General features: G+C 42.3%; 2 protein-coding genes across 2 annotated transcripts; one reads left to right on the forward strand and one right to left on the reverse strand.

Moving 5' to 3' along the window:
• Positions 1-22,614: 22,614 nt before the first annotated feature.
• On the reverse strand, positions 22,615-24,804 carry LOC123123985 (probable indole-3-pyruvate monooxygenase YUCCA9). Its single transcript, XM_044544664.1, has 2 exons — positions 23,679-24,804; positions 22,615-23,218 (listed from the first exon to the last, which is right to left on the reverse strand). The coding sequence occupies exons 1-2, from the start codon at positions 24,684-24,686 to the stop codon at positions 22,973-22,975; spliced, it is 1,254 nt and encodes a 417-aa protein (XP_044400599.1). The 5' UTR covers positions 24,687-24,804; the 3' UTR covers positions 22,615-22,972.
• Positions 24,805-68,907: 44,103 nt separating this feature from the next.
• LOC123126301 (uncharacterized) lies at positions 68,908-70,593 on the forward strand. Its single transcript, XM_044546666.1, has one exon. It carries the CDS (start codon positions 68,935-68,937, stop codon positions 70,591-70,593), a length of 1,659 nt encoding a protein of 552 aa, XP_044402601.1. The 5' UTR covers positions 68,908-68,934.
• The last annotated feature ends 1,496 nt before the right edge of the window (positions 70,594-72,089 follow it).

Consider the following 72,089-nt stretch of genomic DNA (forward strand, 5'->3'; position numbering starts at 1 on the left):
CCTTTACGAACCGGGACTAAAGCCCTGTTCTGCACTAGTGAAGTCACGTAAAAACCGACATGACAAAACTGAAAAGATAGAAGAACATCTCTGAGCTTGACACCAATGCCCGTCACCTGCCTCCGGGAACACCACAACAGCCATCGAAGAAAAGAATGACGAATCACCTCCTCACCCGAGCTCGACGCGGCTCCATCGCTGATATGCAGCTTTGCGGACCTCCAAGGTGGCTCACCAAAAGTAAAGCCCTTACCGTTGAACAAATCAGACCGGGGCAACACCCCGGACACGCCATCGAACTCCAGATCTGGCACCCCACCACGACTAAAACGCCGAAGGAGGAAACCGTATCTGCCATCCACGAACCACGAGCCCAGCACATGCTCCGTCTTCCTGATGTCGTTGATGCAGACCACAATCTGCATCCGCTCCTGGACTACCTCCCAAGCTCCGCGCCGACGCTGGAGCAAACGCCGTCGCAACGGCGGAGCCCGAGGACACATGTCCACCACGAGGATGTTGCCGCCGCCACGCCATCCTTACTTGAACAGACTGATTTCCAAATCCATCCCCAACCATAGGACTGATGGCCTCGTCCGGGAAGGATCCGAAGAATCTTTATTCAGCATTGTCATCGTCGCCGCCGAAGCAAAGACAATGAACAACCTAAAAACCTAGACAACGAGAGAGTAAAAGCGATCCAGACGCGTGGATCCGGCGACCCCCCTCACCACCGACGACCGAGGTCGCCGGCGGAGGGGAGCCGCCGGAGACCGGCGTTGGAAGATCGGCTTCCCCTGGAGGCGGCTAGGATTCCAGCCGCCAGGGACGAGAGGAAACCCCTTGACGATGCGCTCTAAGCAAAACCCCTTGACGACCGTATTAATGAAAAGTCAACTAACCGATCAACTTGTGTACGCACAATATGAGCCTGTGTATTTCTCTTCTTTTATTGAATGAGCCTTTGTATTTCTAAATCACGTGCGTGTATAACTTGCATTTCAAATCATTGAAGATCCAATATAAGCTATGTGAACGGAAGGAATACAACAAAAACTCATTGAACACTCATGGAACATCTCTTCTACATTTTCCGGCAGCAAAAAAACCCAGTAATTGAGAATTGCCACCACAGCAACACTAGAAGGGACGACTCCGCGGCGACTCGTCGATGATAAGTAGTGGACAATCCTACACGCACGCCAATGGTCATCTCGGCTAGGGGTAAAAGGAACCGAAGTTATTAGTAGTGGGTAATCCTACATGCACACCACTGGTCATCAGTTACCCCAGCCGCCACTGGTAAATGTTATTAGTGGTGGGGTGAACCTCAGGGCCCGCTACTGATATTTTTTAGGGTATTTTCTAAAATCTTAATTATCTTCATTGATATCTTTTCTTCTCAACCCAGGCCCCGCTACCGATATTTTTTGGGCACCGCTACGCGTCCGCGGGCCGATGTTTAGATATTGTCCGTCGCCTCGACGACCGTTGGATGACCGAGCTGATAGTCGTCCGATGTAGCGTCCGCGATCCACAAGCCCACTCGTTACATCCTGCAACAAACGCTCTGTTGTAGAAACAAGACCGCATGCCCACTCGTTACTCCCCGCAACAAACGCTCTGTTGCAGAAATAAGACCGCATGTCCACTCGTTATTTCCCGCAACAAACATTCTGTTGCAGAAACAACACACTCTTGACCTGGCTCCGACAGAGTTGCATCCCGCGCGGCGCTGCCGCCAACCCACCCCAAAATCGGCCCGCCGCCGGCGTGCAATAGCTAAATGGAAGTTTCTGCAACACTATGGCTACCCATGTGCAAAAATTCAAAAACCCTGCAACATGCTCTGCCGCTCACCCTTCTCTCTGAAACACAACTCCCCCTACCACTTCTCTAAAACAAAACTTCCTCTCTCATGCGACACTGCCGAATCATCACCGCAATAGGGAGCGCCACTGCAAAAAACGTCGCGTACACGCCGGCGTAGAGGCCGGAAGGCGCAGAGGAGAAATAGTAGGGAGCATCACCATCGCCACATCGGCCAGAAAAATGGGGGAAGGGATCTCTGGTTCGTACCTGCTTGAGTCGTCGCCGGCCACCGCCGATCCCGAGCCCGTCGTCAACGCCACCGTGTTGGATAAGCCCCAATCGCCCAACGCCTTGCGCCGCCGCGTCCTGCCCTCCCAAATCCAGCCGCTCACACTCCCAGCCACACGAGCCCGCGCTGCTGCGGGATGAAACCCCCTTCTATTATCCAGTCATAGGAATGGTTGTCCTGAAACAAGAGGTGAGTTGCAGGAAACGGACGCGCCTCCAGCGGACGCGGGAGTGCTCTCAACCGTCTGATAAAACATAGATTGGACGGCCACAAAGCCGGCGGACGGGCGGGCGCGATCGGTCGGCAGAAGGTAAGCTTTTCCCATATTTTTAGGGTATTTTCATCTCGTCACTCTCTTAATTATCTAATCCACGGACAATTGGATATCTACCCTTCTCAACTTAGGGCATCTCTTTCCCTTAAAAAAAACTTAGGGCATCTTGAACACGGATCTCAAACCTCCCGCAACCGTCTGAATCGATCTGTTTCAACGCTTTTATTTATTTATTCATCTCACATAGCATATTTTGGATCTTCGATGGTTTTAATTGCAGGTTATACACGCACGTATTTTATAAAAATACAAAGGCTTGTATTGTGCATACACTAGTGCGATGCATGCATGGCAAAGCTAGCTGTCCAGAGGCCACGACGTACTAGCACATGCATGCATCAGGTCTTGCTGCAGCTAGCAACAGTCCTGCCGCCACCGGACGAGGTGGCAGTGCCCACCACCGGGGGGGCTGCCGCCTTGCACCTTGACGGCAGGTGCCACGTGTTGGTTGATGTGCCTGTCGCCACGGTTCAGATGGTCTTTTCTGTCAATGTTATTTAAAGGGGGTCTTTTCTGACAATTCTGTTGGGCAGGTGGTCTTTTTTGATAAAAAATCCCAAAACCAAGGATAACACATGTCTCTCTTCGTGGATCATTGATAACGTGCAGTGGACAACATCTGATGATCTGTTTCTTCTGTTGGAAGGGAAAATTAACTGTATGTGTATGGGTACATGGATGAGCGAGTGACCCCTGAATCTATGGATGTGGACCAGCAACAGCAACAGGAAAAGACCGCACGTACCAGGCTATATAATTGCACCAAAAGCAACCAAGATCCTCCTTATGACGAGCAGAAAAAGAGTTGATTATTGATTTTATCCCTAGCTATCAGCATCAGCAACAATCATACAACCTGTCGTCTCCTGTTCCACTGGTCAGCCAATATTGAATGTCGTTGTCATGGTGAAGGTGCCTACCAACAGGTCAGCAGCTCGATACATATAGCTTATTCTATACCCGTTAGTAACGCCATATACAAAATCTAGTAAAACGATGTACAAAATATAGTAATTTGGAAAATATTTTTTTATCACCCAAGTTTGTAATTTACTACATTTTTATGAAAATTACTATATTTTACATAGTGTGTTACTATATTTTGTATATAGCTTTACTAGGGAGCTCGCTTAGTTTAGCGTTACTATATATATCCGGTGTTGGATCTACTGCATTCCAATGATGACAATGTGGCTGTGGTCTCTGTATACATGAGTGACATTGCACTCCTTGTTGGCAAGATGTCTGAAGGAGTGAAGCGTGCCTCCTAGATCCATGGCTGACATGGACATCGGTTCAGGATGCCATTGATCATGTATCTACTTGCGAGGCTTCCAGCGGGACACCGTACATGACATGATGACGTGATGTAGTACTCGGTAGTTGGTAGAGATGTTGTCGGTAACCCTGACGGTTGAGCCGTCCAAGGGCGTTTTAAGATAAATATTTTTAAATTGAAGTTTCATACTTGTATTTTTTTCCTGAAAATGATCCAGACCTATATCAAAAGTCACTAGAAGTACAAAGCACCTCAAACGCAACAAAAATTATATCGAGATTTCGAGACCGCCGAACAACCACTACCGCCGCCAGAATGCGCCGCCGACACACTGTTGTCGCCTCTCTCCTTGGGCATCGTCTTGAAGACTACGTCCCCTCCGCGCATTCACAAAGCTCGACATGCACACCATCACAGTTGGTTGGTGGCCAACCAGTGGTGCGAGTGGTTTCCGCTGCGACTCATGCGGCAATGATGACCGTGGCATGAGGAGCTTGACCGTGACATGTTCTCCACCGGCTGTCGACTGCGTGGGTTTGTACTCGCGTGTTCTTGATGTGTAGCACTGAAGTCAGAGCTGTGTGTCGAGAGGTGGCTCGGTGGCAATGATGCCCTGTGAAAGGGTAGGTTCAATGTTTGGCAATCTTTAGTGGTCATACGTGACGCTCGTCATGAAAGTCGGAGCTACATAGTTCTTGCCTCATTTGGACGACTGTTGTCATTTCACCGCGAGGGCTCTTGGTTGGTCATCCACGATGAAGTCGTGCTTGGGGAGAAGTGATGACACTGGCAATTACTGGCAACCTTGGTTGAGTTCCTCTCTTCGATGGTGTGTATGGGTGGGATGATTACAGAAAAAAAGTTGCAAAGGCCACAGTACCTGTGCCGTCATGGTATTCCATCTGTTGGTAGGATGTCAAATGACTGAAACAATTTTCATGGTGCTGGTTAATTTTAGGGTCTTCGCACAGTTGCTCTGATGGGTACAAACCAGTCAATGAAGGAAACTTTAGCCTTTTGCTCCTGACTTTTTGTTGCCCTTGATTTGTCGTTACATAACGTTTGCGTCGGCACTATACTCGGATTCACCGAATCATTATCGTTCCCGGCACATGCATTGTATCTATTTTTCATAATTATTATCATGTTCTAGACATGCTTCATTTCACATGCTATCTTTTTTTCTTCTGAATATTGTTGTATGATTAAATGCTACTTCCTCCGTCTCATAATGTAAGACGTTTTTCTAACACTACACTAGTGTTAGAAAACATATTACATTATGGGACAAAGGCAATAGTATTGACACATGGCGTCTTAATGAGACATGAGCTATTTTTATGAAAAGGAGAAAAGACCCCCGGCATCTGCATCAGAACGATGCATGCGGCCATTTTATTAAAAGTTCAGCAAATAAAGGTCCATAGTGCAGTACAGCTCGCAGAAGGAGCATAAAAAGCAAAATAAATAGACAAAGCCACAACCGGCAATGAACAGGATCAGACGACTAAACATCTATCCTATTAGTAAACCGCCATCCAAACCGGTTGTAGATATCCCGCGCTACCGTCTCCCATCGGTTGCACCCAGTAACCAAAAGCTCCCTGGAGTCCGTATGAGTGAGTAACGACCATGTACGGATGCAAGCGGATGCTCTGTAGATAACCTGCAAGAAATTCAAAAAATTCTGTCTGTTAAAGATCATATCATTCCTGCAATTCCATATAGCCCACAGAAGTGCACATATTTCTATCCGAATACGTTCCGCATTAAGTGGTTCCACCCCAGTAAGCCATGTCCCAAATAACATGTCGATGCTAACTGGAGGGCTTATGTTAAAGGCTATATGAATCGTATGCCACAGAAGCTTAGCGAGAGGGCAATCGATAAAAAGGTGTTGTATTGTTTCATCATTATCATAGAAACAACAAAGTGAATTGCCTACCCAACTGCGCCTAAGCAGATTATCTTTGGTGAGTATAACTTGCTTATGGACGAACCACATGAATATCTTGATTCTCAACGGAACTTTAATTTTCCAAATATGAATTGATCTTGGGATTGGGCCAGAATCAATCAGATCCAAGTACAAAGATTTTACCGTGAAAGCTCGGTTCTTCGTTAGTTTCTAGTGAAATAGGTCATGCTGGTCAGAAAGTTGACATCCATCAACCTCCGCACAAGATGCAGCCAGGCGTTCCACCTCTCCCCCACTAGGGTTCTCCTGAACTGGATATTCAGCAGGAATGACTGTAATACTGTATCAATGTAAACCTCCTTATGTTGTACAATATTATACAGAACAGGGTATTGCAAGGCCAAGGGCGTCTCCCCTAACCATGCATCTTCCCAAAATCTGGTTGTAGTACCATCTCCAACCAAAAATTTCGCTCTACGAAAAAAGGCATCCTTTATTCTCATTAGCCCCTTCCAGAATGGCGAGACTTTTTTTTGCGTTCAGTATGCAGCATTCAAAGCGGCGTCATCAATTTTCAACCCTTTCTAACATCATTTGTTGTTTTACATTAATTTACCGATTTGTTTAGAGAGCTAAATGACCGTGAAATTGAAAATCACTACAAAATGAACTCTGAAAATGTTGAAACTTGGCATGGTATCATCATTTCACCCACATAGCATGTGCAAGAGAGTAGAGAGGGTTACGGCAAAAACTTGACGCACTTCGTGTACAAACTGGACAATCTCTTTCGGAGTATCAGGGTTTCGGACGAGAACTCGTGTGTTAGTTTATTAACACCAGCCGACCTCCATAAGACACCATACTAGTTAGTACCGAGTTTATTAACACCAGCCGACCTCCATAAGACATAAAGGTTGCCCTTCCAGTAACTTAGTTTTTTTTTTCAAATCAATCCTTAATACATTTCCATTCTTTATTTGACAGCTTGCGATGGCGAATTGGGATTCTGAGGTAGCTGAAAGGCAAGGATCCCATTTCACAACCAAAGAATTGTCTATACGCATCTTGTTTCTCTTTGGCTCATCCAAAGCAGAACAATTCGCTCTTATTAAAATTTATTTTTAATCCCGACAATTGTTCGAACAGGCAAGGAACTAACTTCATATTTCCAGCCTTGGTTATACCATGTTCCATGAATATTATAGTGTCATCAACGTATTGTAGAATAGAGACCCCCCCCCCATCAACAAGATGAGGGACTAGTCCTCCTACTTGGCCCTACCGGTAAGTACTGCCAACATATCTACCACTATGTTGAACAGTATAGGGGACATCGGGTCCCCTTGTCTTAAGCCCTTATGAGTCTGAAAATAATGACCCGTGTCATCATTCACCTTAATCCCCACGCTACCCTTTTGAATAAAGGAATCCACTTGTTTCCTCCAGGTTTCGTTGAACCCCTTCATTCGCATTGCCTATTGGAGAAAGGGCCATTTGACCTTATCGTACGCTTTCTTGAAATTCACCTTGAAGATCACCCCATCTAGGTTCTTCAAATGGATTTCATGCAGAGTTTCGTGTAAGACAACAACTCCTTCAATGATATGTCTCTCTGGCATGAATGTCGTCTGACTCGGTTGCACCACCGAATGGGCAATCCGTGTCAATCTATTCGTGCCTACTTTTGTAAAGATCTTGAAACTCACATTTAAAAGACAAATAGGCCTAAACTGCTCAATACGCAATACCTCCTCCTTCTTTGGTAACAACGTTATTGTTCCAAAGTTAAGGTGAAAAAGTTGTAGGTGGCCATTAAAGAATTCATGGAACATCGGAATGAGGTCACCCTTAATGATGTGCGAGGATTTCTTGTAGAATTCTACCGGGAACCCATCTAGTCCAGGTGCCTTATTATGCTTCATCTGTGATGCGGCCTCAAACACCTCTTTTTCTGTAAATGGCGCAGAAAAAATCTCATTTTTGTCTGTCCTCAACTGAGGTATATATGTCCCCGACTGCGGTCTTGTCAAGGGACACGAAACTGTCCTCAGGTGGTCCAGGGAGTTTTGTACTAATTTGATATGTAACTTGAGATTTTCATGTCCCACCACTATACCTTCATCCTGTTCGTTGGATGATTTTCTTTTTTCTATGTTTGCCATTAGCAATCATATGAAAGAACTGAGTGTCGTCATCCCCTTGGACGACCATCAGAACCTTGGCCCTCAGTGCCCATTTCATTTCTTCTTCTCTAAGAAGATCCCAGAGCTTCTGCTCAACCTCAGGTTTAGTGGCCTGGTCAGTCGCGCATAATACCTTAGATTCCGCTTTCAGATCTAACGCGTCGATCATACGTATAAGTATTTCCTTTTCTTGTTTATATATCCCTCTTTCATTTCTGGCCTAACCCATCGGAAATTATCGCAAGTGCCTAATTTTATTTTGCCACCTTTCAACACTCGAGCGCCCACCACAAACCTTAGCCCATTCCCTAGGAACCATATCTAGGAATCCCTCTCTCTCAAACCAACTCAGTTCGAAAGAGAAGGTGTTCTTATTACCCCTATGATTCGCTTCTCTTGAGTCGACCAGTAGAGGGGTGTGATCAGAGATAGCCCTTTGTAACGCCTGAACCGTTACTAGGGGGAATTTTTGTTCCCAATCAACACCGGTGAGAACCCTGTCTAATTTTTCTTATGTGGGATTTGGTAATGTGTTCCCCCAAGTAAACTGTCTACCCGACAATTCGATCTCCCTCAGATTAAGGCTTTGAATAATTGTATTAAACATGAATGACCATCTTCCATCGAAGTTGTCATTATTCTTTTCTTCTTTTCTCCTTATAATATTAAAATGAGGTAATATCACAGGTGGTGCTTAAACTTGTCACCGATGTTCACTTTAATGCCTGAAGTTGAAAAATACACCGAACTGGTTTCAAAACTTGGCACGAGCGTGCAAATACAGTGCTAATCCTATTAGTACACGTTTTTACGCTGACGTGGCACCGTAGTTCGCTTAGCATGCACAGACAACCTCGCCCTAGCAAACTGGAACTACTGGCCAGTACGCCATACATTTTCTCGTGCATGTTAATGAAAACAGATCTTTTTTTAGAATAATGAAAACATTTCCTATTTTGTTAGATAAAGAAACACGTTCGTGGGTTTTAATGGCCTGCTGCAGTGCAGCCCAGTTTGCGCATGTTAGTTTGATTTAGAAATTTGTAAAAAAAAATTGTAAATTATAATCACAGTAATAAAAATACATTTCAAATATTTGTGCTTCAAATTTTTTATAAATACATATAAATTAAATAACTAAAATGTTCATGTAATGTAAAAAAATAGTCAGCAATTTACATGTGATTTATAGTTAAAGCTTTTCGTAAATAAATTTTCTAAATTTTTTAGTATATGCAAAAATAATTATAAAAAACTTATTTTTTGAGTAAATTCCAAAAGATTATGCATGCTTGGCTTATGCTTAAATGAAAAAAAATGTTATAAGTAGAAACATTTTTATTAATATTCACATGTGTATAAATTTCTTTTTTTGCGAGAAACATGTGTATAACTTTCATCGTGTCATATATTCAAAAAAATTATAATTAAAATATAGTCAGTAGTGAATATTTTTCATAAACTGAAATTTTAAATTTTGTATATTTATGAACATTTTACATTGTTGAAAAATTCTTAAACAATATTAATTGTAAAAATGTACATGTAACTATTAAAAGGTTTATGTAGTTAAAATAATATTCATGAATTGTAGTATAGAAAATATTTATATAATTCTAAATTGTACAGCCATTTTTATAATCAGAAATACCTTTTTATTTATAGGATACGTTTAAAACAAATATGTGAATATTTTTATTACTGTGATTATAATTTACAAACTTTTTTACAAATTTCTAAATGAAACTAAGATGCGCAAACTGGGCTGCACTGCTGAGCCGATTAAAACCCACGTACGTGTCTCTTCTTTCTTATCTAAAAAAATAGGAAATGTTTTCATTATTCTAAGAAAAAGGATCTGTTTTCATTAACAGAAACGAGAAAACGTATGGCATACTGGTTCTTTCCTAGGGCGAGGTTGTCTGTGCATGCTAAGCGAACTACGGTGCCACATCAACGTAAAAACACGTCTATTAATAGGATTAGCACTGTATTTGCACGCTCGTGCCAAGTTTTGAAACCAGTTCGGTGTATTTTTCAACTTCAGGCACTAAAGTGAACATCGGTGGCAAGTTTAAGCACCACCTGTGATATTACCTCTATTAAAATCTCCTCCCACAAGTATTGGTAACCTTTTGTCCCCACAGATTCTCACAAGATCAGGGAGGAAGTCTGGTTTGATCTCCGGTCGAGCTGCACCATATACAACCACCAAGGCCAACCTAAACCCGTCAAGTTTTGACTTAACACGAAACTCGGCATAATCTCCGTGGGCAACATTCACCACCTCTAACGTTTCACACATACCCCCCTTGGAGGAAGACAGTGCCAATCAAAATCTATACCACCAGATAAAGTACCAAGCAATTGTGATGTGAAATTATCCCTACCCGTTTCTAGTAGGGCAATAAAGTCTAGACTGTGCTCTAGTGACGTTTCTGCAAGGAACCTATGTTTAGCCAAGTCTGCTAGACCTCTGCTATTCCAAGCTATGACCATATATTTATTTCATTTACTTAAAGTCTTGCTTCAGCTTCAACAAGGTTGGCTCAACATGTCATTTCGGGTCTTCTCACACAGGAAACAGACTAGTAATAGGCTGGTTCAACATATCATTTTCACTGAGAACATGGTTCAGATCTGTTGAGAGCTCTGGTCATCTACCTGTCCTATCATGACATTCCATCTGCTACTAAGATGTCCAAAGACTGAAACAGTTTATGCGATGATGGTTAGTGCTGCAGTGGGAAAACTCCCGAAGGAGTGTCATCTCAGAATCAGAGTCATCCGGGATGTGGTGGTGGGCATAATCAGATCCAACAGCCTTTTAGCCGTTTGCTCCTGGCTTGTTGCTACCTCATGATTATATTCAGTCTGAATATATGTATGCCCTTTGCCGTCCCATAATGTCTGCGTCGGCAGTGTACTTGTATCTCTCGAATCGTTTTGATCAGTGTCAAGCATGTTGTATTGTCCATAGTTCTCCTGATCTGGACTTCCACTATCCCTCCCGAAATTATCTTTCTGAATAACATGATACTCTTGCCAAGGAAGTATACTCATGTGCTTGTGCAATTGTGATGTTAAGGATGGAAGTGTCAATTCTTCGGCCTTTGTCCATATCTACTCTTCCCCTGCATGGATAGCAGTTTTCCTTGTAGCTTAACTGCTGCTATTAGGGATATCTTTTCCTTTTAGCGGTAGATTTTTTTTCTTTTGACAAATGCTATTTTCATTCAAACGTTATACCGAGCTGATATAACCGTGATGAGCAAATACCCGGCCTCTGGATAACAAGATGCACACAGCCGGCAAGTATAGAAAAAAAGAAAAAATCATCGTTTTACAGAAGAAGTTAACTATTTATGCGAATATGTGCAGTATCAACTGTATATGCATGTGCGCCTTGAGGCTTGATTAGAAAGGGGCTGCACTGTTATACTCTGTTAGGTTGAAAACTAACTAACAGGAGCAAGTACACAATTCTCCTGTGTGTTGACTGATATACTCCTCCATTGTTGCCTCTGTTGTTGCTGTCATGGAGTAATTATGGGATGTGAGAGGGGGCATTGATGAGCTGCTAATTATCAAAACGGTTCAGTTTTTGGATAAGTTCAGATCTGACTCACGCTTTGCTGCTATCCTAGTTTAGATTTTTGTGGTAAATAAATTAGCTCAGTGCCACCACAGAGATGAGTAAACTGCAAAATGCCATGAATACTGGAGGGAAAAAAAGTTGTTACTGCACATGACTTTACTTTTTTTTTAGAAAAGGACATGACTTTACTTACAGAGAGAAGTAGGCTGTCAAATTACTAGAACAGTTCACCCGCAAATTTTTTTTTTTACTAGAACAGTTGTTATGCGGCCCTGGTCAGAGTCTCAGTTGCATGTATGTGTGGGAAAAACTCGAAGAATGTCATCTCAAAGTTAGCCAGAATCAAATCAAGGAACTTCTTTAGCCTTTTGCTCTTGGCTTGTTGCTCATGATTATCTCGGTCTAAATATGCCCTTTGTATTCCCACAACGTTTACGTCAGCAGCAGCAGTGTACCTGGACGATCTCCCCAACCATTTCTCCCTCTTCAAAAAGCTCGCTACAGACATGTTGGCAAACACGTACGCACACTGGATCAAATTTGTGTGTTGTATAAGCAATATATATACAAATAAAATAACTTCGTTTAAACAATATGAATGTAATTAAAACAATACTTATAAATTATGAAGATGTTAAAAACTTATAAATACACTTAACTAAAATACTTACATATTTCAAGGTAATAAAAATAGTTATTCTAATATACGTAATTAAAATAATAATTATGAATTTCGAAAAAAATATGTCGTTTTAAAAAGTGTTCATGTGTTTTAATAAAGTTTATATGTTTGCCAAAAGATATATTTCTGAATAAAATTAAATATAAAAATATGTATGGAAAAATCATTAGAAGCCTAGTGTGCCCCAGACTACAGATCCTCAAATGAACACTTTTGAAAATAATAAATACATTTTTATAATTAATTAATACTATTTTACATATGTGAATAATTTGAATATTGCCCGAACATTTTTAAAAAGTATGTTCTTTTTGTATACATATTATTTGTAACACAGGCAATATTTTAACTTTATTTGTATTACTGTGACATGATTAATATGTTTTTATATTTTCTAAAAAATATTGTTTTTAAAAATAATTTATTTGTCACTATGACTAAAATTTACATATTTTATTACTATGGTATAATTTACATGTTTTTATTACCATGATTGTAAAAGTAATACATGTATTTATATATTTAAAATTTAAAAGTATTTTAATTACATCTATTAATAAGTTTTTTTTACATATTATAATTCATTAGTATTATTCTAGTTACATGAATATTTTTTAAATATAATTTATTTTATGTTTACGGATATTGTTATGATACATGAATATTTTTCTTTTTTTTTTCTCAAATGCGCACGAGCGTGCGCACTATATATTAAAGAAGGGAAAGGGGGACAAACCCCTCCACGTTTGGTGTTACATGAGATTACATTACATGAAACCCAAACTCCACCGCAAAGAACATCTGAACTTCTATTCTCTCATACCCTCCCACCTAGCCACGGCTCTAAAGAGAGCCTCCACGTCTCCCTTGATAAGACCCGCCTCCTTCCTGTTCCAGCCCTCCTTGACAATGGTTTGCAACAAGGCTCGCAAGGACAGTGTGGCACCATCGAAGACGATGGCATTCCGGTGCTTCCAAAGCTCCCAAAGGACGAGGAGGATGATCGTCTTCAATTTCTTCATGCTCTGGCTCATGCCATTCTTCGACGCACACCACTCCACCAATGTTGTTTCGCTAGTCGGAATCCAATCTGGCTTTTCCAGAGCCGTGCAGACAATAGTCCAGACTTCCCTAGCCATGACGCAGTTCAACAGAATATGCCCAATGGACTCCTCATGTTGGGCGCAGAAAGGGCAGGTGTCGTGGTGATCCAGGCCATGACGGGCAAGCCGGTCTGCCGTCCAGCATCTACCTTGGACCGCAAGCCAGGTGAAGAAACGACATCGTAATGGAGCCCTGGACGACCACGTGAAAACAGCAGTCGGCGAAACTTCACGTCCCCAAAAGTTAGCCTGATAGGCAGATCTGCAGGAGTATGTACCATCTGGTTCCCAGGCCCAGCTAATCTCATCAGTGGCCTCCGGAGTCAGAGTCACCTTATAAATATATTTATTACTATGACAAGTTTTGAAACCAGTTATTTGTATTTTACAGTTGCAGGCACATAAGGTGCATTTACATCTTCTTCGTCTTATGACATTTGTTGTCGTCGAAGAAAACACTTCTTTTTATGATGTCTGAATGAAGTGATCTCCCCGCCGACGCCGAGCTATCTTGCACTTGTTGGGAAGTGAATCCGCCCAACCTGCAGATGAAGTGACATGCACGCGTGCGTCGCGCACGTGGACCGACTAGATCGATCACTGGATGGCATGTGGACTCTAGATCCAGAATTAATTAAGCCATTCTTCTCTTGCATATATATACAGTGTTATAGACAGATGGTGCCACATATAGATTTGACGTTTCTTCAGCCTGCCGTCGTTAGCCGCGTGCGGCCATCGGCGATCACATGGTCTGGATGTCGATCTACATTTATTTAATTATTTATTCGTTTACAAAATGAATGTTAAATTTCCTAGCCATGCATGCATCAGTCCTCTGTCGAAGTTTGATGGTCTTCAACTTATTCCTACCACCAGCTAGGAGGACTTTGATGATGTCGATCGGTTGTACTGGCGATTGCAACAAAGCCCAAGTGGTAACTGGCAAGGAGGAGTGCGACGGCTGGTACGGAGGCGATCCCATGCTGACGATACGCCCTTTCACTTTCATCCCCCTCTCGCCGTCGTCGGGCAAAGCTCTGAGTGGTGGATGGTGGCGGCGCCCCATTTTGCAGTCGCAGCCGGCTGGATCCCAATCTTTGTCCCCCGCTGTTGGTAGTGCAAAGGTCGCAGGCCTGGAGGGTCAGCACAACCTTGTTACAGTCCCTTGGCCATCACTTGTCAGTTACTATAATCTAGGCGGTTTTTCGTTACTCAAAAAAGAAAATCTAGACGGTTTTTCTCTAATTAATCGGGCAACTCTCTTCTTCTTAATCAACGATGGAAATGCCATTTTTTTTGCCTCGCTTTAAGAAAAAGTTATACAATCACTCAATTCACTGATGAATATCACATTTTTTTCGACAAAGCGTGAAATTTATTACTCAAATGAAGCATCGAATGAATACAATCAAATGAGCACACAGCCTCTACATAGTTAGGATGCACACAGCCAACACCAACCCCCCCCCCCCCCCCCCCCCCCACACACACACACAAAAAAACATCGCAAATAGCAAAGTCATATAAGACCAAAGATATGCCTAAGCAAGCACAAAAAAAAGCGATCAAATTCGCTATCGACAACCTACAACAATAACCATATCCGCACCAAACATCTCATGGCACCACAAGGACAACGAGGTTCTTCAACAACAACGCCTTCTGGAAGGGAGCGCTGGTTGAACGTCGCTGTCACCGGATCCGACCACCAAAAGTCAGAGTCTAGGTTCTCCCTAAAGAACCAGTCCGAGCATATTCGAGCAATACCTTCAACAAGGTAACGACGCAAAAACATCGTCATTGCCATGTACAACCAACTCGGGTCACACCTAGGTTTTCACCCCGCAGCTCGAGACTGGGTACTCAAGGAGCACCATCATCAAAGTCAAACATGTTTTGTCGCCACCACTTTTTCGCGATCCTAGCAGCCGCATGGTTACATGGTTACATGGAGCACTCTTATTATGCTCTGCTCCTCTTGGTTGCAGTTCAGTCACAGAAATGTACAAATTGTGGAGGTCGATAAGTCACCTTGGGATAACAATGTTTTTTAGAAGATTTCAATTTACAGGGAAAAAACTGTTTGTTATATCACAATTTTGGACTGATTTCAATTTACAGAAGAAAAAAAAATTTACTGTACCACATGACTAGTTGCAGATGACATGAGAGCTCTCATCATCTACCTGTCCTATCATGACACCCATCTCTGCTGCACATAAGTAGTATTACTGTATCACATTACTGCACATGACAAATCTTGATTACAGAAAAAGTTTTCACAGGACCTGTCCTATCATGACATTCCATGTTTTGGTAGGATGTCAAAAGACTGAAACAGTTTGCATGGTGCTGGTTAATTAATAAGATGGACTGTTGGACGGAGCTAGTCAGTCAAGCTCGCTCCTTCTCTGATGGGATGGGCACAAACAAGTCAATGAAGGAAACTTTAGCCTTTTGTTCCTGACATTTTGTAGCTGTATAGATCCCAATTATTCCTGTTTGAACATGCTCGTGTGGTCGCCTAACGTTTGCGTCGGCGGTCTTCTTGGATAGTTGGATACCTTGAATCGTTCTAATGTCCAGCACATGCATTGTATCTTTCAAAACTAGTATATCCTGATCTAGACTTGCTTCATTTCGCCTGATACCTTATCTTTTTCTGAATAACGAAGTATGGTTAAATGCTATTCTTGACGCATGGCGTCTGAATGAGACGTGAGCTATGACCATTGCATTTTGCATATGTAGTACGTATTAGATTTTATTATTAGCCTTGCTTTAGCTTCAGGAAACTGTCTCTTCTCACAAAGGAAACTAACTGTCATGATCCAACATGGCCCGAAATATGTTTCTGGTTTTAATTTACCAATAGCTTAACTGTTGACACTGGGGATATGATTCAGTTATTTATGAAGATCAACTTACATATACATACGCGCCATGATTAAAAAAGGGGCAGTCATGCGAACACACTTCCCTGTTAGACTGAAGAACTTGTGCTGATGAACTCACTCACTCACATGGAATCTCTTTCATGCACTCTGCTTCAACACAACCAATGCTCTGCTCCTAGCTAGTTTCGCTTCAGATCTGACTCACTCTTTCCTCCTATCCTAGCTCTGCAAGATCTGGTGGACAGAATCAGATCAAGGAGCTTTTTAGCCGTTTGCTCCTGGCTTTTTGCTAGCTCATGATTATATTCAGTCTAAACATGCCCTTTGCCGTCACATAATGTCTGCGTCGGCTGTGTACTTGGATTTCTCGAATCGTTTTAATTAATGCCAAGCATGTTGTATTGTCCATAGTTCTGCTGATCCAGACTTTCTCCGTCCTGCCTGTAATTATTTAGCTGAAAAACTAACATGATAGTATGATTATGCTCTGGCCAAGAAATCTAAATGATGCTGATTACACTCTGGCGCATGTTTTTTATAGTCATGCTTGAGCTTCAAGAAGGCTGGCTGAAGATAGATTTTTGGGTCAATATTCCTTTGTCGCACAGGAAACTAACTGTCGGTCAGGGTATGCAAAGGCGGCTTCAAATATGTCTTTGCTCTTAGTAACTGTGCTTCCGATGTTAAGGATGGAAGTGTAAACTTCTCTATACAGGCTGAAAGAGTCAATTCTTGGCAACTTGGACATCCTTCTTTTCAGGGGGAATTAAGAGATGTTTATATATCATAAGAGCCAGAATTACAGAATGGTTGCTGCTATTAGGGTTAGGGATATCGGTCCACTATTTATGCGAGCGAATATGTGGAGTATCAACTGTACACTCATGTGCACCTTGATTAGAAAGGGGCTGCCCTGCCAACTCATTCCCCTGTTAGGTTAGAATTAGATTGAATGAAAACTAACTAACAGTGCTATTGAAGTACCTCTGTTGTTGCTGTCATGGGCTAATTATGGGCTGTGAGAGGGCTTTAAATTAATTGATGAGCTGCTAATCATCAAGTTGTATTATGCCATGTCGTAGTAGCCACGTGAAGGGGGCTGGCGTTGGATGTGGAAGCAATAGTGTTTGTTGCCTGCTTCTTCCAACATACCGTTGAGCTTAACATGCCATTTTGGTGTGATTTTGAACCGGGCCGGGCGTAGGACCGATGAGCGTGCATCACAGATGGTACCACTATCTAGTTAGGTGCAGATTTAGTCCTCATTCACGCCATCTTATTATTATGATTGATTCATCCATGCCTGCTTCGCGGAAGGCGGGCGGGGCATGGGCAGAGATTGATACTACTCCCTCCGTTCCAAATTACTCGTCGTAGAAATGGATGTATCTAGAACTAAAATACATCTAGATACATCCATACTTGCGACAAGTAATTCGGAACGGAGGGAGTAGTAGTGAACTGAACTTTTGATTGTGTGTTTGGAATTGTGGATCATACCATAAATATCTCCATGCTTGCTTCTTCCTTCGAATGGGTGAGGCATGGGCAGGGGATGCTAGTACTCACTACTGTACTGTACTGAACTAAACTTGCTTGTGCGGATCATACCATGGCATGCATACTGTGACCGGTTGGTTCGCACACTCCGTCACAAGCTAAAAGTAAGTGTAGTTCAGCAATGATTGATCGATCCCACATCTGGCTGGTGTTGGTTATACCTGGCTGTCTGTCTGGATCATTGATAACCAACTTCCTAGTAATTGGAGGAACCAACTTACTCCAATTAACACCTGTCAGTGCACTACATCTGATGATCTGTTTCTTCTCTTGGAAAGGAAAATTAACTGCCTGTCATATAATCATTGTATGTGTGTGGGCACATACAGTCGTAGGACACATGGATGAGTGAATGACCCCTGAATCTATGGAAGCTAGTGGACCAACAACAGCAGCAGGAAAAGACCAGGCTATATAATGGCACCAAAACCAAGCAAGCACCCTCCTAGATCCTCCTTCTGACGCATGATTACTGATTTTATTCCTCCGAGCTATCAGCATCAGCAACAATCGTCTCCCGTTCCACTAGGTCAGCAAATATTGAAGGTCATTGTCATGGTGAAGGTGCCTAGCACCAGGGTCAGTCACTGATGATTTATTACATGCTACAATCAAAATGACCTGGCTACTTGTACATTACAGTGCACAGAGTGATGCACTAGTCATAACACACGCCAAAATCTGGGCTCTGGCCGTCTTAATCCGATGTTTGGTCTCCTATCTACATAAGATGGCTGCATGCATTATTATGATGCAGAGGCCGGTCCATTTCCAAAAAAAAATATGATGACATCGTGGATCTGGTCTCTGTATACATGTGTGACAGTGCCACTCCTTTTGTTCTCAAGATGTCTGAAACGAGTGAAGGTTTTTAGTTCAGGATGCCAATGATCATGAATCTGCTTGAGGCTTTTAGTTGTGGCATAGTACAAGACGATGACGACATGATGTATTCATAGTTGCCAGGAATCCGGGTCGTTCAGATCGAGGAACGGGGTCATGGGTCATGGGTTGCCACCTGTTCGGAACGAGGTGCGATGAGGAATATAATTATTTGGGAGGTGGAACGCGATCATTTTGGATCAATGACCCAGATTTTCGACAAAGGGTGGATTTTATTAGCTCAATATGGAGCATCAAGGGGATACAAACACAAAAAGCACACACCCGGCCTCTGCATAGCTAAGATGCACACAGCCAACACAAACGCACACACACAAAAATCACACCGACAACTAGCAAAGTCATACGACCGAAGCTATGCCAAGGCGGATAGGAAACAAAAAGAAAGTGAAAAAAAGCAATGATAATCCACACCGAGCAGGTGTTGATCCAAAAGAAGATGGTGCAAGCGCACGTGATCCAAACGTGGACACAGCCACGCAGACTAAACGCGCACGCACTATGAAAGCGGCTTGCCAAAGACCGTCTGCGGAACCAGAACCTCCGTCGATGTTCAAGTGACATCGGTCGCAGCTCAAATAGCAAGAAGAGATGGTACCGCCAAAATCTCATTGAGACGCTCCGGCGATCCCATGCTTCCGATGCAAGTGTTTGTCGATGGTAAATCTTAGCATGACCATGGGCCCTAGACAATACACCACGAGCCTACACTGCGCCGCCTTGGCTGCAACAAGCCGTCAATATCATCGAAGATGACTTGGCTATCAGTACCGCTATCACATCCCTGGACTACCACTGTGCACCATGTTCACAAGGCCACACTGCAGCAACGGATCATCCCTGCTTGACGGCACAAAAGCAACCGGCAAACCGCCACCAGCCACTAGTCTCGCTAACTAGGCCCAACTCCAAGATGATACCCCCAACGGGGAACACGACCCCAAGTGCCGCCATCATCCGATCCGGGCAAACTCGGACCTAGGGTTTCCCCTCAAGTGTTCTGGGAGGGAAGCCGGAGATTACACGTCGACACCTTCATCAAGGTAGCGATGCCATAGGCGCCGTCGTCGTTGGCTTCGACCGCAGTCAAAGTCTGGATTTCGCCCGCAGTCTCCATCTCCTCCAGAAAAATGAGCCTAGCTACTCCACCACGTCCACCTTCTTCACCACAGAACCACCATGGCCGGAGGACTGGATCCTTCTAAGCCGGAAAGTCCCGAGGCAGGCCGATGAGATATGAATCAGATCAGGGACCGCACCGGCCGAAGAAGGCGCCACGCCAGATCACCGGAGCGCCGTCTCCTTGTGCACGCCATCCAGCCACCGCCATGCATCTGGGCCTCCCAGCATCGACGCCATGCCGCCGCCCGCCGGTGAGTGCCGCAGCCCCACCACCCTCTCCCGCAGATCCGGCCAAGGCATCTCGTGGCCAGCCGCCACACGGATCAGCCGAGGCATCCAATGGGTTGCCGCCAATTAATGAGATCCAGGCCGGGGGAGAGAGAGGCCAACTCAGGGAAGCGCCCCGCCGCCGCCGTCCCCGGACCTGCCCGGGCTTCGCCTGCAGGGCCTTAGGCGGCGGCGAGACGAGGAGGAGGGAGGGGGAGTCCGGCGGCGACGCGATTGGATCTCCCCCGAGATCCCTCTGCTCTTTTACCTGGTAAGTCATGAACTTCTTTACAATATTACATATTGTTTGGGGTCAGCATTCATCGATTGGGGTTGCGATCCGTCCACCGACCTAGCTCGAGCCAACATTGTTTTGGACCCTCGATTCGGATCGAACGACTGTGGGTCATGGAACGGACCTTCGACCCGTGAACCAGGCTATTCGGCTTTAGTACTCGGTGGTGATATCACCGAAAACTATGACGGTTGAACATCCAATAGCGAGTTAAGATAAATATTTTCATATTAAACTGTTATACTTGTATTAAACTGTCGAGCGATCTGACAACTGTGACTCTGTGTGAAGAAGGAAAGGAAATGCCATTTCAGAGTCAGCCAAAAAGTCAAGGAACATACCAAGTCAATAGAAATTAAATAGTTTGGTTAAACATAGCTTTTGGGTTAATTGTTTCTTCTCACAAGGCAGGATACTGACTGCTACTCCCTCTGTTCCAAAATAGATGACCCAACTTTGTACTAGTTGCGCTTGTGCATCATTCTGATGCTAGGGCTAAATGTGTAAAGTCCTGACGTACATGCCGTTGTGATGATTAAGGCTGAAAGTGTCAATTCTGCCCATAAATTACCTTATATTTTGATCCGAAGTCTGGTAAGTAAATTAAAATGGAATTGGTTCAAAAGGTAAGTAAATTAAGTTGATTTATTATCATAGAAGAAAGGTTGGGCGAAGGGGTGGTGAGAATAAAGGTGAAATGAGAACCGTACGTTCTTTTTAGATAGTAGAGATTGTACAAGAACAAAGAGCAATTGCATAACAACATTATTTCAACTAGCACCATTTCGCAGTAGGGATTTTTTAGTAAGTTAGGATATTTAGAATTTATCCGTTCAAAGAAAAATAAGGAACATATGCAATTCCTTTTTCTATTTCTACCATGAATCGCCTCCATCATCATGCAGAATATTTGTAACTCTGAAACATGAGCGGTCTTGGGCCACTAGTTTGAAAAACATGTGCATTGTAACAGTAGACTGCAACCATGGGCAACTAAATTTGGTTCGACCCACTTGTGCCGGTGTTCTCCCCTCGCCCAACTTAACTTTTCTATGAAGCCGACCCAGAAGACACACGGGCCTTAAATTTATGAGTAGTTCAGTTGGCCAATAGCGATTCGGGGCTATAGTGGTAGTAGCAAGATCGAAATTCGGACTTGTTCCCCAACGGGTAATGTCGGCCCATTCCCATTGTTGGGAACAAGACAAGAGCAAAACAGAGTGGTATGCAAATTCTAGTGCTGGAGAAGTAGAACAGGGGCAAGAAACAGAGTGAAAACCAACCAAACAGAGGCTGCATTTACTTGGTACTGGTAGTAATTGAGAAGCAGGAGCAGCCATCGTGTGGGGCATTTCATTCTGCGCCGCTGGTCCTCCTCCCCCTCCTCCTTGATCAATTCAATGGCTACTGCCCGACTGGGAGGTCACTTTCCTTCTTCTTGGTATCGATCGATCGATCATGGGTAGTCGGTAGGGTAGGGTGGTCACCCACCTCACTACACTAGAGATGGGGAGTTAATCGGAAGGATGCTGATCCTTAGTAGGCTGGGGCGTATATGCGTAGGAGTATGTGGTAATGAACAAGTTGGGAGCTTAATTAACATGACATTTTGGCGTGATTTTGAGCATCACCATGTGGTACCACACTAGCTAATCTAATCTAGGTGCAGTTATACTACTCTTCACTCACGCCATCTTATTTTGATTCTTCTTTGCAGGGACGAGGCATGGGCAGAGATGGCTACCACTACTCAGCTGAACTGAACTGAAATGGACTGTGACAGTCAGGTTAATCGCGCCCTAAGCGAAAGCTGAGACCAATTTGGATCATGAACACGGTCTGCCTGGGCTCTGGATCATTGTTCACCTGCAGATGCAGATGCAGTGCAGTGGTAGCAGTGCTGATGATGATCTGTTTGTTCTGTTTGTTGGCTGGGGAAATTAACTGACGGACTGTACCATAATCATAATCATTGTACGTAAACGTACGTACGTACGTAATGGGCTCATACGTACTGTACTAGAGACTGTAGAGCAGGACACATGGATGAGTGAATGGCCCCTGAATCTATGGGAGCCAGTGAGTGGACCAAGAACAGGAACAGATCACACGTACGTACGTACGTACCAAAATCAATGAGAATGAATGAATGGCACCAAAGCAAGCAAGCTAGATCCTCCCTCCTTCCTTCCTTGTGAGGAACAGCAAGAGAGAGAGAGCTGATTTGGAGCTCATGATTACTGATTTTGTTCCCATCAGCATCACCACCAATCATACAGCCTCCTGTCAGTCTCCACCCAGCAAGCATTCAAGCTAGGTCACTCTCACTCTGAAGAAGGTGCAGGTCAGCAGCAGATCTATTATATGCAGAGCACAGTCACTGATTTATTGCATTGCAACCAAGGAGGCTAGGCTAGCTCAGCTGTACATTTACATTACATTAGAGAGTGAGATGATCCTGCCTGCTGATGCTGATGCAGGGCCCATAAACACGTCAAAATTTGGGCTCTGTCTTTCTTTCTTGCTGTTAATACGGTGGTTCATCTATCTATCTATGGCCTCTGGAACCATTGGGCGACAGTGACACCCCTAGCTTGCTTGTTGTTGTTGCCAGCCCAGTGGGGTGGGGTGGGGATGTCTGTCTGAACTCTGAAGCAGTGAAGCATGCATGCGTCCCGCTTCAGATCCATGCCTAGCTTCTTGTTGTTGGTTCAGGATTCAGGATCATGTCTCTGCTTGTGAGCAGGGCACCAGCTGTGTTGGTTGTGGTAGGATCGAAGACGACGGCGACGGCGACGGCGACGTGGTGTGGTACTCGGTTGCGATGTCGCTGGCGACCCTGACGGCGTCGAGCGAGAGTCCGGCGAGGCCCCGGCGCGTGAAGCCGACGGAGTAGAGCCCCGACTCGCCCTTCCACCCTTCCGGGAACTCCACCTTGGGGTACCCTTCTCCGCTGAAGAAGTCGCTTCCCTGCACCACATCAAGAGACATTCTTGTTAGTTCATCGATTAGCAACAAGATCTAAATTATACTATATGAAAGTGAAGAGAAAACAAGTGTTGATTGTATTTGGTCTCTCTTAGTTTTAGTTGAGCAAGTGCAGTGCACCCTTGTGCTAGCTTGAGGTCTCTGTCAGTGTGCTTGTCGGTTTATGACGCCTCATCATCATGACAACTAGCTAGCTAGTGCACCATAACAATGCATTCCACACTAACTAATCACAGCTTTATCACACAAACTGGATTAGCTTAACGATAAGATGAGTGCAATATGATACTACTCATCAAGGGAGGCCGACTGATGGATGTGCAACTAAATTAAATTAAGACCCCTACTGCTATGCTAACTAACAATATCTTATAACTAGACTAGATTATCTACAGCATGCATGTAGTAGGAGTATAATGATCAAGTTGGTTGGGTTGGTTACCTTGAGCCACTGTGGGACGTTGCTGTGGTAGCCCGTGGCCAGGATCACGGCGTCGGCCGCCACGAACCGCCCGTCGACAAGCTCCGCACCGCCGGCCTCCATCCTCTTCACGCCGGGCACGATCTTGATCTCCCCGGCCCGGATCTTGTCCAGCGCGCCGATGTCCAGCACGGGCGTCCGGCCCTTGCTGTTCTTCAGCTCCAGCGGGCCTCCATGGGACGGCCTCCTCAGGCCGAGTTTGGCAAGGTCACCGCCAAGGAAGAGGCCGGCGAGGAGCACCAGGAGGCGGTCGACGAGGCGCAGGGGCAGGAAGCGGAGCAGGAAGACGGCGACGGAGAAGGTGGCGACGCCGAGCATCTCGCGGGGGAGCACGTGCACGCCGTCGCGCACCACCATGGACGGCCGCGCGCCGTGGTCGCACAGGTCCAGGCACACCTCCATCCCCGAGTTGCCGCAGCCGACCACCAGCACGCGCTTGCCCTTGTACGGCTCGCCGGACTTGTACTCGGACACGTGGGACACGGGGCCCTTGAAGGCGTCGGCGCCGTCCAGGTCCGGGATGACGCGCTCCGCGTTCTCGCCCGTGGCCACCACCAGCCACCGCCCGATGTACTCCGTTGTGATCCCGGTGTCTTCGTCGGAGGCGGTGACCCGCCAGAGGCCGGCGGCGTGGTCGAAGCGTGCGGAGACGACGGACTGGCGGAAGCGGGGGCGGACGTGGAAGGCGGCGGCGTAGGACTCGAGGTAGGCGACGAACTGGTGCTTGGTGGGGTACTCGGGGTAGTGGTCGGGGAAGGGCATCCCCGGGAGCTGGCAGAAGTGCTTGGGGAGGTGGAGGCGGAGGCGGTCGTAGGTGCGGCGCTGCCAGAGCGAGGCGAGGCAGTCGTCGCGGTCGAGGACGACGGAGGGCACGCCGCGCGTGTGCAGGCAGGCCGCCGCCGCGATGCCCGCCGGCCCCGCGCCCACGATGATGGGGCCGTTCACCCACATGGTGCGCGATGCCATCATGTATCTATGTACGTAGAGTCGGTCGGAGCAGTGGCGGGAACCACCAGTGGATGGTTGAGCCGATGGATCGAGGGAGAAGAGAGGAAGAGGAAGAGGAGGAGGGATGGAGTGAGGGGAGCTGGGGAAGAAGAAGGGGAGGCCTCTTTAAATAGGGCCGGTGAGGAAGAGGGAGACTCATTTGAGCTGGCAGTTAAAATTCCCGCGCTTTGCTTTGCTTTGCTTTTAGTAGGACATTAGCGCCATACCATGCAGTACAGTCGATTCACACCTTCATCATTTAGGTCATACTCTAAATATATGCCTTTCGTTTTTTAGAGATTTCAATACAGACTAGTTTAATACGGATTAGATATGGATTTATATAGACGTAATTTTAGAGTGTAGATTCACACATTTTGCTTTGTATATAGTCTGTAATGGGATCTTTATAAAAAAGGCTTATATTTAAGGCCTGTTTCTAAACATAAAACCTTTTAATAAATATTTTAATAAAGATAAGATATATATGTATATAGACATATTTTACAGTGTAGATGCACTCATTTTGCTTTGCATGTAGTCTGTGGTGAAATCTCTATACAAAAAGGCTTATATTTAAGAACGGAGGGCCTCCATTTCTAAAGATTTTAATATGAACTATATACCGACGCATATAAACATATTTTAGAGTGTAGGTTCACCCAATGCTAAACTAGTTTTAACTTAAACACATATATAGATCAATCAATTCGATATCCTGCAAAATTCTTTTATATTATACACATGTACACTTATCTTGTAAAATTAACTGTTAGATCAGTCTTTTTGGGATAGTTGGTTGATCCAACGGAGCGTGTGTATAATTGACTCTAAGGTACATCTAACTCCTTCCACTAGAATTTCAAATTGACTCTTAGGTACATCTAACTCCTTAAACTTGAATTTCAAATTGACTCTCAGGGTAGATCTAACTCCTTCCACTCTAGCCCCCTTTGGGTGGCCTTCCGCTTGAAAGCATGCCATCCCGTGATGTGGAGCACTTATAGTATGCCCCAAGGTATATAGGAGGTGACAGTGAACATACCTCATCAACTTATATGGGTGTCTCTATCGGTTTTCCTTGTGCATGTTGGCTTCCCTTCCACTAGTATAAAATCGCCTTTCCAAAACAAGTGATCTGAGGCGGTTGAGCCAGGCCAGCTCAGAATGGATCTATGGAAGAAGACGGCCTTTCATGAGCCAGTGCATGGAAACCTTTCGACAACCGTGCAAATCTATTCGAGGCGCAACGGGCGGCGATGCGAGACTCACGCTCAGTCACATTATGTGGATAAAAAAATAATTAACATTGATGCATTCAATAGGTTAATACTTGGGTTGTGTTGGTATTGCGGTAGATTGCAATAATTGAGCTTTTCTAACCAGCTTTTACCTGTTTTACATTTTTTCCATTTTTAATACAGTATAATCACATATGCTCAGACATATACTCCTCTCTATGGACGCACACACGCACATCCTATTCCTATGAGCACCTTCGAGATGGTGAGCCGGCATATGATTGACAGAGTCACCACATACATCTCTTAGTAGACGGTAACGTCTTCTTCCACCGAACCAACATCATCAGTAAGACTAAAATAAATCCAAAAAAATGCACACACCAGTGCCTAGTCGAGAACTTGAATCCTGGTGCGCTGGTTCCACCACAAAGAATCTAACCGTCCAAGCTACCCTGACCTTTAATGACTAGTTTTATCGGCACAAACTGCCTGAATGTAACATTGGCATTGGGAGGTAAAGCACTTAGACTTATGTGCTCTCATGCATTCGTACTAAAGTAATGTTACCGGCGCATTCGCATTTGATGGCCGCCTTCCACTAACTAGCTAAGCTAGTTTATGAAAATTTGTACGAATATCTGAGAGGAGGTGATGCACATGATGATAGATATAATTAAGAAATGAGTTCGGCTATCTAACTGGAGTATCACCGTCCCAACCCATCGCATCGCATATGGAGTACGTGTACAATCATCACCATGCATTAGTTTACTTCATCGTGGCTTTCAGACCATAAACAATCTACAAGCGGCAAAAGCTATGATTCGGCCGGCCGTACGCGCTTTGTTGTGCAACTAAATTAAACCTACAACCTTTTGGGAAAGCAGCCACCGGCTTTGTTTGGCAACATGGAATGGAATTAATTTGTTTGTAGCCATAGCTAACTTAGCTGCTCCACATACCTATTTGCAAGTTTGGTATATTGATTGTAGGGTGGATGGCAAATCAAAAGCTGCTTTTTGTCCAAGCATCTGATTCGTTTCTGCTCGATCCATCCATCGTGCACTAGTTAATTAGTTAGTGTACGTTGTGATCAGGTATGAAGCAAAGCAAAGCAAAGCAAAGCAGCAACTTAATTAACCATCAGTCGACCTTCATTGGCGATGAGTGAGTGAGTGCTCCATGAACCCAACTAACTATATAAGGTGCCACCTGCTGCACTTATATTACTCCCACATACATAAGCTCCAACTCATCGAGCATTTTATTTTACTATTTATGTTGCGTAAGGTCTGTTCGATGCGGCGGCCGGCCACCACTATTCGGCTGGCTTTTGACTTTTTTTTTCTTTCTTTCTTCCAAGGAACTGGTAATATAACACTGTCTCTCGATTAGGAAAAAAGAGTGTGATTTAAAAAGAGGGTTGAAACAAGGGCGGCATGTGAACTACTCTTGGAAGAGAATATTATGAAAAGTCGGGTGTAACTGATATATTCTTGATATCAATATATTTTTTCTATATAAAAAAAGGAAAACAGGTACGAAGTTGGATTTCCTTCACGGTCAAATTCACTGCCTCTGGCTTTTCCCACGCAAGGCATCTTGATCTCCCCTTCCATATGTGCCATATGACATAGATTTGATGGCCACTCTATATTCGAGGATAGTAACTAGACATTGTCAAGTTTCCCCCATTGTATTAGTTATGCTCTAAGATTATGCCGCCATCTGTGGCACCCCTACCCAACATTCGCCAAATTTCAAAACCACATGAGAGAATGGCCAATCCTTGGCCATCCCCTAATTGTGAAGTTAAATTCTAGCTGCTAGGATCTTTCGATGTAAAACAAAACACACAACGAGCTTACAATTGGGTACCACATCTGCCTTCCAGTTCTTTGACTACCTAAAGCAGCTTTGTTGGCCACCAGTCAATTGCGCAACTTAGCCTAAATTGACAAAGTATTGTCCCGGGTTGTAAATATGGCTTAGTTGTTTGTGTATTGTACACTATCCGGGGGCGTATACCTTAACGGGTCTGAACAAACCAAGTCCACCTGTGAGTCTCTATAGATCCTCGGGATCCACACTTAGACGTCTAAAGGTAGACACTTGGAAGGGGTAAGGATGAACAAGTCATAATTGAGATTATGTTGTTAGACAAGATATATTCCTTGTAACCGTGTGATACCAGATCGTAAATTGCCTAAGTACCATCATGGGTAAACATATATAAAGCCCCCTCCCCCTGCGCCAAAGGACCATCTTCTGCTGTGAGACCACAGATGGTTTTCAAAATTTGATCACCAACCGAAATTCAATGCATTTCAGTGATTTCAGTTTGCATTTCGGCCAGATGACCGAAATATTCAGTTGAATTCAATTAAATAGGTGATTTTTTTGAAATATATTTTGAAAAGGCTGAATCCCTGTGCACTACTGAAATTGCTGAAATATTTTGGGCGAAATGTAATTATTTTAATATCTACTGAAATTATAGAAAATCGGTGAATTTCATCGAAATCTCATTAAAAGTGAAAACCATCACTACATTCATGTGACCTAGCTTGTCTAGATCAAATCTACACACTGTAACTCTTCATTGATCAATATAGATCTATAAGCAGGACGCGTGGCTATTACACATCAGGGAGACTGAACCTGGATAAAATTATCGTGCCTTCATTATGTGCCTTCATTATCACAGACAAGATCCCTTTAGACACCACCACTATGTCCGTTGTTCTCCATGACTTTCCATTAGATCAAAAGGTTGATGGTGTATCAATCATCGACATTACTCGATGTAGACGTATGTATTTCTCGGTTATTTATTTTTAGCTCTCCGCCCGTGGTTTTCACACCATTTTATGTAAGAAATGTCGCTTTTATTTACTCATAATGTCATATCAAGCGGATACAAGTAAAAGGGCGACATTTCTGAAACAAAATTGTGTGAAAACAATTACTTGTATGATTCTCAATGACGGCTTTTACTTTCTTTTTAAAGTCATGTATACTCGTTGTAGCTGGTTTGCATGTGAATAGCTTTATTTAGTACTTCCTCCGTCCCATAATGTAAGATGTTTTTTAACGCTAGTGTCGTGTCAAAAAACATCTTATATTATGAGACAGAGGGAGTGTTTTGTTAGAAAAGGAGGATGACCCCCGGCCTCTGCATCTGGGTGATGCATACGGCCACTTTATTAAATATTCTCACAAGACCTTACAAAGTCATACAATAGTAAGACTAAAGCCACCGTCTAAGCAACAAACTGTCGCTACACCTATCCAGTTGATGAACGGGCGCAGATAGCCTGGGCCTAATACCAAACAGACATCGCAGCCAAGCCTAACATCTAAGACCTGAGACCCCAACCTAGCCACTTGCCGGGTCTGGGGCACACACTGGTCCGTCGTGCTCTCAGAGGCCGCTGCCGCCAACTGCCACCGCTCCATCTTCAGAACTGTACTGATGCATCAACCTTGCTCGGTCTAGCTATCGTCGACGCCACCATGGCGCCCAACGGCACCTCCTCCCTGCGCGCAAACAGCTGTGCATGTCGCGGTCGCCACTGATACACCTCAGCGCCATGCTGCCAAGTACCACCAGCCGACACAGCTTGAAGTCCTTGGAAGATTTGTCGTGCGTAGCACCTGCCGACCAGGCATGACAAAGCGTAGCACCTGTCGGTCAGGCATGACTTGACATCTCCACCGAAGCTCCGTGCAAGACGAAGCCGCTCCACCTCCTGCCTCTGACTTCCAGCGCTGCTCCACAAACGATGCTTCCAAGAGAGAAACGACACCGCAGTGCCGCCATCGTCCGATCTGGAACACCAGATCCTAGGGTTTCCCCCGGAGCAGCACGAGTGGGTCGACAGTAGTTACCCGACGATGCCTCCATCAAGGTAACGGCGAGAACACCGCCATCGCCTGCCGTAGGCTTGGTTTTCACCGGCAACCATGTCTCCCCTACTCGCAGCCGGGACTAGATGATGGATCTCGAAATCCGATCACCAAGCCTCTAGCCGGCCATCTCTGGAAGAAGATGACCACCACGTCCACCAGCGTCACCACGTCGGGCACGCGTCGCCGCCGGCACCCCCATGGTGCCTAGAGGTCGACAAGCCCCGACAAACACCACGCCTCGTCAGTCGCCATGGCCCAGACCCAAGCACCACCAGATCCAGATCGGATCGGGGTCAAGGGCCCCAAGCCGCAGCCGCCGCGGAGGCAGCACCACTGGACGGAGGGAGTATGTCGAAGTATCTATGAGATGTGCAGTACATTTGTAAATAGATGATGTTGTAGACACTGGCCCGGTCTCTAGCATTTGTGTTTGGCCATTACTTTTGTTTATTACATGTATATATGGTACTCCCTTTGTGTCATAATATAAGAGCATTTTTGACACCCCTCCATCCCACAATCTAAAAACATTTTTGACACTAGAGGGAGTAGCTGATAAAATGCGGTGCAGAATCGATATCCAAACTAGATAATACGCATATGTTTTTCGTGGAGTAGTTTCCGCAAGAAGAGTACAATCTTCAACTCAGCTCAGCATGTTGCTAGTACGTGTATGTGTAGGTTGGTCGAAAGCTGTTTGCCGTATCTAGACAGGGTGGGCTTGCAACTACTACTAGCTGGCAGTTGACAATTTGGAGCACTCAACAGTTTGCAGGCATGGCACAGCCGTCCGTCCATCTTAATTTGGAGGACTACTATATCGGAAGATCTTGATGATGGGTCAGTCCATGGATCATGGATGGAGCAGTTGAGTGCACGCAGAGCCACAAACCCATCCCATGCCATGCATACTTACTCTTGGATACTTCTATATAGATTCAGAGTGAGAGCAACCGAACGATTTTGCTAGCTTTTTTGAAAAGGAGGATGACCCGTCGACACTGTATCAGGGTGATGCATACAGCCATTTTATTAATTATTCATCAAGATCTTATAAAAGTAATATATCAATAAGTCTGAAGCCATCATCTCGACAACATCTGTTGCTATTCCTATCAGAGCACCTATAGTTGGGCGCCCCAAATCCTCTTCAAATGTCCGGGCGGATGGCCATACGGGAGCCTCAAATGGGGCTCCAACGCCCGGTCTGACGTGCACCCCTCATATCTAGCCCAAATATAAGACGGATATAGGCGCGTCCGCCACGTCGGACCCGGCAATGCTGTCTCACCCGAACCCGCATATATTTCTCTTCATCCGCTCGCCGGACCAAACCTTAGCCACTCCACTCAAATCCCCTCCACCACCCAAGCGCCCGTCCAGCAATCTCCGACATGGTGGATAGTGGATCTGACTCCAGCCGCTCCCAGGAGGACGGTGCCCAGCCGACAACAGGATCTGTCCGGCGCAACTCCATAGCGTCGGCACATCAGGCGCTCGGATCCTCCGGGGCTAGATCATCGCGGTCTCGAAGCCTTCAAATCTTCCTTTCCCCATCCCGCTCCGGCGGAGTATGAGTCCCACTGAGACCTGTGTGCTTGCCTCGCTTCCGACATGAGGGTGGCTGATGCGGCGGCGTGGGCAGCCGTTGAGGATGAAGCCATCCAAGCACGCACTGTAAAGAAGCGGCAGCGGAGGAACACGCGCGCCCTAGCCCGAGAGCAGAATCGGGCGGTCCGTGCGATGGCCGGACTGCCACCCAAGGATGAGAAGGAGGACAGCGATGGGTCGGACAACTCTGGCAACGAGCAGATCGGGCTCAATCCTTATTGCGTCTTCGACCGGTACTTCTGCGAGAAGGACGGCAAGGGCGCCGGGAAGAGCAAGCATGGAGAATCTTCTCCACCATAGCCAAACATGTCAAATTTTGTTAGTCTGATGACATATGATGTAGTAGCCTAACGATGTGTGTAATGCATTGTTTACGTAGTTGCGTGAGTTTGTATGAATTTGTGGTATGGTAATTGAAATGTCTGGTTGTGATAACTACAATCTGAGGCTTGATCGGTCAGTATCCGCGGAGTTTGAGTGGTCGAATATGCCAAATCTGATTGTAGATGCTCTCAACTTGATGAACGGGTGCATATTGTGTGAGCCGTATACCCAGACCGATGGATGGATCGACCCGTCCCTTTTCTAGCTCCCTATGACCCATCCATACTCTATCATAACAGAGAAGAGCAGAGCAGAGCAGAGCAGATGAGAGGTAGGAGTATGAATGAATGATCCATCGTCCTAGCTACCTACGTATTGTCTGTACTGTACGTATGATGAGCACGGCAGAGCAGAGGTCAGTAACTTGATCAGGCTGACGCAATCGGCAGTCATTCTTGAGGCTCAATCAATCAATATATATGGTATGCATCCATCAGAGCTGAGGTCGGTCCATCATTCGTTCATTCATTCCTTCCCTGAACCTCTGCTCGCTGCTGCTGCTGCTGCTGCTGCACATTAAACTCCTCCAGCATCGATCATCATGCAGGCCTGCCTCTGCATTGCACATAAATAAATCGTCTGCTGAAATCTCTCCGTCCCTTCGCCGATCCATGGGCACGAGCGTCACCACTGACGACTGTCTCAGGACTTAAGTCCTCAAGTCCTGGTAGATGCACACCACAGCCATACTGTTTTAATTAAATTTGATTGTGCTTTCTGCGGCTTCCCTAATTAGCTTTTGTTTTCTAATGGGCAATGATGGAGATTCTACAGGCCTTTTTGCACCTCGGCCATCAACTCAAACCGCCAAGCTTTACTTCCCCTTTATTAGTAGATGATCAATTGAGTTACCAATCATCAAGATTAAGTATTCTCCTCCTCTCCCCTTTTTGGTAGCTCAAACTGGGTTTTCTAGCTAGCTTAGCCAGGGCAAGGTTCCTTGCATTGCCTTTTCACCCACTTGCACCCCGTGTCCTCCCACGACGCCCATTATTACCATTATTATACAGCACTTGCGGATTAATCTATGGTGCAAAGTCCAAAGGTGGACCTTGCAAAGCTGCTAATTGCATACATACATGTCAAAAGGGGTGAGAATAAGCAATCAACGAATCACCCATCTAGCCATAAGCTCCTTTTCTTTCTTCAAAGTAATGTATTACAATCACAAAAGGGTTGAAGTTAACAGTGGAGCAAGTTCCGTTTAGTACCCGTTATTCGTGCTCAACCGACAGTTTTAACCATGCTATTAAATAAAAAAGAATCTCAAGTTACCCAAGTTCCTTCCACATTTTGCCCTTTGTGGCCGGCGACATGGAAGTCACTGTTGGGAAATAACAAAAAATATGTGTACATGCTTTTATCAAATAATTGTAACGATCACATATCAATCATTCTTTGGTGATTAGATTTTGCGAAATGATAATCTAAAATATCATGTAATGCTGACTTGTTAACTATGTTAACTACTACTTTGAATTTAACATATTTTTATTAATGTTATTATTATTCATAACTATGTTGAATTCCAATTCCGACATTGATTGATGTACTTTCTGAATTAAAACAATAGTTTAATAGAAATTGAGTTCTGAAATTGATAAAATTAATGTTTGACATATGATGTATAATATAATTATAAGAATTTTATCGAGGATAGAGTATCATATTTACTTAAGTACTCCCTCTTTCCCAAACATATGGTGCGCTTAACTTTGCATAGTTTTGATGCATGCATGACTTTGACTACAAAGGTATACCACAATATACATGTATGAATAGTGTCACCGTTATTTTACTGCAAAAATGGTTATCGCACATGTTTTTATACTAGTTTTGTAGAGCTAATATAAGTGAAAATTATAGTCAAACAGTCAAAGTTGTGCGTTGAGAATGAGAAAAGGCCAAGCGCACCTTACAAATTGCTAGGAGTTTTTAAAAGTTCGTTGAGCTTGATTTAGTCTCTAACTCTAAAATAATTTCTTTATATATTCATGCACTTTCAGTATAATTTAGATAACAAAAAATTCCCATTTTCTGTGGAATAATTATCACTCAGTTATGCATGGTAAGGATGTGATTTTATCATTCACGTAAAAAGACGTGATTTTTATGTAACTGTAATAGTTTGTGCCATGGCACTCGTGTATACGGTGTTGATCCGCCACATTGGTCTGGCATGCGGGGTGACTATGTTAGGATGTGGATTCAATTTTGAATGGAGTGAAATGTAGAATGTACTCCTTGGATTGGACAACTTGCATTTTCCTTTCATAAATAGTGTAAAAGTTATGACTTGAAAATAAAATGTAGTGGGATCCCCTCTGCCTGCCGCTCCGGCAGCTGATGGCGCGGAGGAGACTCCCAGTGCCTCAACTCTGGTTAGTAAATAAGATAGGATTTTGTACCTCGCACAAGCGGTGCTCGGGTGGATGGCCTCAAATCATCATCAAGTTGGTTTTTCACGCTCCGATCGTCCTCGAGTTTTTCCGTCGGGAATGGAGCTTCGGCATAGATTCCTGACGCCTCCTTAGGGCGCTGAGGTTAGGATTTCGCACCATGTGTGCACGATGTCGAGATCATGCACCGAGTGCTTCAGATCGATTCAAGGTTCAATGATGACAACATCAACTCTAGGGCGCTGGTCCTTAGGGGCACGTGTACGAAAACTTTTCATTTTCCATTGACAAGGTCAAGTGGTCTCCTATAAGGAAGCATATGCAGCAGTGTGTCGGCAGCTCATTCTGCCAGCGATGGCGATCGTTCGGTGGTCCATAAATCTCAATGTATATTTTGTTTTGTTTTGTATTCTTTGTACTTTTTGTGAAACTTTGTAAGAGATCACGGTCTTTTTTGAAGAAAAGGAAAAAAATGTCATTCACTCTGTAAACAAGTACATCGTCATGTGATTTTAATTGTTCGAATAGAAAGAAGTAATGTAGCAACTCCTCTACGCGGCAAATGTACCGTGTCACGTGTGATGTGCATCTAGAGAGATGAAGAGCTAGCTTTGTATTGATGGATCCTATGATCCAAGTGCAATGAAGTACACAAATAAATTAACTGCTAGCATATACTCTACTTTGCTCAAGATTGATGAGATCATGGTGAAATGGTCATTCAGGACTTTTTTTAATCAACCCCTGGCAAACTAAATATCAGAAGGGCATTAATTCAATAATAATATTTAAAATTAACAAAGCTCACAAAGTTTGAATCTCTCATAGTTAATTGAGGTGTCCAATTGTTGATTTTGCTCGCGATTTTGACTAGGTTGTCCGCCTAGTGGGGCCTTTCTGTCCGGAAAGAATTTTTTTCTCCCAATGGTTACATGTCGAGATCGGCTCAAGCAACATGTAGCAAGTGTTCGGTGTTTCTCCCCGGTGGGAGAATTTACTCCTTGGGTTGCTATAAGCTAGAGCTGATGGTAAAGATGTGGTGTTAAGTTATTTATTGTTCCAACGTGGGAATATCTATCCTCGAGGAGATGCGGAACCATATGAGTTATTCTGATTCAAGGCCTTGCATATTCTCTGTTTATTGCATTTTCCTTTCATATACTGAATTGGCTAAGTATTGAGAAGGTTATGAAAGCAATCTTCACTCTGAATAATTTCCCGCACCGAGAAATAAGTAACTGGGAGTTTTCTAACTCATAAGTTGAATTTTCTGAATTGATTTTCTTGTGCATCATGAAGTTATATTCGGTTTTGTCTAACAAGATCTAGTTAGTTTCAGCTAGAAAGTGATTGTTTTGTGTAGCATACAAGTATTATTAGGAGATATGTTCATTAGTTTGTTCGATGGTGCTTCAAAACTTCTTTAGTGATGCCACAAACATATATTAAGGTTGCTGAATTTTTGCTTAGTTATATGATGCTTTAAAACATATTAGTGGATACACCAAGAACTATGCATGAATAGTGATCCATGCTTGGTTATCTGAGATGGATTTTGGTTGGCCGTATTTCTTGGAAAAATATACTTTCGAGTTATTTTTCATGTTCCTATTGGTCCCTTTGTACGACATGGGGATATTATTTCTGTTAGTTATGAACTTCATTTGGTTGCTACTCTGTAATCTGGTGGGTCGCTAGCTACTGAGTATTTCTTTTATTGAGGAAAACTAATTTGCAAAATAACCATGTTTTAATTTGATTATGCTTTCCGCAACTTCCTTAATTGGCTAGCTTTGTTTTGTAATGGGCAATGATGAAGATTCTACGTGCCTTTTCTGCACCTCAACCATCAACTCAAACCGTCAAGCTTTACTTTACTTTTCTTCCCCTTTATTAGTAGATGATCAAATGAGTTACCAATCATCAAGATTAAGTATTGTCTTCTCCCCTTTTTGTAGCTCATCATCAACTCAAACTGGTTTTCTAGATAGCTTAGCCATGGTTCCTTGCACTGCCTTTTCACCCACTTGCACCCCATGTCCTCCCATGATGCAAATTATTATGATTATTATAGAGCACTTGCAAATTAATTTACATGCAGAGTCCAAAGGTGGACCTTCCAAAGCTGCTAATTGCATACATACATGTAAAAAGGGTGAGAATAAGGAATCAAGGAATTATCTATCTATTTAAGTGACTTTATTCAAAGCAAGGTATTACAAACATAAAAGTATAACGTTAACAGAGAAGGAGGTTCCATTTTCTCAAGTACGCAAGTTCGTTCCACAATTTACCCTATGTTGCAAAATAACATAATTTTTTCAGTACAGGTTTTATCAAATACCTGAAAAGGTCATATATCAATCATTTTATAGTGACTATCTTATTATTGATATACAAATTTATAATCCAAAATATCATGTAATGCTTAGAGTCTTTAACTATTTTAATTTATACCATACTTTAATATTAATTTTCTTTAATGATATTTTTCATAATGGATTACAATAATGTAAATTGAATTTTCCAATAAGCAAAAATAATGCATGACAATAATTCATAACAAAATTAAGGATTTTTATCGAGGATAGAGTATTATATATTAACTGAAGTACAAATTGCTAGGAGTTTGTAACAAACACCTTGAGCTCACATTAATCTCTAACTCCGAAATGACTTCTTTATCCTGCACTTTATGTACAATTTAGATAACACGGTTTTTTTTTTTTGCGGAATACGTATCACTCAGTTTCGAACTAACACATATGACTTTTTTTTCGTTTAAACGAAGGATGTACATTTTAAGGATAATACATAGTATAATATTGTCCGCGTGGCATTCATGTGACCGATGTTCAGCCGCCACATGTGTCTGGCATGCGGACAAGTATATCAGAAGAATATAATGTATTTATATTGAAATTTTTTGTTGTAAAAGGGTAGATGTTGCGAGTTGAGGAAAAACAAAAGGGAAGCTTTTACAGGAAACGTGCATTGTCCTGCGATCTTAATAACTTTGAAGAGCAACTCAACTCCTCTGTGCTGCAAATGCTGTACCCTGTGCTACTACATACAGTATGCTGCCTGACAGACGCGCACGCAGGGCTCTCAAGACGTGCAGAAAGAAAGCAAGCAAAATAACTGCTACTACTGCCAGCATATGCTCTGCTCTACTGAAGATGAGATCATGGACAACTGGCCACCAGCCGCACTATAAACTGGTCGACATGACTGTCAATCAGGAGGGCATTCAAGAATAGTTAATGACCCATGATGCATCCAATTCTTAACTCTACAACTACAAGCGTTAGCAAGACGCCAAGAACACATACTACGACCATGCATCCGTGTGGTGTGTTGTCAAGGGGGGAACTGGAATCTCAAATAGACTTGACCAAATCGAAAATCACAGCCAAGCAGTGTGGACAACAACGCTGCCACGCTGCTCCCTAGAGAGCAAATCATGCAACCCAGCTTTCAAGGTCGTTGCGTTGACATGCTAGAACTCAAGCCACCGCATTGCCGACAACCATCATGGTTTGCACTCTGTCTGAAGAAGCCACCAGCCGCCGCCACCCCCCTCAAGCTTTGTCCGGCGGCGCAAGAGGGGGCGGAAGGATGCATGTGGAGCTAGTATTGATCGCCTCCCTTGTTGCCCTCATCCTAGGAGGAGGTCGCGGCCGGGGGGCCATAGACAAGATGCCACTTGACAAGTGTGTGAAGCCAATATCCAATTCAATGTGGTATACGACTAGATCCCAATTGTAGGTGGACTGGACCAAGCTAGCTAGCGAGACCAGTACTAGCCGTCGCACTCCTCGTGCTTACCACTTGGGCTTTGTTGCAATCGCTGGTGGTAGGATTAAGTTGGAGAAGATCATCAAACTTTGACAGAGGACTGATGCGTGCATGGCTAGGAAATTTCACATTCCTTATCTAATAATAAATAAATATAGATCGACATCCAGACCATGTGATCGCCGATGGCCGCACGCGGCTAACGACGGCAGGCTGAAGAAACGTCAAATCTATATGTGGCACCATCTGTCTATAACACTGTATATATATGCAAGAGAAGAATGGCTTAATTAATTCTGGATCTAGAGTCCACATGCCATCCAGTGATCGATCTAGTCGGTCCACGTGCGCGACGCACGCGTGCATGTCACTTCATCTGCAGGTTGGGCGGATTCACTTCCCAACAAGTGCAAGATAGCTCGGCGTCGGCGGGTTTTTTCTTTTTCAAACACAGTATAGACGAAGTTCCGATGAACATTTGCACGCACACCCTATCTCTATGAGCATCTTTAAGAGATTGAGCCGGCACATAATCTTGGGATTGATGAAGTCGCCATAAACGTCTTCATAGTCGAAGGGAACGTTCTAACTAGCCATCACAAAAAGAAGTGTTTCCTTCAACAACAACAAATATCATAAAAAGGCCCGCAGAAGAAAAAAACAAATATCATAAAAAGAAGAAGAGGTAAATGCACCATCGATACTGGTATTTGTCATGGATGTTCAGTTTGGTACTTGCAGTTGCTAAATACTCCGTACGTGCAATATGTTGCATTTTCCGTCTGTATGTGGCATCGCATTTTCGTTGGCATGCACACGTGCACAAATATGCGTCTCTAATACCACTGGGTCCCACCTATCAATGTACGTCACAGAGAACACATTGGCGTGAAAAACTCCCACCACCAATACACCTGACGAAGTTTGTTACTAAAAAAAAATCTATAGAAAGGTTAGACAAGCCATGTACCATGAAGGAAACACGCTGGTGGTGTTTAAATGGGTTGCATTCTGTGCAGCCCATATTCTACTTGTTAGTTTTTTCTTCTTTTAGAAAATAGAAAAATGTAAATTATCATCATAGAAATAAAAGGTATATTTATAATATTTATGTGTCATAAAAATGTCCCAACAAATAAATAAATACATTTGAAAAATATCCATGTAAATAAAGTAGTACTTGTGAATTATAAATATCTAAAATACTTATTAATACATGTAATTAAAACACTTTTGAATTTTAAAGTACATAAAAATACATGTATTACTTTTATATTCATGGTAATAAAAACATGTAAATTATAGGCATAGTAATAAAATAAGCAAAGTATAGTCATAGTAACAAAGAACTCACTTTTAAATATTTATTCACTTTAAATTATAAATTATTTCATAATAATAAATATAAATGTAGAATATTCTTGTGTTACAAACTATATGGTTACAAAAAATATTTTAATTTCAAAACATTTATTTTAAAAATTATTCATGTAACTAAAATAATATTTATGAATTATAAAAATGTACGTATACATTTAGAAAGTGTTCATTTGAGGATATATACTCTTGGGCAGAGTATATGCTCCTAATTATTTTTGCATACACATTTTTTATTTAATTTTATCAAAGCTATATCTTTTGGCAAACACACAAACTTTATTAAAACACATCAATACTTTTTAAAACTCCATATTTGTTTCTAAATTGATAATTATTATTTTAATTCCATGTAATCAAATAATTATTTGTATTAGTTAACATGTTTTTGTATTATTTTGAATTCCGTAAGTATTTTAGTTACGTGTATTAATAACTATTTGACATTTTTCAAATTTGTAAGTATTATTTTAATTACATGAATATTTTTAAAACTAAGTTATTTTATTTGTAAATATATTATTTATAATACACAAATATAATCTAGCGTCGCCTGTATTTTTGGCCATCTCCCCAGATTTAGCGCCGTCGTAGCCACTCCCCTCCTTCGACCATGCCACCGTGCCACGCCATACTCGCTGAAGATAACGCGATGTCGCATGTGCCGGCGGGTCCTCCTCCTCTTCCCAAGGCATCGGAGCCTTGGGACCCGCGTCGACGGGTCATCTTCCTTCTCACACGGTGCCCGAGGCTCGGGATCTCTTGGCGTCCTCGTTCCTGTCTTTGTTGACTCGGACTGAATCCTCGAGAGCCTCTCTCGAGGAGATAGATGAGCAGCGTCAGTTGGCAAGGCACTTGAGCTCTCCATATGTGACGAGGATGCCCGCGGCGCCTTCCTGCCGTAGGAGCAATGAGAGGTGGAGCTCACACGGCAAAGGTCACCCATCGACTTGGCATGGGTGGTCGCATGTTTCTACGTCTATTCTTCCGACACTATTTTTTCAATGATATGATTTCCTAGTGTGTAAACTATTGAGGTCTTCGTAGCGACTTTGTCAATTTCAAGATTTGGTGGCTGATCCTCTAATAGGTATATAGATAGGGCGTGCGTCTGTCTACAGGGTTAAATGTGCGTACGAGTGTTTTTGCGAGTGTGTCTGCGTACTGTGCTTTGGAGAGAGAGAGAGAGAGAACCGGTTTGGAAAATCCAAGTACAGTAGTGCTGACGTAAACGTTATGAGAAGACAAAGGGCATATTTAGACCGAAATAATCATGAGCAACAAGTCAAGAGCAAGAGGCTAAAAAAGGTTCCCTGATTTGATTCTGGCTAAGTCTGAGATGACATTGCTTCGGGTTTTTCCACATATACATTCAACTGAGACTCTGACCAGCATCGCATAACTGTTGCAGTCATTTGACAGCCTACTAGCATAATGGTCATGATAGAAACAAGTAGACAGAAGCGCTCCCAAATCATGTGCAGTACCGGACTGGGAAAATTCGGCCTCTTAAACATCCACGGACGCGTCCAATCAATGTTCGGGCGTATCCGTTTTGACTTTTTATTTGTTCATTCACGTAGTCATGTCTCCCACATTTTTATTTATATATGTCTGGTCACTTGCATGTGATTGATGAAGAACGAAAGAGAGAGAGAAAGAAAATGCTCTGTGGTGGGCTAAATACTATGTGGCGGACGTAGGATCACTGACCGGACACGCCCGAACACATCTCATATATAGGGGCAATGAGGAGTGCAAGACAAACCAGACATTTAAGGAGGCTTTGAGGGGTCCGATTGGGTCAACTTTTTCATTCTCTCTCCTGTCCGGTCAGTGGTTCTGCATCCGCCGGTCAATTTGGGAAGTCCGGCCGTAGAAGCTCTAATATGATCCGGCGAACAACACCTCTGTGGTGGTACCACATAAACTAAACTAGGATATGAGCAAAGCGTTAGTCAGATCTAAACTGAACTAAAAACTGAACCGTTTTGATGATTAGCAGCTCATCAATGCCCTCTCTCACATCCCGTAATTACTCCATGACAGCAACAACAGAGGCACTACAATAGAGTATATCCATCGACACACAGGGCAGATCGTGTGCTTGCTCCTGTTAGTTAGTTTTCATTCAACCTAACCTAACAGGGGAATGAGTAGGCAGTGCAGCCCCTTTCTAATCAAGCGTCAAGGTGCACATGCATATACACTTGATGCTCCAGATATTCATAACCGATATAGCTAAGAGCAACTTAGCAGATCCGCTATATCCTCGCCAGCCCGTATAACTCCGGCGGTTTTACAGTTTTAGTATTTTTACGGCCCGAACATGTCCGCTAAAAGTCCACCGGTCCGTAAAATTATACAGGGGCCTACTAGTCCGCCAGTGCGCCGCTATATGTACGGGGTCGGGCCATTTACAGCGTGTTTGGTTGGGGGTAATTAAAGATAGGGAATAGGAATTAAAGGGATACGAGACTTTAAATCTATTGTTTGGTTGGAGGGATTAGGAATTCATAAAGGAACAGTCATGGGAGTTGAGACTCCAACTCCCACCGTTTTATTAACAGGGGAGGGAGTGGGAGTTGGGAGGGAATTGTTTTAGCGAGTCAATCTTGACCGTTCATCATAACTTTTTAACTTCCATTGTCTAGCCCCTTGTCAATTCCCACGAACCAAACAAGGGAATACAATTTGTTTTTAATTCTCACACATAATTTTTATAATGCGCCAAACAGAGGATTGGGAATAAAACGACCCATCCCATGTCTAATCTCAATACAACTCTCTATTCTAAACTCCCATTCCTCTTCCCAAATATTGTCAAACACGTTGTTAGGGTTCGCATACCGGATAAGCTCCATTGCAATCCGCCCCCTCCGCCGTCTCCTTTCCTTTCTCTGGCTAGCAATTAGCCACACATCTATTTTCCTTTCTCGCGGATCCATGGCCGGTGGTGCTCGCGGGCGTGGTGGCCGTGGCGGACCATGCCGCGCAAGCTCATCCGCCACGACGCGGAGGCCGGCAGCTCCAGCTGGCTGACGTCGCGCCATGCGGTCAAAGCAGGCGTGCGAGCGCGGCCGCCTCTCCCGCAGCGGCAGGCGTGGCGCGTGGGCTGGCTTCAACAAGCTCCGCGGAGCCCTTATGCCGCTCACCCTGAGGTGCCGGGAGGTGTATGCCGAGCTCCTCGCCGCGGAGCGCGGGGTGGTGGCTGGAGAAGAAGGCGCCCCCGCGAAGGAAGATCACGCCTACGCCCACGCTTGCCGCAAGTCGGTGGAGAAGTTCTTCCTCGACCTCGACGAATTGAGCCGACCTCCCCTAGATCTAATTTGTAGTTTGATCTATGTTTAAGCTATGTATGAGCTCCGGCTGTGTTGATGATTTGGTAGCGCGAACTAGTTTATTAAATTTGCAGTACGAACTATAGTGGATCTGTCTATCGGGGCCTTCGAGTTCCCGTAAAATCGTTTTAGGGGTAGTACCGATTTATACAGGATCTACTAGAGTTGCTCTAATAGCAGCAAGCATTATGTAATTCTTGTAATCGGAGGATGTCCTGCATCCTCGGCAACTTTTCTGTAGAACGATGTATTTTTTTCTTTAACTTTTCCTTGACTGTGTGCATCTTATTATGCAGAGGCCGGCATTCTCTAATTGCGGTTGTATCAGTTGGACATAAGATTTGGATGAAAATGCTCTTTGCTGGAAAATTTATCCCTAATAGCAGAAGTTAAGCTACAAGTAAAACTGGTACCCATGCAGGGGAAGAATTGACAAAGGCCGCCAGCGTAAAGGTGCTCTTGATGGCCGAAGAATTGACACTTTGAGACTGCAGAGAAGTTGACACTTTCATCCTCAATATCAGAATTGCACAAGCACATGAGTATGCTTCCTTGGCAAGAGTATCATGTTATTCAGAAAGATAATTTCGGGAGGGACAGTGGAAGTCTAGATCAGAAGAACTATGGACAATACAACATGCTTGACACTGATCAAAACAATTCGAGAGATCCAAGTACACTGCTGACGTAGACATTATAGGACGGCAAAGGGCATACTCTGACTGAATATAATCATGGGCTAGCAAAGCCAGGAGCAAACGGCTAAAAAGCTCCTTGATCTGATTCTGCCCACCATCAGATCCCGGCTGACTTTGAATCTGAGATGACACCCCTTCGGGCATTTATTTTCCCACTGCACTAACCAGCACCGCATAAACTGTTCCAGTCTCTTGACATCCTACCAGCAGAGATGGAATGTCATGATAGGATCTGAACCATGTTCTAAGTGAAAATGATATGTTAAGACAACCTATATTGCCAGTTAGTTTCCTGTGTGAGAAGACCCGAAATGATATGTTGAGCCAACCTTGCTGACGCAGAAGCAAGACCCTAAGTAAATCAAATAAATAGATATATGGTCATAGCTCATGTCTCATTCAGACGCCATGTGTCAATACTAGCATTTCATAAAACAATATTCAGAAGAAAATATAGCAGGCGAAATGAAGCATGTCTAGAAAAAGGATAATAACTATGAAAAATACATAAAATACATGTGCCAGGAACGAGAACGATTAGGGGAATCCGAGTACAGTGCTGATGCAAGCGTTGTGTGACGACAAATCAAGGGCAACAAAAGTTTGGAGCAAAAGGCTAAAGTTTTCTTAATTGACTTGTTTGTACCCATTAGAGCAACTGTGCGGAGACCGTAAAATTAATCAGCGCCATGAAATTGTTTCACTCATTTGACATCCTACCAGCAGATGGAATATCATGATGGGACAGGTACGGTGGCCTTTGCAAAAAAAAAAACTGTAATCATCCCAGCCAAACAGGCTACCCACAAAGACCATACACACCGTAGAAGAGAGGAACTCAACCGAGGTTGCTAGTAACTGCCATCATCATCACATCTCCGCGAGCAAGTGACCCCGACTTCATCCTAGAATTAAGTCCAACCAAGAGACCACACAGTGAATGACACATGTGATCCTGCCAGCCTATGCCAAACAATCGGCCAAATGCACCAAGAACTAGGCAGCTCTGACTTTGGTGATGAGGGTCAGGCTGACCACCGAAGATTGTCAAATATTGAACCTACCCTTTCGCAGGGCATCATTGGCCATTGCCACCGAGCCACCTCTCTCGACACATAGCTCTGACTTCAGTGCTACACATCAAGAAGACACGAGTACAAACCCAAGCAGTCGACAGCCGGTGGAGATTGGAGAACATGTCACGGTCTAGCGCCTCATGCCGCAATCATCGTTGCAGCATGAGTCACAGGGAAACAACTCGTAAAGCCAGTTGGGGAAACATGACAATGTGTACGTATAAAAGAGGAGGGGACATAGTCTTCAAAACGACGCCCCAAGGAGGGAGCTGGTGCGAGAGTGACACCATTTTCTGAATCTGCAACAGGGCCCTAGGCTTTCACCCTAAGACGAAGCTCGGGAGTGGGAAGGGTTGGGGAGATCCATGGGCGCTACGTCGTCTGTGTCGACGAAAGCCAGACGGGACTTTGCCCACAACAACCAGCCACTCCCGTGGGTTGGTGATCACATTTCTTCTTATTAAAATACCACTATAATTGATATGTATCAAAATAGTAGTTCGTCTGATTAATATTTATCAACGTTGTTATGTGGTTACTTGGGCAATCCAACTGAGGTGTTTAGCTTTTCCTCCCCTAACCCTTGGCCGCTAGAGAAAACTCTCCACTCCAGACTTCGCCGGCGAGTTGGTGGAATCACCTCCCCTCTGCCTACCGCTCCGGCGACCAATGGCGGGGAGGCGAATCTCGATGCCTCCACTCTGGTTTCCAGTTTAGGTTAGGGTTTCTTAGTCCTTGTAGGGGCAGCACTCGGGCAAATGGCGGCACTTCTTCTTCAAATTTGTCTTCCAGGTTCCGATCCTCCTTGAGTTCGTCCATCTGGAATAATCGACAGACCCCTGGCATATATTCTTTTCATCTCCTTGGGACGGTGAGGTTAGGGTTTCTCGTTGTGTTGCAAGATTTGGTCTCCAGTGCTTCAAATATATTCAAGGATTCAACAGCGAAAACTGCGGCTCCCGGGCGCTGGTCCTTAGGGGCACGCGAAAGAGGACTTCGCAACTGTCATCGAAAAGGTCAAGCTGGCTCCGGTAGACGAGCGATGACAATGGCACGTCGACGGCTCGCTTTGGCGAAGATAGTGATTGTGCAGCGGTCCCGGAATCTCGATGTAATTTATGTAAAGTTTGAGGTGTTTTGTACATCGGGTAACCTTTGATAATAGATCTGGATCATTTTTAAAAGTAATAGAAGTATTAAACTTTAATAAAAATATTTATATTAATTCGCCCTTGGGCGCTTGAGCGTTAGGATTGCCGACGACATCGCTACCGAGTATTACAGTCTACAACATGTCATCATCGTCTTGTACTGTGCCCCAGCTGGAAGCCTCACAAGTAGATACATGATCAATGACCTCCTGAACCAATGTCCATGCCAGCCATGGATCTAGGAAGCATGCTTCACTCCTTCAGACATCTTGGCAACAAGGAGTGTCAATGCCACTGGTGTATACAGAGACCACAGGCATATTTAGGATAGAAACCGAGCTCTCTCATGCCTCCAGCAATTTCGGTCACTGGATTCACGTTTAGATCATTCCTGGCTGTCACAACTGCTTCATTAGTGTCCTAGCCCAACTCCTAGTGTCCTGACCCAACTGTCTTGACGGGTTGCTACTCCGGAAGAAAAAACCAAGGCCTCTGGTTAATTGTGCCGCTTGAGACAACCCATTTAATCGAACAAGGTCCGATTATGATCTATCGCCGCGAGAGCTAAGCGAGATATAGCTCCCGTCTCGCAAAAGCGCTCGCATTTATCATTTTCTTTTTGGTTTTTTATTTTTTATTTGTTTTCATTTTTATTCGGTCATTTGTTTCTCTCTTGGTTTTCAACATTTTTCTTGTTTTTTTCTTTATCTGCTTTTCACTATTTTTCATTCGTTTTGCACTTGTTTCTTCAGTTTTCATTGTTTTTTTGTTTTCCTTTGTTTGCTTTAGTTTTCACTCTACCTTTTTCGTATACGACAAGAACATTTTTGTATTACTCGTGTAATATTTTTAAAATACAGTTTTAACATTTTTAATACATGATCAATATTTTTTATACACATTTTAACATTTTCCAATTACAAGACTAACATTTTTAGTACATGGTTAACATTTTTTATACAAATTTAACACTTTTCATATGCTTGATTAATTTTTTTAAATACTTGTTTAACATTACTTCAAAAGATTGGCTTACATTTTCTAAATAGATGGTCAACTTTTTTCCCACAAATTGTCTATTTGTTGTATACATTGTCGTATACATGAGAAATATTTTCTTTATACATGTTTAACATTTTCCAAATATAGATTTAATATTTTCTGAATACATGGTCAATATTTTCTATACACATTTTTCACATTTTGAAATGCTTGATGAACATTTTTCAAATGCAAGATAACATTTTTTGAATACAGGGTCAACTTTTTTTATAGACATTTTATCATTTCCAAATGGTTGATTCACATTTTTTCAAATACAAGTTTGACATTTTTTTAATACATGGTCAACATTCTTTATAAATTTTTTATCATTTTCAAATGCTTGATTAACATTTTTGCCAAATAGAAGTGTGACATTTTTTTAATGCATGGTCAATCAAATGATTAATTAACATTTTTCGAATACTTGTTTACTATTTTGTCAAATTCTTGATTACCATATTTTAAATACATGAAGAACTTTATTCACACATATCGTATATTTTTTTGTATACATTTTTCGTATACATGAGAAACATTTTCTTTATGCACATTTAACATTGTTCAAATGCTTGGTTAACATTTTTTTTCAAATATTTTGTGTAATGTGTTTTTTTTACTTAGAATATTTGCAAGTATAAAAGAAAGGATAAACGAAAGAAACATGAAAAGGAAGAAAAAAAATGAGGCTGAGCCGGCCAGTTTGTCAGATGCCTGACGCGAGAGCAGGCTAGGTCTCGCTATAAGCGAGACATAGCACTGCCCATCTATCGCTGGCTCGCTGCTGCTCTCCCTTGCCTAGTAGATCCAACAAGGGATTAACACAGTTATAGCCCAAATTTTGGCGTGCATATATATATATATCTGAATCGAGTTGCTGACCGGTGGAACAGGAGACGACATGTTGTATGATTGTTGCTGATGCTGATAGCTAAGAGGAATAAAAGAAATAATCATTTACTGTTGCTGCTCATCAGGAGGAGGATCTTGCTTGCTTTTGGTGACATTATATAGCTTGGTACGTGCGGTCTTTTCCTGTTGCTGTTGCTGTTGCTGGTCCACATCCATGTGTCCTACTACAGTTAATTTCCCCATCCAACAGAAGAAACAGATCATCAGATCAGATGTAGTGCACTGCAGGTTGTCAATGATCAAATCAGACAGACAGAGAGGTGTTAATTGGAGGAAGATGGTTCATGACCTGGATCAATCATTCATGAATTACCCTTAGCTTCAGCTTCTGACGGCGGGCGCGAACTGGTCACTGTATGCCATGATGTGATCCACCGTCCACGCAACACTGTTCAGTTCAGTACAGTAGTGACTACCACTGCCCATGCCTCATCCATTGAAGAAGCAAGCATGGAGATATTTATGGTATGATCCACACACACAAAATCGAATTCAGTTCAGTTCAGTGCTAGTATCAATCCATGCCCATGCCCCGCCCGCCTTCCGCGAAGCAGGCATGGATGAATCAATCATAATAATAAGATGGCGTGAGTACGTAAGGACTATATCTGCACCTAGCTTGCTCATAGGCCCTACGCCCGTCCCGAGTCAAAATCACACCAAAATGGCATGTTAAGCTCACAAGATGTTGAGCAATTTCCATAGGCGCACAATTTCCCTAGTTTTGTGGTCAATATGCATCTTCACAATCTCTTGTGCTGCCTCTCTAGTGAGTGAGTGACCCTAGCTAAGGTTGGTAGTTATGGTGGATACAAAGAGACTCACACGTACTGCTCTGCTTCTGAATTATCAAGTGAATGCAGCCGCTGTTTTACTCTATTTTAATATTTTTGTTGAAATCTTTGTTTTACTCTATTGGTTTTCACTCAGTTACCTGGCTCTATTTTCACTGCCCCAACAGTGGAATTTCCTTTACCATTCTGCTGCAAAATTGAGATCCAAAAAAAGAAGGTAATTTCGCCATATGTGCAGTTCAGTAATCCAGCCATTCCAGGCATATATGTATGCTCTGAAGGGGGGAGGGTCCCGCCAGCTAGCCAGATTGATGATGAGTACAATATGTAGGAAGAACGGAAGAAGCAACCACTATCGCTTCCACATCCAGCGGCAGCCCCCTCCCTCCCTCCCTCCCTCCCATGTGGCTATGGCTACTACATTGACATATGCCCCCTCACATCCCATAATTACTCCATGACAGCAACAACAGAGGCTCGGCGGCACACAGGAGGAATCGTGTACTTGCTCCTATTAGTTAGTTTTCATTCAACCTAACAAGGGAATGAGTTGGCAGGGTAGCCCCTTTCTAATCAAGGTGATCAAGGTGCACATGCATGTAGATACAGTTGATACTTCAGATATTTGTTCGTATAAGTAGTTGCCGATATCCCTAATAGCATCAAGCATCATGTGATGATTCTAGTTGGAGTATGTCCTACATCCTAAGCAACTCTCTATTAACTTTTTCTGCAAAACGATTTTTCCCTGGACTTGCTGGATGTGTGCATCTTGTCTTGTTATATATGCAGAGGCTTGGGTATTTGCTCATTGCGGTTGTAGCTCATATAGCGTTTGAATGAAAATGTTCTTTCCCCTAAAAGAGAAAAGATAGCCCTAATAGCAGCAGCTAAGCTAAGCTACAAGTAAAACTGCTATCCATGAAGGGGAAGAATGGATATGGACAAAGACTGCGCGTCTCGATTGGCAAGTTGAAAAGAATCGACACTTTGAGCCTGTACCGATGGAGAAGTAGATAAGTTGACACTTGCACCGTTACCATCATTATGTTATGTTGCACAAACAGTCAAGCACAAACTAGTAGAATAACTTGGTTTCCTGTGCGACGAGGAATAGTAGAATAACCTTGTTGAAGCTCATTTAATTTCCTTGGCAACAGCATAGATATAATCATACTATCATGTTAGTTACTTATTCAGCAAAATAATTTCGGGCAGGACGGAGGATGTACAACATATGCTTGGCATTAATTAAAACGATTCAAGAAATCCAAGTACACTGCGGACGCAGACATTATGCCACGGCAAAGCGCATATATATTCAGACTGAATATAATCATGAGGTAGCTAGCAACAAGCCAGGAGCAAACGGCTAAAAGGCTGCTTGATTTGATTGTGTCCACCATCAGATTCAGATCCCAGCTGGCTCTGTCTGAGATGACATTCCTTCTTCATGTTTCCAAGTACAGATGCATGCGTGCAACTGTGCGGAGACCCTAACTAACTGTTCCAGTCTCTTGACATCCTACCAGCAGAGATGGAATGTCATGATAGGACAGGTAGATGACGAGAGCTCTCAGCGGATCCTGCACGACTTTTTCTGTAATTAAAGTCATGTGCAGTACAGTAATGTGATATAGCGAAGAGTTTTTATACCAAAAAAGGCTTTCGCCCCGCTTTATAAATAAAGCAAACCACCGAGCACAAAGTCAACATGTTACCATCCGAACAACACACACACACAACACCACCGCATGCAAGGTCCAACACACACGCACACAAACACTACACAAGGTTCAGCTATTTTTTTTTTGGAAATGAAGGTATACCCCCGGCCTCTGCATCATGATGATGCATCCGGCCCTTTTATTAAAAATCCAGAAAGTATCATCATAAAGGTCTTACAGCTCGCAAATGGAGCAAAACAGAGCACAAAAACTGAAAAATACAAGTGGACAAAGACAACCGATACGGTGATAATAAGGACAAGCTCCCTAGACTCCTATCCTGTTATACGGTGATAAACACAAGGTTCAGCTGTGGGCACAGCACAACAAGCCCAGCACAGAAAAGAAGCACGCACAACACATAAACGGCGGTGGTGGCAAGGTAGAGAAGATCTAATCCGGCTCTGAAGCAAGGATAATAATAAAATCTAATACGTATTACATATGCAATGGTCATAGCTCGTGTCTAATTCAGACGCCATGTATCAATAATAGCACCATATTTTGTTATAGAAAAAGATAAGGTATCAGGCCAAATGAAGAAAGTCTAGGTCAGGATATAGTAGTTTTGAAAGATACAATGCATGTGCTGGACAATAGAACGATTCAGGGCACCCAACTATCCAAGAAGACCGCCGACGCAAATAATCAAGAGCATGTTCAAACAGGAATAATTGGGAGCTATACAGCTGCAAAATGTCAGGAGCAAAAGGCTAAAGTTTCCTTCATTGACTTGCTTGTGCCCATCCCATCAGAGAAGGAGCGAGCTTGACCGACTAGCTCTGTCCAACAGTCCAATTAATTAACATCCTACCAGAAGATGGAATGTCATGATAGGATAGGTCCTGCGAAACCTCAGAATGCACCTACACCATGACACTGAACTCCAATATTTGCTGACTGGTGGAACATTGTATGATTGTTGCTGAAGCTGATAGCTAGGAATAAAAACAATAATCAGGAGCTACATCAACTCTCTTTCTGCTCGTCATCGAAGGAGGATCTTGCTTGCTTTTGGTGCCATATAATATAGCTTGATGCGTGCGGTCTTTTACTGTTGCTGTTGCTGGTCCACATCCTTAGATTCAGGGTCAGGGGTCGCTCGCTGGTACACATACAGTTATTTTTCCTTTCCAACAGAAGAAACAGATTATCAGATGTAGTGCACTGCAGGTTATCAATGATCCACACAGACAGACAGGTGTTATGAATGATCAATCATTCGTGAAATACCCTGACGGCGGGCGTGAACTGGTCAAGCACAGTTATTAGTAAAATAAGACCAAAGACATCTTTGAAGCCGCCTTGCAGTTAGTTTCCTGTGTGACAAGGAATATACCCCAAAAAGCTATGTTCAGCTAGCCATCCTTCTTGAACCTGAAGCAAGACTAAAAACCCAAAAATACATATCTGGTCATACTATCATGTTATTCAGCAAAATAATTTTGAGCAGGACGGAGAACAATGGAAAATTGGACATGCTTGGCATTGAGATCCAAGTACACTGCCGCTGACGCGAAAAGGGCATATATTTTCAGACTGAATATAATCATGAGGTAGCTAGCAACAAGGCAGGAGCAAAAGGCTAAAAGGCTCCTTGATTTGATTCTGTCCACCATCAGATTCAGATCCCGTCTGGCTCTGTCTAAGATGACGTTCCTTTGTGTTTCCACTACAGATGCATGGGTGCAACTGTGTAGAGATCGATCCTAAGTAACCAGCACCACATATACTGTTCAAGTCTCTTGACAGCCTACCGGAAGATCGAATGTCATGATTGGACAGGTAGATGACGAGAGCTCTCAGCGGATCCCATGCGACTTTTTTCTTTTCTTTTTTGTTTACTTCAAGTAATGTGATATAGTGAACAACTTTTTATTATGCCATTTTACAGTTTGCAGTGTTCATGCCATATCACAGTTTGAACATCTCTATGGTGGCACTGGCAGTGAGCTAATTTATTTATTTATCTACACCAAATCTAAACTAGGATAGGAGGAAAGCGTGAGTCGGATCTGAACTGAAACTATCTAGGAGCAGAGCATATGTTGTGTAGAAACGGATTCCGTGTGAGTTACTGAGTGAGATCACCAGCACAAGTGCAGCACAACATATAAAGGACATCAAAGTTCTGGCTGCCACTTGCGAAATCAAATACTGTTAGTTTTCAAACTAACAGGGGAGTGTGTTGGCATGGCAGCCCACACTTGTTAATCAAGGTAAAACTGCCTTGCAGGAGGCAAACGACGGTGATACTGAAAAGGACTAGCTAGCTGGTACAGGAGTTGACAATTTTAGACTTCACATAAAACCAGAAATACATTTCAAGCCGCGCTGCCCTGATAATTAGTTTCTTGTGTGAGGAGGAATAGTTGAACCAAATGGTATGTTCAACGAACCTTCCTGAAGCAAGACTAAAAATAAAATGTAATACATACACAATGGTCACAGCTATGTCTCATTCAGACGCCATGTGTGAAGAATAGCATTTAACAATACATCGTTATTCAGAAAAAAGATAAGGTAGCAGGCGAAACGAAGAAAGTCTAGATCAGGATACAGTTATGAAAGATACAATGCATGTGCTGGACAATAGAACGATTCAGGGAATCCAACTATCCAACTAGACCGCCGACGCAAACGTTATAGCGACGACAAATAATCAAGAGCATGTTCTCTCAAGATATAATTGGGAGCTAGCAACAATAAGTCAGGAGCAAAAGGCTGAAGTTTCCTTCATTGACTTGTTTGTGACTATCCCATCAGAGGAGCAAGCTTGACTGACTCTGTCCAACTGTGTGTGCGGAGACCCTAAAATTAACCAGCACCATGTAAACTGTTTCAGTCTCTTGACATCCTACCCGCAGTTGGAATGTTATGATAGGACAGGTCCTATGTAACCTTCTCCAGTAAGCAACGTCATGTGCAGAAATGAGATGTATACTACTCCCTCCTATCTAAAATAAGTGTCGTGGTTTTAGTTTAAATTTATGGAGACAAGCACGGCATGGATGAAGAGAGGGAGAGGGATATTTTGAATGGGTTTCTAGTTACGCCTCAGGTGGGGTTCGAGGGAAGGGAGCCTCTGGCATTGAGGTGACGGCGGTGATGGAAGATTCGACTCACGGCTTCAGTGATTACACTTTCTCTTGTTCGTCGGCATATTCCACAAACACAATGGACCGGGCATGTTTGGCCTAGACCATTTGAAAGAGCTTCTGTTCTTTTTCTTTTCTTTTTGTTTAGGCCTCTTTGATTCAGAAAGATTTCATAGGATACAAATTACTCATCTCCTAGTGTTTTATGGATTTTGATCGTAAACAAAATTAGAAACTAGGTGCCAACCTATATCGATTATTATAAAATGGTGCAAAAAAACGGAAAAGCATCTTTGATTAAGACCAGCCCATTACATAGATTTATTCAGCATTGCATAGCTGAAGCAGCTGAACCATCAGTTGGATTAAGACCAGCGCATTACATAGATTTATTCAACATTTTTCAAAAATCATGAACATTTTTCATGTTTGTAAATATTTTTTACAAATTCGAGAACATTTTGGGAAATGATGAACATTCTCAAATTTGCGAACAATTTATGAAATTGTTAAAAAAATGAACTCCGTAAACATTTTTTGAATCGGCAAAAAGTTTTTTACTTCGATGAGCATTTTTTGATATTTGGGAAGAATTTTTGAAATTCATAAACTTTTTTGTCTTGACGAACAATTTACAAAGTCATGAAACAATAAAAAATATTTTTTGAAATTTATGAATATTTTTGAGCCAGCGATTATTTTTTTGATTGATGAATTTTGTTTGAAGTTTGTGTACAATATTTGAAATTTACAAAAAAAATTGAATTTTGTGAATATTTTTTGCAAATTCATGACATAAAGTTCATGACAATCTCATGTACATCGTGATTACTATCAAGTACGGAGCTCATATATGTTGTCACCTTTTTACTGGACATAACTTCAAAACATATGAATCAACGTTCAATTTATACTCTAGAAATTTTTATACATATGTTAACCTAGGCATATTCCAGAAATCATTATTAATATATTTGCTCTTTGATACTTGCCGCTTGCGGTCTGTTCTGTGTGTGTGCTGTGGACTTGTTGTGTTGTTGTACTCGTTCATACATGTTGGCTCGGCGGTTTGCTCTATATAAAGCGAGACGAAAGCCTTTTTCGGTAATATATTTGCTCAACCATATTTTTGTAGAGATCTCTACCATGATATTTGAGATATTAAAATATACACCAAAACAAGCTTATCACACAATTGTATATACACGACATAATATTCCGATTTGAAAATATTTTGTCACAATATCATGTAAGAAAAAAGACATATTTAATATTTAGTAATAATATCGTGGTGATAAAGAATATTATAAAGAAGTTTAAAAGTTTAATATAAAATTTACTAACATTACTTCGCCACGGGTCGCTTATGATTGGTCATGATTGCAAAGTTATATTTATTATTTTAGTAAATTCAATGCACAACTAGCATTACATACCACGAACAAGAAATAAATGAGAAAACTAAAGAAGGGAAACATGCATTTACTAACATCCGCATTCAAATCTGCAATTGATTAGTATTGAGATTGAGGCCATGGCCCAATTATATGTAAGAGGAAGGAAGTAATATTAAATATTGGAATAAAAAGAAAATGAAAAAAGAAAATGACAAGAAACAAACACTTTATGAGGATAAGAAACCTTAGTACAATAATAATATATTGTTAGTTGGAGTACGATTAACATATGATTAGACAAAAATAAATAAGTACAAAACATAAGTAAAAAAATTTAAGATTAATATTTTTAGGATGACTAGTTATATGGATGCATTAGATTAGCTTAATTCGTTATCTTCTTAATTATTATAGAGATTTGAGCGAAAGAGTCAACACATCGATTAATTAAAAAAAGGCGCAACAAAAGCTAATAGTTATATGACGTAAGAATCCAAATAATGTTATGATAACTAGTACATGAGTATATTAAACATTTCCTCTTATTAACTGCTATTACTTAACGTGAATGTAAAATTTACTTCATTTTAACGTTGTAGTATGTCACTAAAACAAATTATTTAGCGTAAACCTTGACAAATTAGGCAATAATGAAAATTAATGTCATATTGACATTACACCTTGACAAATTATTAAGTTTTTACCACAGTAGCCACTACTCTTTTATTATTCTTTAGACTGGTGATTTCATTAGGGTGATCTTTTATTAGATTTATCGATTCTTAGCTTCATGAGTAGTGAGTAGACAAGGCTACTGCAATTGGTTAGAGAAGTCATGTCTTATGGCCTATGCCGTATGCCGTCCTAAGTTTTCCTTATGACTATAAAGAGGAATGGAAGCAAAGCAATATTTTTAGTACCACTAGTAAAGTGAGGGTAAGAAGTATTAAAGCTCCTTTTTTACCTAGAAGAGTCCATCTTTTTATTATTGAACTTTTGCTCGTAACTTGTTCAAGTTTTTATAACATTTTAGAAAAGTTTTTACCACATGATGGGAAGAGTGGCTCGGCAGTCTCCGAAGTCTGAACCCTCGCTTCGCATGCGTATTTCAGATCACAGAAAATTGTTACACCATGGGTTGTCATGCCAATTAGGGCAAGTTCAGGCCCGTGGGAAGAGAGCTCTGTTTGTAGTCAAGTTTGGAGGTGAACCACCATCTCAGTCGTTGCTCATGCCATTGGTCGATTCCACGGCTTGGCAGGCAAAACGACACAAGTATAGATTAGGATAATAATTAGGAAAGGGACTATCTATTTGACAGCCAACTGGAAATCAATTCCCTGAAGCAGGCATGCATGAATCAATCATAGTAAGGTGGCGTGAGTGAGGTGTATATCTGCACCTAGGTAGCTAGTGCAGTACCACGTGCACGCTCAACGGTCCTAAGCCCGGCCCCGGTAAAAATCACACCAAAATGGAGTGCTATGTTAAGCTCACAAGTTCTTTAGCATTCTGATCTAGCGACAGTGGCGCGTAATTTCCACAGTTTTGTGGTCAATGTGCATTTTCACAATCTCTTCTATAGCCTGTCTAGTGAGTGAGTGACCAGTGACCACCCTAGCTAGGTAGTTACTCATGATCGATTCAAAGGGAGAGTGTGACGACAAGCAGTTGATCAAGCAGGACCAGGCACGCACAATTGGCCAACACGTTGCTCTGCTTCTCAGTTATCAAGCCACAGACTCACAATGCAGCCGTTTAGTTTTCACCCAGTTACCTTACTCTGTTTTCACTGCTCCAACAGTAGAATTTCCTTACTATTCTGCAACAAAATTCAGACCAAAAAAAGGGTAATTTGGTTTGGCCTGTTGCCTTGTTCTACTCTATAGATCGAATTATTGCTTCCACATCCAAGTAGTTTAGCGGTATGTAAGTGACAGCCTCACAGGCAAATTGAGATCACTGTATGTCAGAGAATCCAGCCAGTCCATGCATATATGTATGTACGCTTTGAAGGGGGGAGGGTCCAGCCAGCCAGACTGAATAGATGAGAGCACATTATGTAGTTGGAAGAAGCAAGCAATCACCATTGCTTCCACATCCAGCGACAGCATCCTCCTCTCCATGTGGCTACTACATTGACATGGCATAATTCAGTCCTTCGCGATAATTAATGCCCCCTCACATCCCATAATTACTCCATGGTAGCAACAACAGAGGCTCTGCAATAGAGTATATCCATCGACACACAGTGGAAATCATGTACTGGCTCTTGTTAGTTAGTTTTCATTCGACCTAACAGGGGAATGAGTTGGCAGGGCAGCCCCTTTCCATTCAAGCCTCAAGGTGCACATGCATGCACAGTTCATACTCTAGATATTTGATCGATATCCCTAATAGCATGAAGCATTCTGTAATGATTGTAATCGGAGGATGTCCTACTTCCTAGGCAACATTTTATTAATTTTCTCTGTAAAATGATGGTACTTTTTCCTGGAGTTGTTGACTGTGTGCATCTTGTTATGTAGAGGCCGGGTATTCACTCATTGTGGTTGTTTCAGCTCATATAGCGTTTGAATGAAAATGCTATTTCTTGAAGAAAAAAATAACGATTGCTTTCCCCTAAAATATGAAGATTGCTTTCCCCTAATAGAAGCAGTTAAGCTACAGGTAAAACTGCTATGCATGAAGGTGAAGAATGGATATGGACAAAGGTCGGGCATCTTGATTGGCAAGTTGCAAAGAATCGACACTTTGATCCTGTATTGAGAAGTATAGAGAAGTTTGACACTTGCATCGTTAACATCAGAATGTTATGTTGCATAAACAATCAAGCACAACTAGTAGAATACCTTGACAGTTAGTTTCCTGTGTGACAAGACGCGTAACTTTAACGTGCTCCCTCTTAGCCCCCTTTTTCACATGAGAGTTAAGAAGGTAAGAGTTAATCAGACCACTAGTTAATCAAATTAGTGGCTCAGATCTATTATGTACTCTTATCTCTCATGTGAAAAGGGGAGGTAAGAGGGACCATGCTAAAATTTGCCGTGCCAAGTAATAGTAGAATAACCTTGTTGAAGCTCAACATCAGCATTTAATTTCCTTGGCAACAATCTAATCATACTATCATGTTATTCAGCAAAATAATATCAGGCAGGATGGAGGAAGTCTGGATCAGGAGAACTATGGAAAATACAACATGCTTGGCATCAATTAAAACGATTCAAGAAATCCAAGTACACTGCCGACGCAGACATTACGCCACGGCAAAGGGCATATATATTCAGACTTAATATAATCATGAGCTAGGAACCAACCTTCTTGATGCTCAAGCAAGACTAAAAATAAACAAATAAATACTTGGTCGTATATACCTGATATCTTATTTTTCAACAGCAACATGTAATTCCCTTGGCAAAAATAAATACTATCATCTTATTCAACAAAATAAATTTAGGGAGAAGCAAAGGAAGTCTAGATCAGGAGAACTATGGAAAAGTAGAAAATGCTTGGCGTTGATTTGGATGGTTGGAGAAATCCAAGTACACTGCACGAACCCGAAGGATATGCGGCTGAATATAATCATGAGGTAGCTAGCAACAAGCCAGGAGCAAAAGGCTAATAGGCTCCTTGATTTGATTCTGTGCACCATCAGATTCAGATCCCGGCTGACTCTGTCTGAGATGACATTCCTTCTTCATGTTTCCACTACAGATGCATGCGTGCAACTAGGACCACATAAACTGTTCCGGTCATTTGACATCCTACCAGCAGAAATGGAATGTCATGATAGGACAGGTAGATGCCGAGAGCTCTCAGCAGGTCATGCGCGACTTCTGTTTGCACATCTTGTGGCACCACAAGATCTAACCGTGAGTCAGATCTGAAATGAAACTAGCCAGGAGCAGAGCATATGTTGTGTTGTACTCCCTCCGTTCCAAAATAGATGACTCAACTCTGTGCTAACTTTAGTACAAAGTTAATACAAAGTTGGGTCATCTATTTTGGAACGGAGGGAGTACCAGAGTGCATGAAAGAGATTCCATGTGAGTGAGTGAGTTCATCAGCACGAGTGCAGCAGAACATATATAGGTGCCAGTTCAATTTGAACTGCCAAAACGTCTTAAATTTAGGAACAGGGGTAGTACAAAATCACATACTCCATCCGCGAATTAGTTGACGCAGCCTCTATACAATATAATTTTATAGGGGAGTGAGTTAGAATGGCAGCACCTTTTTCAATCAAGGTGTGTATGCATATATAGTTGATAGTGCCCGGATATTAATTCGCATAAATAGTTGAATCATATCCCTAATAGGGCAGTTAAGCTACAGGGGGAAAAACAGCAGCGGTACTGAAATAGACAAGTTGCGAGAGTTGATAATTTTAGATTTAACATCAGAATAAAACCAGGAACATATTTTGAACCGCATGGTCCTAGCAGTTAGTTTTGTGTGAGAAGAAACAGTTGATGGAAATGGTAGATTTAACGAACCTTCCTGAAGCTGAAAATGCAATGATCATAGTCCACGTCTCATTCAGACCATTCATGTGTCAAGAATAGCATTTAATCCTACATCGTCATTCAGAAAAAGATAAGGTAGCAGGCGAAACGAAGAAAGTCTAGATCAGGATATACTAGTTTTTGTTTTTGCGGGAAAGATCAGGATACTCTAGTTATGAAAGATACAATGCATGTGCTGGACAATAGAACGATTCAGGGTATCCAATTATCCAAGTACACTGCCGACTATTTATGAATATCTGCACAATAGAACGTGCTGAACATTTACAAATACATGTTCATTTATTGTACATTTTTCATATTTTATTCAATATGTTTTAAATATATTTAAAAATGTTCATCATGTATTAAAAATAACTACTGTGTATGAAAAGTTGTTTATGGTGTACTAAACTTTTCTTCAGATATCTATAAAATGTTCATCGTGTATGTAACAAATGTTTATCATGTATGAAGAAAACATCTGTCATGCATTGCAATTATTTTTACCTGTATAGTTAAAAAATGTTTACCATATTTCTGAAAAATGTGCATCAAGATTTAGAAACAATACAGCGTGTTTTTATAAAATGTTATCATGTATTTTTTAAAGGTTATCATGTATTGGAAAATGATCATCATGTATTAAAAGAATCTTCATTGTCTAATTTAAAATGTTCACTGCATTTTAAAAATGATATTCATCATGTTTTTGTTAAAATTAAATCTTTTGAAAAATACATGAATATTTTTTGACAGACAAAAGTGAAAAAAATATTTCTTTATAATTATATCAAAGAAAGGCCAGAAATAAGAAATAAAGTACAAATCTGATAGAGCAAACTCCATGCTAAGTGGGCTAGTCGGGGCGAACCCTATTGGCCGCTTCAGGAGCCCGATCTTTTCTGTGTGTAAAAACTTAAAAGATGCGGTATTTGGTCCAATAGCGGGGGGGAGGCTCCTAATTGGTGCTTTAAGTGCCGCTAACCGAAATCGGCACTCACGCGTGGTGCCTAGCGGGCCGGCCAACCAACATGCTGCAAAAATTTGTAGATTGGCCACAACTTGTCAAGTGACTCGCTTTCGTGCTAACCATTAGATTGGCCACAACTTGTTGTCTAATACAAGGAAACAACACTATCTAACTCTGTAAATACTGCACATAGCATTTTTAGATGTATTTTTTAGATGTACATAGCATATATTATTTACCCAGTATGTATTATTTTAAAAGAGAAAACCTAAATTTCAAAAAGAATACTTAAAAATATAGAAAAATGACAAATTTTAAAAGAATTTCAACGATTAGAAAAAAGTTCATCGATATAAAAAAAGTTCACAAATTGGAAAAAAAAATTCCAATTTTGAAAAAAGTTCAGAAAATGTGAAAAAATTTCATCAGTTTTGGGAAAGTAGCTAATCGGATTTGAAAAAAGTTTATTGGTCTTGAAAATTTTCATTGAATTTAGAAAAAAAAGTTCACCAATTTTGAAGAAAAGTTCATGGGTTTGAAAAAAATTATCGATTTGAAAAAAATTTCACAAAATTGAAAACAATTCACGAATTTAAGAAAATGCTTCTGAATTAATAAAAATGTTCATGAATTTAGCCAAAAAAAAACAGAAAGTAACCCATTCCAGAAAAAAAATAGAGGAAAAGGTAAGAAAACAAGAAGTGAAAACCTATTATTAAACACATGTGATGAGGTGGCGTGGTGGTTGTTGCCTCGAACATTTGACGAGGGATCCCTGGTTTGATTCCCAGTCCACATGCTTTTTTTTGCCCTTTATATCAAACTAGTAAACTCGCATGTGCAACACACGTCTTAATTGCCACAAAATAATTATCAAAATAGTTGTCTAGTTTTACATAGTTTTTTATCTACACATGTTTTATTTTTTTTTCAAAAATTATCTACACATGTTTCAGTAAATAGTAGTGTTTTTTTGGTGGAGGAAAAACTAATTCAGAAGAACAAATGAAGAAGGTGCAAATAATATTAAAGATCAATAAATGTATGTAACAAGTGACCATATGTCTAAGTCAATCAAAAATATTTAACCATGTATAAAAATATAACCATGTATAAAAATATAAAATTATCTTGTAGTATGATAATATTTGATACATCACAATATGCTACTTTTTTTATCATTATTACCATAAGCGAAAATCAATAAAAGGTACGACAATGACACTAAATGCCATTCATAATAGACTCATAGTAAATTCTCAAAAAAACAGACTCATAGTAATCATGTCGTGCAATGCACGTATTGACCGATATAGCAAAAGCTCAGAGTATTTTAAAGCAAGAAAAAAATCAGACATGGAATGGTTTCGCTTTGTTGCTCTCCATTGGACGGCCAAAAGGGCATGGCCTTACTCCTTTGACGTGCATCTTTGATGGCCTTACAAAATGATATTCTTAACAGAAAAATGTCCCCATTCAAATAACAATAAAGAATGTCACATGTTCCCGATTTAAAGAAGAATAACACATCTTCTTTGTTGGAAATCATTCCTGCAATGTTGGCCAAAAATATAATATGAGCAATACCATCAACAAGTAAGAGGGGATAAAGAGTGAGCAAACCAAATACATAATAATGTGAATTGCAAGTGGGAACCGTCTCCACTAAGTTTGAATTGTAACTGCTCATATTCTCTGCAACATGTCCTAAAAAATCTTCAAAAAATTATTGTCAGCACAAAGATATACAAAAATAAGAATATGCATTGTAAATGTAACAAAAAGCATCAATTTCATTTTATGATAGTCAAGATGTGACTGGCACCATGCAATAGAAAATATGGCTTGTATATTCGCATTCATATGATAAGCTATTGAAATTGAAAACCCTTTGACGTGGTCCTTTGACGTGCATCTTTGATGGCCTTACAAAATGATATTCTTAATAGAAAAATGTTCCCATTCAAATAACAATAAAGATTGTCACATGTTCCCGATTTAAACAAGAATAACACATCTTCTTTGATGGAAATCATTCCTGCAATGTTGGCCAAAAATATAATACGAGCAATACCATCAACAAGAGGGGATAAAGAGTGAGCAAACTAAATACATAATAATGTGAATTGCAAGTGGTCACCTTCTCCACTAAGTTTGAATTGTAACTGCTAATACTCTCTGGAACATGTCCTCAAAAATCTTCAAAAAATTATTGTTGGCACAAAGATATACAAAAATAAGAATATGCATTGTAAATGTGACAAAAAGCATCAATTTCATTTTATGATAGTCAAGATGTGACTGGCACCATGCAATAGAAAATATGGCTCGTATATTCGCATTCATATGATAAGCTATCGAAACTGAAAACCCACCAAAATAATGCGCCATCTGGATGTACTTTTTTTACATTTTGCTTCCCAACACAATACCAGACAGCAAGATTCAGATACATGCAAAACTGCTTCTGTGTGCACATACGCCTTGAATGGTCAAAAAATATATATACCTGTTTCCTGGAAAGGAAGAATGTAGTGAGGACACAAATAAAAAGAATGTCCAGAATAGAAATAAATATAAAAATAGGCTTTTAGCGAAAGTTGTACTCTTGTAGACATTTTGCTGAGTATTAGATAGTCCATCACTATAGTAAATGTGGACATAAAGTGCAAGCCGTAGAGGATACATTGCGTTGGTCGGGTTGCGATCAATCAAATCACATAATCAAAAAATATATCAGCCTGTGAACATTGACTGTTACAGCTTGGCAGGCACAGATGCACAACTTTCTACCAGTACTTTCAAAGGTGCACTCGGAAAAGGTCAACAACTGTTTTTTATCAGACTTGTACTAATAAACACTTAAGAATTTAGTTGCTCCAATTGCATAGATATCAACAATATGGAATAAAAGGAGTCTAGAATTATATTACCATAGCTATTGAATTTCAGCAAATGATATAAAGCATTTGGGAGAATGCAAGCCACTGACTCTTGTTACGAGGCAAGAAATTTAGCTTATCCTTTTTTCTTGTCGTGGACTGGGATGTTCCATTCTCGGAAAACTGAAATTGTTTTCTATTTGTTTCATATATTATATATACCCTATCAACTCAAACTCGAATTTGCATATTTTTTAAGTCAAATTGTTTTTATCAGAATTGCAGGAGAGTGATGTGACATTTTGTCAATGATCCAAGCGGCAGCAACGACGACAAAAGTCGCCCCCACGGCCATGGCTCCGGCGACGGCTCCCATAAGGATAAGGTGGTGGTTTCGATGGCAAAGGCAGTCTGGGTCACGTTCTCGGGGAGGTGACGGAGAGTGCGCCGGTGCAGCGAGGACAACGTAGGAGTAGCGGGGAGGTCCGACGAGGAGGGAGGGAAGAGAGGTGAGGAGCCTGGCAGGATCGGTGAGGCCCCAAGGGCGTCTTGGGACGGTAGGGAGGGCGTCCGTGAGGTATTTCGGGAGAGATGTGTGGGTGTACGGGGTGGCGGTTTGTTTTTCTGTAGTAGGACGACGGGGAAGGTGGTTTTAGTTAGTGCGGCGTGGGGTCGTGGCTAAACATGGGTTTTAGATCAAACACGTTTTAGTGACGCATCTAGACCGTAAAGAGAGTAATAGACGGATAGGATGTTGTCTTGGATCTCCACACTTCGTGCTTTTATATTGGTAGTAGATGAGAGGGAGAACGGGCTAGCCCATATCGGTGGGGATTGTGAACCCATTTGCACATACGGGCGCCGCAGGCGCCAAATAGGAATTGCCCTAGTTTAGTGTAATTTCCTTCTTCATCATCGGGTCCTTTTTTTGGCATAGATAGAAGGGTTAGATATACTAAATTAAGTTGGAGTATTTTGTATGACATAGTTGGAGTAGAAAATAGAGAAGATATGAAATGAGAGTTGTCTTCGGCAATCATTGTATGCACAAGAATATTGTCGGCCGTTGAAAAAATGGACAATGTTGTTGAAGATGCATAAGAGGATTTGATCGGATCGTTACCGACTACGAGTTGCAGCGGAAGAAGAATTGGTCTATATCATCGATTAAGTCCGTTGAACCGTTCACGAATGATCCCTCTAACCGAAGACCGAAAGCAACGCCTCTCCAAAGTCTGCAAGCGTATGATCTTCACCGTCTAGGGATAATCAATGCCAGAGAATTAGCGGGAGAAGAATAGAACCACACTGGACTTCTAATTACGAGGACTAAAGAGGATTAGATCTAGCTATAATTGGATCAACTAAAACTATAAGTAGAGAACTAGAGGAGGCTCCAAAACTTGTATCTACCAAGGGCCAAAAATTCTAGTATATATAGATTGGAGGAGAGGGAGGGGCGCCAATCAATGGGAAGCAATCCACCCCCTTTGGCCAGCCAACAGGAGGGGGGGAGTTCCCCTCCAATTTAACTTGGCGGGCGCCCCAAGTGGGTCCAATAACTCTCTACCACTCGGTTTTTTTCTTATTTCTTTGGCTTGTTGATATTTAATTAATTATAAAAGCCTACCAATCATTATTAAAATCTTTTATTATTAATTTAGCATCTTTAGAGACATTTTCCATCTATATATCAATTCATGGTATTACCCGATAAACCCCGAAACTCTTCCGGTAACTCTGAAACGCTTCCGGGTATCCAATTACCCAAGTACACCGCCGACGATTTATAAATATCTACACAATAGAACGTGTTCAACATTTATAAATATATGTTTATTTATTGTACATTTTTCATATTTTATTCAATATGTTTTGAATTTATTTAAAAATGTTCATCGTGTATTAAAAATAACTACCGTGTATGAAAAGTTGTTTATGGTGTACTAAAAATGTTCTTCAGATATCTATAAAATGTTCATCGTGTATGCAACAAATGTTTATCATGTATGAATAAAACATCTGTCATGCATTGCAATTTTTTCACCTGTATTGTTAGAAAATGTTTACCGTATTTCTGAAAAATGTTCGTCAAGATATTAAAACCAATTCAGCGTGTTTTTATAAAATGTTATCATGTACTTTTTTAAAGGTCACCATGTATTGGAAAATGATCACATGTATTAAAAGAATTTTCATTATCTATTTTAAAATGTCACTTCATTTTAATATTGATGTTCGTCATTTATTCTAAAATTAAATCTTTTGAAAAATGCGTGAATATTTTTTGACAGATGAAAAGAGAAAAAATATATTTCTTTATAACTATAACAGAGAAAGGTCAGAAATAAAATATAAAGTACGAATCTGATAGAGCAAACTCGATGCTAGGTGGGCTAGTCAGGGCGAACCCTAGTGGGCGCTTCAGGCGCCCGATCTAGTTGTTTTGGCAATCGGGCGCGCAACCCGTCTCAGCTCTGGGCTGGCCCATTTAGTGTTTTCTTTTCTGTGTATGAAAACTTAAAAGATGCGGTATTGGGTCCGACATGGGGGAGCTCCCAATTGGCGCTTTAAGCGCCGCTAAGCAAAACCGGTGCTCACGCGCGGTGCCTAGCGGGCCGGCCCACCAACATGCTGGAAAAAGAAACACAATGAACCTGTCAAGTGACTGCTAAACACTAGATCGGCTGAAACTTGTTGTCTAATACAAGGAAACTTCACTATTTAACCATTGAAATACTGCACATAGCATTTTTTTGGGAGAATGTTTTTTTGAGATGTACATAGCATATATTATGTACCCAGTATATATTATTTTAAAAAAGAAAGCATAAATTTCGAAAAGAATACTTAGAATATAGAAAAACGACAAATTTATAAGAAGTTCATCAATTTGCAAAAAAGTTCACCAATATAGACAAAAAGTTGACAATTTGGGAAAAAATCATCAATTTTGAAAAAAGTTCATAAAATGTGAAAGTTCAACCATTTTTGGAAAATATCTCATTGGATTTGAAAAATCATCAAAGATTTTGAAAAATGTTCATTAAATTTGGAAAAAAAATTCATCAATTTTGGTGAAAAGTTCTTCGGTTTGAAAAAAAGTTTATCAATTCAAAAAAAGTTCACAAAATTGAAAAAAGTTTATGAATTTAAGAAAATGTTTCGAAAATAAAAAATTGTTCATGCATTTAGCAAGCGAAAATCAAAAGCAACCCATTCCAGCAAAAAGGAAAAAGTAAGGAAAAAAGAAGCAAAAACCTATTATTAAGCACATGCAATGAGGTGGCGCGGTGGTTGTTGCCTCGTACATTGGACGAGGTTCACGTGCTGTTTTTGCCTTTATCTTCTATATCTAAATAGTTAGCCCCCTCTATCTATTTCTCTCAACATGCAAGCATGCCACATCATCGCACAACATGCATAAAAAAAGGCTCACCCCCACTACCATATGTCTCTCAACATGCAAGCATTCCACTTCATCATGACATGCATGGAAAAAAGACCCATCTCAACATGCAAACATATATGAGAATTTTCAATCTATAATGCTATATATATTTAATTTTTTTTTTACAAATATATAGTAATCAAACATAATAAATTATATGTATTTTTACTTTCAGCCTTTTATATTATTACCTCAAATATTCATGTTTCATACAACGAATCACATTAAAATATGTTGCAAAATGTTCCCGCGACAACGTGCGGGGTATCATCTAGTATCAAAAGAGAGGGAGAACGAGCCGGCCCATAGCGGCGGGGATTGTGTGCTCGTTTGCACATAACAAAGAAATGGGCGCCGCATGCGTCGAATAGGAAATGCCCTGACAGGGTTCAAACTAGCGATCTCTTCATGCGATTGACTGTCTTAACCATGACGACACCTAGATGCATGTGTGTACAAACTTCTTTTCTTATAGTTATAGGTCTAGGAAAATGCCCCCTTATGTTTTCATTTTTTGTTTTATGTTTATTTTTTATTTTTTCTTAAATGCGTGAACTTTTTTCAATTCTATGATTTCTTTTCAAATCAATTAACTTTTTTTTAAAAAATTCAATGAACCTTTTCCTAAATCAATCAACTTTTTTTCATTTTCTGATGAACTTATTTTACAATTAATGATTTTTGTTTCAAATCTGATGAACTTTTTTTTCAAAATTGACGAAACCTTTTCAACCTCAGTATCTTTTTCAAAAAATTAATTAACCTTTTTCAAAATCAAATAAACTTTTTTTCAATTTTTGGTGAACTTTTTAGAAAAAAGACGTACTTTTTTTTAATAAAAAAAATTCATGAATTTAAAAAAAAGTCATTGATTTTGAAAAATAATAATCATCAAACCGTATTGACCAACCGCTGGGTTCAATTCTTGTGGACGAGGTCCGTCATATGGGCCTTCTATGGCCCGCTGGCTGTCCTACGATTGAGCGGTGGGCTACGCGAGGAGTAAACATTTTGAGGAGTTAAACCAGATATGGATTAGGCTAGGTCCGGTCTATGACCCCAAAATGGATTTTTTTACTCTTAACCAGTTTTAAAGGATCAGCTAGAGATGCTGTAAGGACCCAACAACTGCGCGCAAAAGCAGCCAAACAAAGCGATAATATCATGTACAACCTAAAACAAAATAACACAAAGATCATGGTGAAATAGATCCTCAAGGGAAAATGCTAACAAAATAGAGGAGATGAATCGCTGCATGTGTAAGTGCTTTTGCAATGGCTCCTAGGTGCATATGCACCCATTGTCTAAATACACATTTTGAAAAGTTGAAAAATTCCGAACAAAAATCCTGCGTGTATATCCGGACATTCTATGTGCGTGCACAAAGGTTTCGGTGGAAAACGAGGTTTTTTGTGATACTGACACTCGTGGTCACCACTTGGAATTGGATTCCGATTTGGGTGTTCCATTGGACCTCTGTTAGACTACTTATAGTGGGAATAGCTTAGATATTAACATTACACACCCCAATATAAGTTTGCTTATGTGACAACAATTAATGAGAAGAGATGTGTTTCTGGTAACGTAATATGTTTTTTGCTACCACCAGTAGAAAAAGGACCTAATGTGAGACACATTAGTCCCGGTTTGATTTTGGCCCGGTACTAATGGTATCATTAGTGGCGGTTCGAACGGCTATGCATTAATGCCGGTTCGTGTTGAACCTTTAGTAGCGGTCCGTGCCACGAACCGGTACTAAAGGGGTGGTGGCAGGCTGGCGTCAGGCCGGGGCCCCACGATCACCTTTAGTACCGGTTCGTGGCACAAACCGGTACTAAAGGGCTAACCTTTAGTACCGGTTCGTGCCATGAACCGGGACTAAAGGGGTCTGACCTATAGTCCCGGTTGGAGACACAAACCGGGACTATAGGGCAATTTTCAAACTCTACCCCCCCCTCGCCATTTCAGTTTTGAAAAAATCAAAAGATAATAATAAAAACTTCAAAAAATAAAATCCTTCATTCCACTAATAGAGCTAGTGTGAACGGAGAGGACCCTCATTTTGCCCATCGTCAGGACCATGGACCCTGAGTAGTACGATGATCGACAAGGAAACCCGCAAGAATGTCTGGCCGTCCCTCGTCACTCGCCGGCACGCCCACAAGGGCGAGGTGGACACAAGCAACTCCTCCTCGTGCCTGCAATCCTGGAGCGGAATCGTGTTACTTTCTAGTCATATGGCGAGAAAGTGATACAATAAGAAGAAAACAATCAAAACGTGCGTCTCTCTAGCTTGCTAGTGCCACAAGCTGAAGCTTGTACAAAAACCACTGCTGAGAGGAAGCCAGCCTTGTGTTGATATGGCTATATAAGCTGCTGGGGAATACACAACTACACAAGGCTGGCAAACACCACGAGAAGTCCATTACCTGCATTTCTTAATACAGTACTAAATAAAAATGTTGAGTCTCGCTTGGACTCGTCGCGGCGACGCGGAGGCACCACCCACCCCAACCCCAACCTGGGGTGGCTGCTCTCTCCACGGACTCGACATTGAGGTGGTGAGGGAGAAGGACACTGTCCCTGGCGGCAACGGCAACGGGCTAGTTGCAATCCCTTCGTATTTTTGGGGCGCCCGGCTGGCGAAGCGGCAAGATGGAGGCTTCCCCTTGTACACGGGCTACTCGGCGGCGAGGGCCTTGGTCGGCAAGGGGGCGGGGGCCATGGCGGATCTGAGAAGGCTGTCTCGCGAGGCGGAAGACATGCTGGCGGAGATGTTTGCTAGCATTAGCAGTGATGGCGGAGGCGACGCGGCACGGCCCAGGGTGGTGCAACTGCAACTGTCGCCGGAGCTGGCGCTGTGGAAAAGCACGCAGCACGCAATCGGCAACGTGTTGCCCACTAAGGGCGCCGGGCTGGTCCAAGCCACGCCGCAGGTTCTCGCCTTGCTGGGCGCCGCCGACTGGCCTGAGGCGATGACAACAACCAACGCCCTATCTGGTAGCGGCATGGCGAACCTGCTGATTGGCGCCTACGACGTGCGCACCCTCTTCTCCAACTACGTGGTGGACATGGCATTTTATTACGAGCACGGGTACCACAAGGTGTTCCCCTCCTTCAGCCGCCTCCTGCGCGACGGGCTCGCCGACGCCCGCTCGCTACGAACCCCTGGTGGCCAGCAGCGACCCGAGGCCGTCGCCATCGGCGCGTCCTACATCCGAGCCAAGATCGCATTGGAGGCGGCGCACAGGACGCTCCTCAAGGACCGGTCGGGGCAGATGGACCGCCACACCGCCCAGGTCATGTCCCTGTGCGAGAGCAGCATCCTCGGCATGGGGGCTGAGGCCATAGCCCGGGGCTTCGATGTCGGCGCCGTCACGAGCGACCTCGTCTTCAGCTCGCCCGGCACCGATGTCATCGATGTGGGCAGTGACCTGGTAAACTCCGAGGTCATGAACTCGTTCCTCAACGTGGCCGACATCGCCGCCACAGGCGTGGTGAGCGAGACGGCGCTGCGGGCCATCTACGACGCCTACGCTGCCACGGGAGCTCGGATGTACACTCAGAGGTGGCACGAGCCTGTGGCCCGGATGTGCATCACCTTGTACACTTGGCACCTGCACAACGACCGGCACATGTTCCTCCGCCGTGCCCTCCTAGGATGGCCCAAGGCCCGCAAGTCCCCGGCGCGGCCCCAGCGAGAGGCCGACTTCGACGAGGTCTTCGACACCGACTTTCATACCACCGGCTTCAGCAGGCCCCTTGACGCTGAGTATGCCTGCAATGGGGAAGAAACCTGCGACCACGTCCGGCGCTTCCTCAAAGTAAAAGGAGACCAAGACCACCTGCTGGCCGCCCTTTGGTCGTCCATTGTCACCGGTCCGCTGGAGTACGTCCGGAAGGGCGAGGTGGACGAGCAGCGTGAGAAACACCTCATTGAATCCTCGCGCCTGCAAATGGTCCAGCTCTTCTCCAAGGGCCTCATCGACGAAATGGTTTGGCTCGTCGCCCATGCAAGCCACCATGCCTGGCAGGTGAACTATCTGTTTGAGGCCGCCATGTTTGGCAGCATACTGGACGGGGGCGAGTTGATAGGCAAGCTCGATCGGGCGGAATAGGCTGTCAACATGCATCCATCTTAATTATATTCGGCCGGCCGGCCTGCTGCTGTGATCGATCCGAACGAACGTCCTTAATTCTGCATGCATGCATGTTTTCCTTTTTAATTCTATATTTTCTTTCTTCTTTGGGAATCCCCTTTCTTTCCAATCGTACGATGACATTCAACTTTTTTCCATTTCATTCATCCCAAACTCAAAATATTATGTATGTATGTATGTTACTTACAGTTTATATACGTGCATCTACTCCTATTTAATTTACATGAGGTCGACATTGGTGTCCTCTCCAAATTCCATCCAAACCTTCTTGGTGTCGTTCGTCCAAGAAGCAAATCTCAGAAATGATATGTTTCATCTCCTACTCACAACTATCCTCAAACACCATCTTTTTTGTTTTGTATAAATATTCATATGGAACGGTAAAAATAGCACTACTAGGAAAAGGCCTACTAATGGCGCACCTAATTTGGCCATTAATGGTGCATTAGTGGTGCGCCATTAGTGCCACGCCATTAATATATTTTACTAATGGCGCACCACTGGTGCGCCATTAGTATTTGGTATACTAATGGCGCACCCCGGATTCGTCATTAGTATATACAACAGTGCGCCATTAGTATGCCTCCCAGGGAGCCACGTATACCCAGGTGCTTTGGCATACTAATGGCGCACAACAACAGGATGCGCCATTAGTAACTTCGGCATACTAATGGCGCACTGTTTAGTGATGCGCCATTAGTATCCTTTGGCATACTAATGGCGCACTATGATGTGATGCGCCATTAGTATGAATATTAGGTTTTTTTTATTTTTTTATTTTCTGTTTTTTGCACAGGTTACAAAATGTATAATTGGACAAAATATAGACAGCACACATCAACAACAGATTCATCGAATACAATAGAAGATTAGTCTCCGAATATAATTCATCATTTTAGTCTCCGAATACAATTCATCATATTAGTCTCCGAATTGAAAAGACCGAACAAAGATAGAACATTATATTACAAGTCTCGAGACCGCGAGTTTGTCTTCACATTACAAGTCGATATCGATCATCTAAACTACCATCACATAGAAGAGAGTTGCGGTCATCACGATGAAACTCGTCTTCATCCGGTTCCTCCAACGCTCCCTCCCCTCTCCCGCTAGATAGCGGGCGTATCTAGATTCGGCCTCGGCCCTAGTGGCGTACCCTTTGTAACTGTTACCGCTGAATCGGTGAACCTGTCTCCGACACTCCTCCCAGTCGTCGTAGACTCCGGGAACCTTACCCTTGTATACGACATACCACGGCATCGCTATGCAGTAGCCAAACGAAACGTTAGTACCAATTCACAGACAATACATAAGCAATATATAAGTATGCAACAGAACGATCGGAAGAGAAAAGCAAGACATTAATAGCATCGATTACATCTAAGTTGAACGACTCTCGAAACCAAAGAGACATACTACAAGTTCATTAAAGTTTAATTACAACATGAGCCAAT

Source organism: Triticum aestivum, chromosome 5D, assembly GCF_018294505.1.
Source record: "Triticum aestivum cultivar Chinese Spring chromosome 5D, IWGSC CS RefSeq v2.1, whole genome shotgun sequence".
Taxonomy (NCBI): Eukaryota; Viridiplantae; Streptophyta; class Magnoliopsida; order Poales; family Poaceae; genus Triticum; species Triticum aestivum.

Excerpts from the sequence above, each read along its gene's own strand:
- LOC123123985 (XM_044544664.1), bottom strand. The coding sequence starts at position 24,686 with ATGATGGCATCGCGCACCATGTGGGTGAACGGCCCCATCATCGTGGGC. Across the intron at positions 23,219-23,678 it reads ACGTCCCACAGTGGCTCAAG|GGAAGCGACTTCTTCAGCGG; the intron begins GTAACCAACCCA and ends GATGTGGTGCAG.
- LOC123126301 (XM_044546666.1), top strand. The coding sequence starts at position 68,935 with ATGTTGAGTCTCGCTTGGACTCGTCGCGGCGACGCGGAGGCACCACCC.